This window comes from Equus quagga, chromosome 2 (assembly GCF_021613505.1).
Source record: "Equus quagga isolate Etosha38 chromosome 2, UCLA_HA_Equagga_1.0, whole genome shotgun sequence".
NCBI lineage: Eukaryota > Metazoa > Chordata > Mammalia > Perissodactyla > Equidae > Equus > Equus quagga.
In genome coordinates, this window is record NC_060268.1 from 82,360,504 (window position 1) to 82,432,592 (window position 72,089).

Here is a 72,089-nt window from a genome sequence, read left to right on the forward strand (position 1 = left end):
TCTTGTAAATTTTTTCTTCTTTTCTACCAGACACTGATAGCATATCATCTGCTGATAATGCCTCGACCTTCAGTGCTGAGTGCTTTTATAGAAATATGTAAAACAGCCCTCCTCAAGGTCCCATCCCCCTGTCACTTCTCTCCTAAGTAGTACTGCTATGGGTGCTTCATAGAAATCGGCCACCAGGGTCCTAGGTGTTGGCTACACAGCATGGCCCAGAACTGCCCTGCCGTCAGAGAAGAATAAAGGGTTAGTCTTGGGATTCCTGGGTAGGGAGACAGTTCAGAGAGGGGCAGAGGAGGGGACTAGATGTTAAATTTCCCTGGAACCAAATTTAACTCATCTCATTGTTGAAGTGAATGACATAACTTTCCCAGATTCACCTAACATTTACTGAACATCCATTATGGCTTCACACTTTACGGGATCTGTTCTTTTGCAGATGTTACTCCATTATTTCTCTAAACAACCACTGAGATTGTGTTCTTACCTCCGTTGTTCAGATAAAGAGTGTGAGGCTCAGAGCAGTTGACTAACTTGTTTGAGGCTCTATCCTTGGGGAGCCAGGAGATAAAGTCTGGTCTCAGATTCTGTTTGGTGTTGCCTTTCTCTTAGATAATTCTCTGATTTGATCTGTTTTCCCCTGTTGAAGAACAGCTTTATCTCTCTTTCCAGGAAACATTCTTCTGTTGCCTGTAAACATGTATTTTGAGAGTAGCATTGCACTTTTTCCTACAACGTCCCTCATCATCAGTGGGACTCAAAGTAACATCAGTGGACTCAAAGACAGAACCCTTTTTGGTCACTTCACAAACTTTGGGAGTGGAGTAGGCAATCAGCCCTCAGTCAGAGCGGAGCTTTATGTGACTCACATGAATGCTTTATTCAGTGGCTAGCAGGACAGAGCCATCAGAAGATTACTTTTAAACAAGAACAAGTTTCTGTTTCTTCAAAATATGTGGCCGCTTATCGTGCAAAATGCTTTGTAACAGTTCCCAGTCATCTGAGATAAAGCACGTCTTTTTAATGTTTTCTTTCATTATCTCTTGGTCTATAGCTGAGTAACTCCGAGAGATTCTTCTCTGAGTCTTGCCTCTGAGTGCCCGTCTTGAAAGCATCCGTCATCACAGCTGAGATTGGCCGTGTCCAGTCACGTAGCCCTTCTGTCTAGTGTAAAAAAATACCCGGCTGGACCCACAGGAAACAAGTTGAGGGCCTTCTGTTTCTTACATTGTCTAAGGAGTCCATGCTGAGATGGCTGGGACCAGGACAGGAGGGGACTGAAGCACTGAGTAGGAGAACGTTAAAGCTGGTAACAGCACCCAATTATAGACACAGTGAACTAGAAGCAGATCTGTCAGGGTTCCAAGCTTTTGGAAACTACCTGAAGATCCTCCACTAGCCCTCTTTACACGCGTTGGGGAAGAGAAGTTCCTGCCTGATGGTGTTTTAAAGGAGAAATCCAGGAACAACTTGAGGGAATTGCAAGGGTTGGGAACGTTGAAGGTATTTTTCAGAAAGGCATTCGGCTTCCCAACACCAGTTTGGTATTCTCCCCCGGAGATCTGGCATCTCACGTTGCCTGGTGTGCTGTAAAAGCCAAACGAGAGGCTTTTAAATTATTTCTGTTGCCTAGGAAAGAGAAATGTTATCCGTGGCGACAAAAATCATCAAATTTTATTATGCATAAGTCAGCGCTATATATTTCAGAGTTTTGCTTTAAAGGATATCATTTAGAAAAATGGGACAGCTTTTCATCGGCTTGGAAGTTTCAATTGTCAAAACATATTACCAGGAAAGTACAAAACGTTGCAAAATTACGAGGAACTGCGATTCAGCCCGATTTTGACTTTATTTATAAAAAACAAATTAATAGCAAATGAATAAAAACTTTTAAACCATTATCTGAGTAATAATACTAAACAAAACAACTAATAAAACAGCCTCATTCAAACAGCTGTTTAAGAAAACCCAAGGATATTTCATCCTTTGTCAAACTTGGCATTTGGGCAGAATAAAGACCAAAGTAAATATTTATTGATTCATATGAGAACGCTGAAAATTTCTCTTTTATAAGTAGAATAAGCAAATAAACCATGATTTATAAAAACTCCGGCTAACTAAATCAGCTAATGGTTCTATTCAAAAAATTCTTATCATGTAAACTGTGAACTGACAATTATAATTGAAAATTACCAGTTTCTCTATGAATTTAATATACATATAGTTAACCACCTGCTTGACTGTTATACAGAGCCATTTAAACGTGCAAATGGATGTACAAATGTTTGAAGGCTTTTGAACCAAACACATTAATTGCCAGTCTGTGTTAATGGAAACAGGCAGAATGGATGCTTGCTTCTCTGTAATAAATATAAAAATTCCCTGGGCTTCTGAGTCTGCGCTAAGCACAAATGGAGGCCTTTTATAGGAGAAGCTCATTCGAGAGATTGAGCCCCTCACCTGCAATCAAATAGGTGAAAAGGAGACAGGAAAAAGTCTCATCAGCCAGATTTATTACAAGTGCCGCGTTCCTCACTCGGTTCTGGCCAAGCCGGAGACTGGATGCTTCCTGACGGAGCCCAGACCACCGCAGAAGAGGCAGTGAGAGCCGAGATGAAGTGCAAAGCAAGCTTGTGGACACATTCAGGACCAGTTACTTCCTGTTGGCACCGGGGCAAGTGACCCTGTGTTTTTTCTTAGTGGCCTGGGGATCCCTGGATCTGCCCTCACCAAGAAGTGACCCACCTGCTCTTAAGCTCTTCTTCCTCTGAAAGATGTGTCAATCCTCTGTTCCCTGCCTGCTTATGGGATTTGCGTGTTTCAGATGGACATGTTCATGGAAATCTAGTGATAGCCTGGCGTGCCCTTCTGCCCAGTCTCTCATTCAAAGGGGCCATCTTTTGTGTTGTGTGGGGCAGGTGGCCTCTCTGGGGGCTGGGCGATGGGTCCCTCCTGCAGTTGTGCTCAAGCTCATCCTGCTTTTCCCGTGACTCTGACGATTGTGGTGTTGACAAGGGCCCTGGCTTGAATGACCTAGAGCTCACGGATGGATGTAGATACCTGGGAAATATTTGGGGAACATCTAGGGGCGGAGAAAGACCCCTCTTAAGGGAAGAGGGTGCTGGGGAAGACAGATTTGGCCGCTTCTGAGAGCTTTAGTCTTCAGAAGGGAGTGGAGATTCTGAGGATGTGACTCTGCCAGCAGCACAGTCTCAAGTTGCACAGCTGAGTCTTAGGGGGAGGGAAATCGGCAAATAAAAAAACTAAAACAGCAATTTCACCAAAATCTCCGCAATAGGTTGAGAGCCAAGAAGCTATTTTTGGGGGAACTTCTCACCAAAAAAAGTACAAAATAGCAGGAATTGTTCTTCTCTACTTGGCAAAAATCACCCTCAGTCTGGGACTGTGACGCTGTCACGGTGTTAGAGGTGATGCCAGGGGTGGTGGAGTGGACTTACTCAGGGGCCTTCCAGGAAATTCTTGCGGGTAGGAGAGGGACCCAAGAAGCTGAGGGTTTTCAAAAGCAAGCTGGACTAAGAGTCAGCGAGAGGGGCATATTATTTTTAATGGGATACAATTCACCTCCCCAGGCTGATAGTACCCGGGAAGACCCAGGTAAGGTGAAGTATGGATAAGGTATTACATAGCAGACATTTGGAAATTTTGTTCAGAGCCAGCTGGTCAAACTCCGGAAGGACATCCTGTTCACCGCTGTCCCTCACTTCACCGCTGTCCCTCAACTCTCCGCTGTCCTCACCTCACTGCTGTCCCTCAGCTGACCGCTGCCCTCACCTCACTGCTGTCCGTCACCTCTGCTTTGGTCGGTTGAATCAGTGCCACCCCAGCCCAGTATTCAGGTTTACTCTCCAGGCTTGTTTCTCCACAGCCCTTGAACAGTCTCAAAGCATCAATTCCGATCTCAAAGGATAACGACTTTCCACCAGTGAAGATGTTAAGAAGACTCGGCCACAGACTCTGAGGGCAAGTTCAGGAGAGGCACTCCAGATAGCCTTCGAGCACAGCTGTGTCATAGTACTTTGCGGTCGGTTGGTCCTTGAGTGCATGAGCATACCATCCGATCCTGGCAATTAGCAGCACAGTAATTACACACTGAGAGGGGCCCAGCTCACTCTGGACCCAGGTCACTGTTGAAAGGGCTGCAAGAGGAAGAAGAGGACCCCACAGCTCTTGGGAAATCGGGTCCTTGTTTCTGTGAAGGCGAGAGAGAGAGAGCAAGAGAGAGAGAGATGGTGAAAGAAGACGACAGCCAGAGATGGCACCACTGTGGCCTCTGACCATGTACATTTGTACACAGAGATCAAAACCTGGGAGGAGATAGTGTGCAGAAGTGTGACCTGTGGTCCAGACCCAGGCCCGGGTCCCGGAGAGCCCTGTGGGCTGGCCCCCGGCAGGCTGGGGCCCATCAGCAGAATGGGGAAGGAGAGGCCATTGGGATGGGGGAGGTGGAGACAGGACCAGTGTAAGGTCGGCCTCCATGGGGGTCCCAGTCTACATCCCAATGGCCAAAGGGGCCTGAGCTTTCCAGGCCCCTGGCATTTGTCCTTGTTCATTTCAGTAAAATAGTCCACGTGGGGGCTGTTGGGTGACAGCAGGAGGAGTTTAGGGCTGGAGGCTCAGAGACAGTGACCCATTGAAGGCTCCCAGCCAATGTGTGAGGGGAAGGGGAGCAGAGCAGTGTTGCCCCTGATAAGAAGGACAAGGGTAGGTGACCAACCGCCAGTTTGGGATTGAAGGGGTCCCAGGACTGGGCGAAAGTCCTGGGCAAATGGGATAATTTTGTCCCGCTGGGAGGGCAGGCAATCACTGGGCAGGGCACCAAGGCCCTCGCTAGGTAGGAAGAGAGACTCCGGCTTTGGCATTATCTGGTTCTTAAGGCATAAAAATCCTTCACAAAAACCAGATGCAAAAAAGAACCTGCCCAGAAAGACAATTTGCTGTTAGTGAGCTCACTTGGTATATGAGCCCTCATTTTTGCTGATGGCAGCCATTTCTGATTTATTTCTCTGTTTGAGGAGTTTCTTGCACCTTCCTCTCTCTGGAGGATCCTGGTGTTGGAGGAGTTGAGGTTCTAGGTCTCAGCAATGCAGGCTGCTGTCTGGGGAAGGGCTCCCTCCCAGCACGTGCCCCATCCCACGTGAGTCACACAGCCAGCGAGAGGCAATGGCTGAGCAAGGCAGGTGCTCCCGCGCCCAGGCTCAGACTGGACTTGGGGCAATGAGACACATTCCAGCTTCCCCAGCATCTGCCTCGGGGCCTGCTGAAGGATTGCTTGTCTTGGAACCAGTCAGGCTAATTCTGCGGGATCAAAGATCCGCAATCAATGGCTGGGTGAGGCTGGAGAAAGAACAAGGTGAACACACAGGTTGCCTGGCTCCTGCCAACTCTGGTCTTCCCCTTGAGACTTCTGTATTGTGACCAGGAGTGAGTCTGAGAGGATCAGAAGCCTCTCTGCTCAGTGTAGACATCCTTTAAAACATCTTCCCATTGGCAGAGGGAATTACTTTTGTTTTGTTTCTGGGAGGACAATTCTGGAGTTGGTTGTTTTCAAATGGCTTCCAGTACAATGAAATTAATTTTCTTAAAAGCATCCCATTTATCTGATGTGATCCTGCTACTCTCTTAGAGGAACAGCTGTTGGTGTTTACAACCTTCTATGTTTGAGATAAGTTATCTTTTGACACCGTAACCAAGGCTTTTTGTTAGGTCAGATAAGATAAAAGTAGGTATTTGTAGCTACAGCTTTCCCTGGAACTCAGCATTCTGCATTTATTTAAAAAGGGCCAGCTGTTTAATTAAGGACGGAATAACAAACATTGAGATTGGCTTTTCAGTCCACCTCTGTAGGAGGAGGTTGTCTTAAGGGGTTCACCAGGAATCTTTGACTTTATCCCCTTCTAAGGAAGATAGAGGAAACTAGCGACTTTTAGCCTGCTATTATATCCTCCTTTGTATGTGCATTCACATACTTCTTAAACTTGTTTTAATTCAGGCAGGAGAAAAAAACTGAAAGTATTTAGGTTCCTAAGCTGTTTTTCCATAATCTCAGTTCTCTTGGAGCTACTAAAACTGATCTGTAGTGAAGCTCTCGGAGAGTGAGCATTCAGTGTAGCTCCTTATGTGTACCGCACGGGCTCCCAGGCCCTTCTGAATCAAGCCGCGGACTATTATGTTTCAACACTCGGGTTCTGCTTTCAACTTCCTGCACCACAGTGATTTAGGGTGTGTGTGGAACATGGAATTGTTTTGCTGAAGGCCTCCTTACCCTTACCTGCCTACTGCCTACCAGTATTATCAGCTCCACAAAATAAGGCTCACCCTCTGTGTTCTTCTAGTAGTGGGATGCATGGGCGACGATAATGTGCCCTCTTGAGTCCCCAGGTGTATAAATAATGCAGTTCTTCATGAGCTGTCTTGCCTGGGGGTGAAGTCTCCAGTTCAGAAACAGAGCATTTGTATGTGTGTGTGTGCTGTATTTTGAAGTAAGTTAATTAATTATAGACCATAAACCTTTATACTTTACTTGAATCAACTCAATAAACCAGTCCAGGCAAGTCTGAATATTTGCAGCGAAAGTTAATACAAATAAGATATCATATACTGAATGCTTATCACATGGACTCTTGGATAGATTCTGGCATCTAAGACTAAAAGATAAAATCAAAAAGCATGGGCATCTCTCTCTTATGGTAAAGTGAGTTTGTACATGGAAAGAACATAGTAAATACTCTATGTATGAGTATTGTCATTGTTGTTTCGAACACTTTATGTCCTTTAGTCATGAGAGATACAGGGCTAGGGGCAGAGTAGGGAAATGACTATTGTGTAATGCAGTAACTTTTTTTTTTAAGGAGAAGATAAATTCGTGGCATCTATGGCTTTCAGTTTACTCATTTAATATTTCCCTGGTGCCTCTATTAGTCTTGTACCATCTGTGGGAAGACAGGTAAGAAGCTGGTGGAAAATGGCTTCTGTTCTAGCAAATTCCTGTGGAAGTGGGAAGCCATTGTGTTTCTATCCTTTATAACAGAACTTACATTCTTACTGGAATAAAATAGAGCTGGGTCTGAAGGTAAAGAGTGTAGATGAAAGGGCAAGAGATGAGGTGTCTGCGCATGCATGTGTGCAGGCATGTGTTTACATGTGTGTGTGGGTAAACATGTGTGCATGTATGTATGGGGGGGTATTTGCAAGTATGAGGGAAGCACTTACATTTTTCCTTGCTTTCCCTAGGAGATGCTGCCTAAAGCATGTTTCTTTCTGTCCATGCAAGTGGTGGGGTTCAGGGCAGGCTGCCCCCAAGATGCAGCCCTCTGGTGTGTGGACTATTTCAAGCTGAAGACAGTAAGGCTCAGAAGACTCAGGAAGAGCATCCGACCTTCCCCCACAAACCGCCTAAGACTTTATACATAGAAGGCCTGTTCCAGGAGGGAGCTCATACCATCTGATAGCTATACTACGATGTAAAATTGGTGTGATAAAAGGACACCAACAAACCCATTTTTTGGCCCAGCAAAGCCTGTTTAACAAACATTTGCATTCCATCTCTACGTAAATTGTCTTCCTCCTCGTTGAAGCCCCAAATCACTATACCCAACATCCTCCTTGCCTGTAGCTGAACGTACTTAAACAGGCAGCCTCGGCCACATGGCTGAGTTACTCAGTTTCTGCTGGGTTTCTCCCATGTATACATGCTATTAAACTTTGTTTGATTTTCTCCTGCTAACCTGCCTCTTTAATTATTTGACCAGCCATAAGAACCTTAAGGAAAAGCAGGGGGAATTCTGACACTTCCCCAACACAAGACATCTTAGTTCTTTGAAAATGTGAGCAGGAATGAAATCTCCCAACAGAGAACACACAACAGCTCCACCAAAGAAACGGTTCATTGTGAATTCAGTCATAGTGACATTCTGAAATCGGCACTAGTCACCACTTTTCATCCCCCCGCACTCCTCTCACTGTATATTTGTTTTGCTGTCTCCTTCCATCACCGACACATTCGTGTCTTGCTCTAGGAAAAAGCTCTGTACGTTAGTATGTAATGACTTCCATAAAATAGAGTTTTCCTGTCTAGAAAAATTTAATAGTCTTAACAAGTCAGTCCACGTCTTCTAATATTGTTTTATTAAGAATAAGTATTTTATAGCTAATTTTTCCTAGCTTCCAAGTGTGCTTTTCATCTCAGATATGAAGTGTGACTGGAAAGAAGGGATTAAAGAAGAGACAGGAGCAAAGAAAAGAGCCTAAATTTAATACAAATGCACACATTTGTATTTCCTGTGTAATTTATACTAAAACTTATCAGATACAGACGCCGATAGGATAAACAGCCCAAGATAATTTCTCCTTGGTTTATACTTTCATCACAGGTGTATCTTGCTCATTTACAATGCAAAACCTTACTATTTAAAGGTAAAATACTTCAAGTACTTTGGCAAGCTAAAAATGAGTCCCTAAAAGTTTGTGTAAACCTACATTTATATATTTTCTGCATAAAAGGTAGTTCTCAAATTCAAAGTCAAAATATTTACAAAGGTATCATGCGCACATAAATGGTAGACATTCACTTAGCAAATGGCAAAATGAAATTTTAAATAGCCAATTTCCTTCTTTTAAAACGTCTCCGCTGAACATAAAAGTAGAAACTATGGATGCACACAACAACTCGCACGGATCTTAAGGGCGTTATGCTGAGTGAAAAAGCCAATCAAGGGACCAGCTTGGTGGTATCGCAGTTAAGCTCACATGCTCCGCTTTAGCGGCCCAGGCTTCGCAGGTTCGGATCCTGGGCGCAGACCTATGCACCGCTCGTCAGGCCAGGCTGTGGCAGTGTTGCACATAAAACATACAGGAAGATTGACACAGATGTTAGCTCAGTGACAATATTCCTCAAGCAAAAAGAGGAAGATTGGCAATAGATGTTAGCTCAGGGCCAATCTTCCTCACCAAAACCAAAACCAAACAAAACAAACAAAAAAACCCAGAAAGAAAAAGAAAAAAGCCAATCAAAAAGGTACAGATTGCACGACTCCAGGTGTCCAGCATTCTCAAAATAACAAAACCATAGGGATGGAGAACAGAGGCATCTGGGGTCAGGGAAGGGAAGCCGTGACTGCCAAGGAGCAGCCAAGGGAGTCTCCTTGCGGTGGGGGAGCAGGTATCTTGACTGTGGGAGTGATGCGAACTTAGACTTGTGATAAAATGTCACAGAACTATACACAAAAATATACACAGGAACAATGAGTGCACTCAAAAACTGGGGAAATCCAAGTAACGCCCGAACCCCAGCTGATTTTATGTATTGTGTCAACCTCCGTTTCCTGATTTTGATGTGTCAAGTTATGTAACACGTTACCTTCGGGGGAGACTGGATGGTGGGTACACAGGATCTCCCTGTACTCAATCATTGCAACTTCTTCTGAGTCTATAACTATTTGAAAATATAAAGTTAGAAACAAATGCTTCTGCTGAAGAAAGGATTCCAGCTACTAATGAACCATACTTATGAAGCAATTTAGTCAAAGACTGGTATCCTTTCCCAGATGAACAGTGAAGACTCTTGATTCAGCATCCGTGCACTTAGTATCCAGGCGGGCAGGTCCTCAGGCGTGTAATGTAAAGCAGTGACTGTCTCCCTAACTTCCCTTGAAGCGACAGCATCAGGAAACTTCAGAGCGAGCAGGGACCCTACGGACAACTCAGGATCTGTAGGTCACACCTTCAGGCTACACCTCTGGGTTCTGGTGTCCTCATTTATAATGAGGGCTTTGTCCTACATTCTTGGTAAGGTCCTGCCAGGTTCTAAATATTGTAATCCACAACTTCACAATATAAACTACAGAAACTTTAAAGGCGATCTTATAAATTTTGCCTCAATTATTTATTGCATGAGACAAATACCTCCACTTACATTGACTGCAAATGTGGATGCAGAAATGATCTATTTATTATTTAACAACATCTCACATATTATAAACACTTGGAGAGTAAAGGACCTGGGCTAATTTGTACCACTTAGCTAAGGTGGATAATTTTCCAGAACAGAGGGTCTGGGCAGCTTTCTTGAGATGACATACCATTACATATTCCTTGTGCAAAACACATGGCTTTCATCGTGTCTCCCAGCTACTATGGGTCCACTGACTGCCCAGGAGACCTACCAAATCAATCCTGGGGAGAGTCTGGCCAGACATGAAGTTAGGAAGCTTTAAAAAGTGGCCACTGTCATTTGGGAATAAATGAAGATAATGCTCTCTAAACAACCAGAATGACTTAAGATTATTTACTCATCTCAACTACTTTTCTTCAGGGAATGCTAAAAACTGATTACCTCGGGGAAATGGAGCCCACCTCAAAAATAGGCTCAGAATCCCCCTGTGCTGTGTCTGGCTGTGCCTGGCGTGGTGACAGCATGCATACACAAAACAATCTTAATTAACAGCAGTAACATCTTGTTTTGTGGTACTGATTTCCCTTAAGTTTATAACAATTACATCATAGTCTTACAAAAAAAACCTGACAAAAAAGCAAAACAAAAACAAAATTAGCAACTCATAGCATCAGTGTAATCATTTTATTAACAAAAGGAACCCATAGGGTTCAAACAAGAGTACAAAATACAATCTTTTTTTTTCCTGTGGGTTAAATTGTTACATTTTTAATAACAAAAATAAAAAAGTTTTCATAGTTAACTTATCAAAAACATAACCTCTGCCTAGTGAGTTTCTTATTGTGCAAAATGAAAACATTAACAAGTCCTGCCCATGGAGGATTGTGTGTGCCAAAAGCTGCACATTTTCAATTTCAAACTTTTTGCATCAAAAAGAAAATTCTAAGGCCTCGGTTTCTTTGCCAACTAACAAGAGGGGGATATAAAAGCAAATACAGCAGCTAAATTTTTACCTTCATTTTCAAGTATTCTCTGTTCCAATGTAGAATTTTCTACATTCATAAAATCATTTCTTGATTATAAGAAGGTATGCGGTTTCCTACCTGCCTGCTTAAGGTCAGACACACCAATACCAATTCAAGGCAAATCAGACCTTTTAGCTATTCTCTTCTGTGCTACAAAAGCAGCTTTCCCTCACCGCTGTGGGCACACATCCTGATTTCTCTAACACAGGCGATCAAACAAGCCCAGGGAAGGGTTCCACTAAGCAGCTGCTTTTCTACATGGAGCCATAACGAAACCTTCTCTTCCTCCTCACCGTCTGTTTTGGAATCATGGAGATGGACTGCGTCTTGACAAGGCATGTAAACTACAACTTAGAAGTCAAGAAGGAGTTGAAGATGATGGTTTTTAAAGTAAACATAAAACTGTTTAGACAGCACTTAAATATAAACAGCTGTCTAAAAACACATAAAAAACAAAGCAAAATAAAAAACCAAAGCCGGGAGTAAAGTTTTGTGACAACTTTCGTACCACAATTCCGTATAACAGTTTTGACCTGTGATTTTAAACAGTGGCTGACAATGAAAGAAATGCTTACGATGCTTACAGAGAAGAAAGGTATGTCCAGAAGGGCGAAAAGCATACATTTACCTAATGTCTATAGAAAAATCCCTGATTAAATGGCCAACTAATTTTTAAATACAAAATTTAACCTTAGAAGGACTTTTCTATTTCTAACTGAATATACTGATTGAAAGACAAATTAATCGTTCTGCTGAATGAAGTACAGCGTTGGAAGCACCAGGTTTCTGGATCAAACCCTTAGGACACGGAAAAAACCAGAGTACTCAGCCGGTCCACCGTGGGAATCCCTACCTCCCTTCCACTTAGTGTCCAGATACGCTCTCAGCTCAGGAAACCAACAGATCAAAGGAAAAGCAAGTGAACCTGCGGCCATGACTAGAGGGGAGAGGGCACAGCAAAACACTGCTCAGTCTTTTAGCAGCAACGCAATCTTGTTGGTCTGAATATCCTGAGGTTAAACGATAATAAAATATTGCACCAAACAATAAACAAAATCACAGTTTGAATAGAATTACTAAAGAACTGGAATAACAAAGCACAATGCAGTGACAGCCCTCAGCAGACTCAAGTCCCTTGGCAGGAATTAAGTTTGTGTCTTTTTTCAAATGGTATTTCTACCCTCTTTTGATTTTGCATCTATTTTGAAATACCCTTTCATGTGCAGACATTAAGTTCCGTCTAATGCTGACTGTACAGACTGCTCCCTTGGTTCAGGTTCAGATTTAGTGATAGTGAGATGAGTCTGTACTGCAAATGAGCAGAAACTCCAAAGATGATGTGTCAGGCCTGGAGTTGTAAAACCTGTCAGATAACCCCTCTAGAGGTAGGTGAAGAAAAAGGCTTTTTTTGGTTGTTTTTTTGTGTGTAGTTATCAAGGCATCCTGAGGATGCAACCTTTTTTTATCCCCTTCTTTTTCTAATATGCTCATAGGTAAATAAGACATGAGGAAAACCAAACATTTATCCTGTTAAAGTACTTAAAGGGGTAAAAATTACAGCTTTCAACATGTGTTTTCATATTGAAATTCATCTTTCCCCTCTGAATTGATAAGCCTTTCAAAGGACTCTTTCGTGGTTTCATAATACTGTATAGGCAACTCAGAAACTACATCTTAAACTACCAATGAAGGAGTGAAAACCGGACCTTATAAGACCACAGTCTCAGGAACCGATTCTTTCCAGGACTTCGGTCCTACGGAAGGAAGGTGGTGAGAAGTCACACGGACTCCGACATCCAAGGGTCTCACATGGCGCTCAGACAGGAGTACGCCACCTCCCCTTCATGCACACCCTTGGGCTGCTACCTTCTCCAAAATCAAGTCTCCTCCCTATGAGTCCGTACTGCCTTAAAGCTTACGATACTTTTGTTCCACTTTGAAACCCTTTTTAAAGGTATACTCCCATAGTGTTCCCACTATTTACACTGATTCCTCTCTCTCGGGTCAGTGCAGGCGCCCCGCACCCTTCACTTACTCTATCACCATCAGGACTTCCATTACACTCTGTGACTTTTCACATCTTCACATCCCATTATTTAAAGGGGACATATGGGGATATCATAAACTTGTGCAACAATCCTGTTGGCCCACTGGAAAGTTCCCATATTCTTTAATTTCTGTCACCTTTGGTCTTGATGGTCACTTATGTTCTTGAGTTCATCATCCCGCCTTCTTCCCCAAAAAGGCAGGAGGAAAGAACCCACATTCTAATTTGATGATGAACACAGTGATTTCTGGAATACGTTCAGAGAATGAAGGAAACAGGCTGGGTGTCTTCTACATCGCTAGGATGTGGATCAACCTGAGAAAAAGAGCAGACCGAGATTACTCCTGTAGCATTCTTCAAGATGATGCCGGTATCCGTTTCTTCTTACATCATGGCTATAAATCAAGCTGCTTTGAGCCTGGGATTATTGCAAGTCCCGGCAGGCTGCTTAAGTTCTCTGTATTCCACGGCCACATACAACACCTTAAGGGCAATCCATGGAACTTTACATGCATGCTATAGATCACGAGGAAAATACTGCAAAATGTGGTAATCTATCACCGTAAAATAAAAAAAAAATTTACATGCATCCCTTACTAATTAGGAATCAGCAACATGCACTTAGAAAAGCTTATTTACAAAGAACACAAGAGCAGTCTAGCTTTCTCTTGCTCTGTTACCTCTGAGTAAAGAGGCGGGGGCTGAAAGCGGAACTCCTGTATGCAGGCAAACACGGGGCAGCACGCTTCCTCCTCACAGTCAGGGGGTGGAGGGTACGGAGGAACGTGTCTCGAGAATTCTTCCTCTGACACCACGTCCGCGTAATTTGGTGGTGCTGAAACGAAAATGGAGTGGAGTCTAAGAAATCCATGTAAAAACTAGTTACATTCTCTCTTCTCAACTCTTACAAAAGCAAGAAATTTAGCTAAATTTGATGACAAAAAGATGGTATTTTTCCCTCTAATCAGCAAATTTTTGTGCTCACTACAACAAAAAATATTTACTAGATTCTTTTACTAGACTCCTACTAACATTGGTTATATTTTAATCTTTTGAGATGTGTGTTATAGTCTAGAAACAAAAAAAAATCATTGAAATGTGCTACAAAAAATACATAACTCCCTATTCTTTTATTCTAGTTTTCAGTGCTTTACTATTATAAATCCAAATCAGGAGACACAGATTTTATTCTGGGATCTGCCACTGGCAGCTTTCCATCCTAGGTAAGCTAAACTCTCACGGTCCCTTTCCAGAATAACGTTTTATGATTTTACTAGGAAGAGTCAGGATGGCTGTAGTGCAGCAGTAACTGTCACCTGAACACTTACTGTCACACGCATCCCATTCTCAGGGACTCTGCGTGAAACTTCATTCTGAAAGAACCTCAAAATATTTTACCTTCAGGCTGTTCGGGCAGCGTCAGCGTCAACCAGCTCATATCCACACTGAACTGGCTGGCAATGCTGGAGTTTCTGCTGCCAAAACCATTATACGGAATTGTGCCAATCACTAAGGGCAGCTCAAGCATCAATTTTTTAGCACCAGGAATGTGAATATACACCTAACGTGAAAAAAAAAAGAGGGGGGAGAGAGGGGCACAAACATAAGTTAAACAACATGGTAGATATCCCAATTAACATATTTTTTCATAGAAACAAATGCCTTTGTTGCCTGCCACCATGCCCAACATAATTGTAAATTGTCCTGACCAAAAGAGACGAAGAACAAACCAAATGAAAATCACACAAAATACAGTGAATGCTCTGTGATGGGGAACTGCGGCCTTAACACACTTCATTTTAAGTCAGCAGGGCTTACACAGTAACTATAGAAAATTACATACATAGTAACTATAGAAAATTAAGTATATGTTCTCAACATAACAAGCACTCCTTAATGAACCTTAATTCTTTCATGTTATTTAACTGAATTCCTTAGGGGGATAGTTTTTGATTAAAAACGAAGGCCAATCTTCATACCTTCCACAATCTGTTGTACTGCTGACATAAAATGACATTTTCCTAGATATAAAATGTACATATTCACAGTAACATGGCACCAGTTATTGCTCCATTCTCCATATTTTTAATTTTAAAAAGAGCTCTGCTTACAGCTAAGGAATAGTCTACTCTGATAATGCAGCAATCCAGGATGGATGGAGTAACAGGAGGAATTTTCAGAGTCTTCCCGTTCCATATGTCGGTGCTCCCAGAAGCAATGTGGTTTCCTCGCACATTGGCAACCATGTGCCGGACAGTCTTTATTTTCCCACTAGCCAAATATGTCTGGGTTTGGAAAATAGCAGCTTTAGGAACAATCAGACGAGAGGAACAATTCTCAATTTCTGCATAGATTGGAATAGCTTCTCCTAAAAAGAAAACAAAACACCTTCAGAGACTTCAGAAAGTTCTCACTGCAGTGAAATAGAGCCTTACCAACCAAGACTGAAAGGTTGCAACACAACTTTAACAAGTTGAGAACCTGATGAAAAAGGTGTATTGTAAATCTGAGAGAAATAAAAATTCACTGCAGGTTGTGGTAGATACTGTTTTCTAATTATTGCATTATTCACTTTTCTAATATACCAATATTAGGTTACTGATTCTAAAAATATGTAAATGACTAATATACATAAAAACTAAGACATACAACAAAAGATTGAGTACTATGTTAAGTACAAAACATCACTAACAAACTCATTTGTGCCTATAAATTAAAATCTGTTCAACAGGAGAACAAAGCCTTTGCTTTTAAGGAATTGATGTTATAGCACAAATACAACAACGAACGGAGTAGCCAAGTTTTACATCTGCATTATACATGCACGGTCATACCATTCCACACGACATTCACTCCCAACACGCCAGAACCTGAGGTGGGCCCAGTCCTCTGCAGGGCATTGGGCCCTTCACACATGGTCGTCCTAACATCAACCTGACTGTTAATGCCCTAGACTCAAGCCCACATATGTGTATTCCTAGCATGGAATCGAACAGTATTTTCACACTATGAGCGCTCTCTTCTGAGCAACACTGTTCTGGACATTCTTGAGCAACCTTAAAAGAAAATGCTGGCATTTCCCCCCAACTTCTAGTTTTAGTCTTAATTACTAAAGTAACAGGATTGAAGTCAGAAATAGCAGAGTTTTATTAGAATCTACTCATCCATTTAAAAATATTTAAATATCAATTATTCATATTAAAAAGAAAATTTTATTACTCACGTTTTAAAACAGTATAGATACATCATAAATTACAAAACACACTATTATAAAATCACTTAAAATTAGCCAATAAAATGAGTGACTCTTCCATTTGGACTTGCAGACATTTTGCTTACCATTACAGTAGCCCTTCCTTTCAATTTTGGCACTCAGCGAGACTGGACCAGAAGTGAAAATCCAACAGCCAACCATTTTCTCTTGAGTTTTCAATACAGGGGTCTTGAAAATTTCAAATAATAAAATGACTTTAATTAAACCAGTCTAAAAAATTCAGAGAACTTAAAATTACATCATTTTTCATTAAATAGTTGTAAAAACATGTGTTCAAAAAAAATTCAACCTTTCTTATCCTCATGTGACATATTAGACAAAATACGTACCCAAACACAAGCATTAAAAATCATTCCCTTTTTAGGAAAACTAAGGTGAATTTTCAGATTCAAATTAGGGTGACACCATCCTATTTTTACCCTATAGTCATTATATTTCTGGGTAATGATAAAGCATTCCTTAAAAAAGCAATCAAAAACCATAGTAGTAGCTATTAACATGATAAAACTACTTTTTTTTTTTTAAAGGATTTTATGCATAGATCCAGTAAACAGAGAAATGGTATAAAAACCAATAATCAGAATGTTCTATTTGTTTTGGCACTTAAAATGTGGAATAAACAAACAGCCTTTTTCCCTTAATTCAAAATGTATTATCAGGCAGAAATTTCAAGTGTCCTTAACTTACAATGGTGTTCAGTTGTGAAATGGCAGTGCAAGCACATACCGAGTGTAACGGATCTGAAAGGTTATGGAATACACCTCCCCATTTTCTGTTCTAGAGTATCAAGAGAAGTGATCAAGACTTAAAATGCTCCGTTTACAAGATGTACAAACCAAAAGCTCATTGTAAAACCTAAAGTTGCAACATTTTATTTACAGAAAGAATAGTAAAGGATAAATATCATCTCTTTTTGGCAAAAAATAAAATCTCTTAAATCATTTGCCACAATGTCCATAAATAGCTTAGAAACAGTTAACTTCCTAGTTCTAAGCAGGTTTTTAAAAATACAAGACACAGCATCACCAATTTTCAGACAAGGTTTTAGCAGATGATAAGTTGTAGCTATGAGCCCGGCCAGCTGGTGCTGGCTATTTTATGATTTTGGCTGCAAGGGACTACGCGAGCCGGGCTTATCTGTTATATTTTCACAACCTAAAGGTGAACATTAGAGTCAATGCTATTTCATTTTCGTCTAAAAATAGAGTTAAACAACATTTTACTCCTGTTTTTTTCCTTATTTTTAGAAACATTGGCTAAAAAAGAAATCTACAATACTAAAAATACATCTTTGTAACATAGTATCATGATGGAAAGTTTAAATTACCCCAGTATTTTCTATGAAGTAAAAAAAATCATTCATTCATATTTAAATGAAGAACCATTAGGTCCTAGTAGCTATCATGAAAGTATAAGGTATAATTTTATATTATTTTGCTAATATGGGTTTAGATAAAAGAATCTAGCTCATTAGCTCCCATCTTGCCTATTCTGTTGTTACTTATAGCCTAATCTTTCTTATCAGTCTCTAGTATTTCTGGTGATTATCAGAAGTTCAATGCGTTAATGTGGCCAAATCTGTCACAAGGAGACGGTAAGTGAAAGGAGCTCCGCAGCAGCTGCGTGCACTTACTTAATGCTAGAAAATGACATGCAGAATGGAAGGAGACATAGCATAATGGCCTGGGCCTCAATAACAGGCTGGGCATGATTAATACTTTTCCATAATTACTGTTCCTCAACCTGCTATTATTGAAGAGTTTAGAATACCACAGCCCTGTGAATGTGGCCCCTCTGGTAAAAGTAACCACTCTCTGTGTGTGCATTATGATTATTAAGCCTTATTAATGCATTTCAAGCCCGTATAACTTTTTGGCAAAAGAAGCCCTGAACAACATGGGCATAATCAATAGTATTAACACACTCAATTTGTAATTTGCCCAACCTAGAATCATATGTTTATAGTGAATGCCTATGGGTTACAAGATTGTATCAGAAAGTGACAGGACAGACCACCACTAAAACTGGCTAAATGTAGATACCACTATTGAAAGGAAGGAGGAAGTGAGGGAAGGAGGAAAAGGGGAAGAAAGAACTTACTAATAACGCTGGCGTGTTGACATCGATGTGACTTACAACCTGGAGTTCCCGTTTAACACTCTGATCAGGTACCTTGGGTCGTTCCAAAACCGCTCTCACACAGTACTGAATACTTCCATATTTCCCAGTGAACGAGGTTACCAAAGGTCTGAAATAAACCAGAGATTAACTGATGAGTTTACTTTTCAGTTAAATAAAACCAGGAAAAGCCCTTAAAATGTTGGTTTTGGTTAAAAGAAAAAAGTGAGTGAGTAGGGTAAGCCTACTCAGAGGCTGTTCAGGACAAGCACGCATACTTGAGTGTCAGAAGATAAGCGGTGCCCATCCATGGGGACAGACACGTTGCAGGGAAAGAAAATTGCAAAAGTTACATAGTTTCACTTACTCAGATGGAAGTTGAAAGCTAAACGGAAATTCATGTTTTCCAGGCTCTAATAAGAGGATGCTTTCGCCTAAAAAAGAACACATTTTATTTTAACTAATGTTAGTATCAGATCAAGAATTTTCACAACCTCAATCAATTTCTTAAAAGGTGATTTTCCTGGCTATAAGATCCAGTATACCCACAAAAGTTCATTTCACCGAGATTTAGAGAATTAAAATTTGAATCTGTCTGTATGAAGTTTAATCAGTTAGAAACCACAGACGTTGCTTCTATCTTCAAATAGACCAGTTATACAAGTAATTACCATTATATGTCAGAGTCCTGAGCTCTCATATACATATGTATGCATACACACACATGTATACATACACACGTGTGTATACACACAAACATGTTTACCCGACTCTTACATGAAATAACAACATTAAATTGGACCTACAACTAATTTAGCAAAAAACAGATCTACCTATTTTGGGTATACCACAAAAATCAGATACTGTACTCTTCGGGCAGAGACGGAAAAGGAGGTGAAAAATTTACTTGGAATATCATGAATACTGAGTATAACACTAAACAGCCAAACCAACAGGATAAGTTATTAAACAAGAGCCATGTATTTACACTCAAGCTCTAGTGATTAATAGGGTATCCTGGTGGTTAATTTGGGATCTAGAATGGGCTTTGCCAACCACGACCCTGACTCCTTTCCTCCTGCTCTGGGTCAGCCAGCTCCATTTTATTTCATGCAGAGGCTGATTCCTGATTGTGAGAAGGCCAAGATGCAAGGTGTGGACAGACTGTGCAAGGCCAGAGGCATTGCTGGAGCTCTGATGAATGCACAGAGCAAATCTGTACCATTCAGATCCAAAGCCAAGGCCAGGGCTGTCAGTGGCCGTCAACCATCTCTCTAGAGATACTTACAAACTTTCCCTTCCTTTCATGCTCACAGATTTACATTTACAACTAAATTCTCTCATCAAGAGTGGGATGATTAAGATGAAGAAAAGGCAGCGCAGACTGAGAACTTTCTCTGAGATACGCCTGGTCACTTGATACTAAAATAGATTTCTACTGCATCCATTCACTTAAAAAATTTTTAAAGGGCAGAAATCACTTAAATGCTAAAATTCTAAGACCTTAATTCAGTTAACATTTCAACCTTGTACTTTTAGAAAACAGGAACGCATTATTGGCCCATTAAGTCTTCTGAATCTATCCCCAAGTTTCAATGTGTAATATATTGGGGGAAAAAAACCAAACCAAGTATTTGCCACTTAAGGTCATTCAAATAGAACTACTCCACAGATGGTGACTTGGAGGCAAAACAAGCCACAGGGACGTGAGACCATGCCAAATGACAATGTCAGAGTGAGCCCCCGGGGCTCAGCTGTGCCCAGGAGCTGCCCCGTGAGCCCCAGCAGAGCAGCGTCACCTCTCCACCGTATAGCTGTTGAGTGAGGGGCTCAAGGCAATCCCCGTGCTCATGAGAGAGCGGGGCAAAAATTCTGATTTGTAATCATTACATTACTGAATTCGACAAAGTACTTTACAATGTTTAAAAATGTGGATTTCGTTTGAGTTCAAAATTTATAGTATTTAGACGTCAGGCACTGTGGATATACAGATGAATAACTTCAATCCTCAAACAGACCCGAGGGAGGAAAGCAGACGCTTGTACACAAGTAATGACCACAGAGCGCTGGAGCCAGCTGGGGCAGGGCAGCTGGCACCTTAAGGACGAAGCCCATAGTGGTCATGAGGGTCTGCATGGAGATGAGTGGAAAGGGGTTTAGATGAAGTGAACAGCCTCAGGCAGGGCAGGATGTGCACGTATGGAGGAGAAACTGCCCAGGATATTGAAAGAGGATGAGAGAGAGAAGTTCCCTCTGCATAGAAAAAACAAGAACTACAGGAACTGTAACCTTTAACGGGAGAATTTCAATCACTGGAAAACATAAACAGGAAAAAAAAAACCTTGAGAAAGCTGAAAAACATGGGTTATAATATTTGGAATCAAATCTTTATTTTCATTCATTCATTCATTTATAATTAAAAAGGTTCATGAACTGAATTATGTGCCCATTTCTGCTTCTGTATTTATGGCTCATTGCTTCTGCCGTATGCACTGAGGACTACCACAGCACAGGCAGACGTTTCATTCCCAACCCATCTGAGAGCCAAATCTTGTAATTCAGGGCACCCCTAAGTTGTGGGAGCTAGAAGACCATTACAGAGTTAGGGACTGGGGCTCAGGAAGGATGAGGGACTCATGAAACATCATACTGCTGGTGGGTGACCAAGAACTGCAACCAACTCTCTGGTCTGTTTTATCTCTCTACCACAATTCCTCAATAAAAATAGGAAGAAAATCAATCACAATTATAGCAAGTAGTTGGGTTAGACTAACAATGCCAAAGGATTACCTGGGGAGATACTCTGAAAATGGATCCCAAAGCCACCCTCCTGAACATCTAAAAATTCTAAAAATCTCTTCAGGTGACTGAAACAGCTAGGTGTTGGAATCAAATGACCCTGAGAATCTATGACAATGTAAAGTTGCTAGGTTCTTCCAAGCTACAGATATTAGGAGGTACCTTTTTTCTCAATGAAGTCAACTAAAACAGACTATAGTTCTAAAGTAAAACATAATTTTTCCCAATATTTGTTATTCTCCATTCTAAAACAAGTGAAGATTTTAAAGTTGTCTGAGTTTAGGCATTCCATTCCATCAGAATGAAAAAACAGGATCTGACTTGTGAATCAAAACACTATTTGTTAGCCCAGATTTTACCAATTTTTTTTTTCTGTACTCACAGGTCCAACTGCTACTAATCTTACATCTATTTACTCAGCAGTTAAGGGCCCAGAGATAGAGTCCCAAGTCCTGGACAAAAGCCAACTGAATACTTCTCTCTTCCATGCCCTTTATCCCAGTCGGCCATCTTGAAAATGTGCGTTGTGTCACTGGAGGAGGAATGTGGGAGCTGACCCTGAAAACCATACTGATGAACGGGCACCAAGGCAGGTGACAGCTGTCACCTAATACACTGCACTCGTTAATCCAAAAGACAGCTTTGGCTCCAAACATCTTTTTCCTCACTACAGTTTTTGGGATCACTCAATTCTCACAGACCCTGAAGGGTGAACTGTGGACAGTCTACTTCTCCATAGTATGACAAGGCAAAACTGCCCCTTCTATTGCTTCTGTGTAAGACACAGCGAGAGTCAAACACAGATACAATGCAGTTTACTCTCTAAGGAGGCAGAATCTGTACCATTACCTTATTTCATACACAAAAGCTTACGCTGATGAGGCAGAAAGTTAAAATACCTTCCACCAACTCAAAGACGACTAAGACTCACTGTTCTAGCATTTTCATGATTAACGGAATCAACTTTTGCACTTAATATTAACGGAACATCCCTGTAGTAGGTTCCCACATGGGCGCTTCTGGAAAAGCCTACACTATTAAATGGACTTCACAGGCGTGGACAAGAAGGGTAATGCTTCCTCCAGAAACTCTCACCATGCCCAGATCCGGAAGACTCTAAAGGCTTATTGGGAGAGAGGGGGTAGGAAGAGGATGCAAAAGAAACAAAAAGAAGCAAAGAATGAAGACAAGGAATATGATGCAGAGCCAGAACTCTTAAGTCACCCCGCTCCCCAGAAGAGGCAAACCAAGGATGATGCTCAAGTCGAGAAACCCTTCTTTGGAACTTCTACCCCTCAGGAACTACTTCCCCCTCCCCAAGATTGAGGTTTTGCTAACTCATCATGAACCAAGAACGTGTAGGCCCCGGATGGGAAGAAGGGGAAGCCCATAAAACACTGGGCACCACAGCATGCAACCTCCTAGACTCTGATTGCGCCCGCCACTTCTGAGGTCAGAAAGGACAGGACCTAAATCCCCAGATCCGTGGTTTCTGCCTGATCGTCACCGGTTCCCTAGGCAACGGCTCCCTCCCAGAGCGGTCCTACAAAGTCCTGGGACGCCGGTGCCGGTCAGGCCCAAGCGAGCCGGGGGCGGGGCGGCAGGCAGAGATGCACCCACCGCGCGCATCTCCCCTAGGCTGGGAGGCAGGGGGCGCAAGCATTGTTACCTGCCCATCATCTGAGACCAAACTGAGGCTCCCGCCGCCCCGGGTGTGGGTCCCACCCCCGGAAGCCCGCCCCCGCCCACCTGGCAGGTGGGCATCCGCGGGCGCGCCCCCTCCCAGCCCCTCCTCGGGTCTCCGCGGCCCGGCGGGGGCTCCAGGGCCGTGGCCCGCGCTCACCGGCCGGGGGCTCGCGCAGGCTCAGGCGCACATTCAGGTACTCCACCTCCGACAGGGCGGCCGAGGCGGCGGCGCCAGCGCTCGGGCCCCAGGCAGCAGTGGCGCGGCCGTGGGCCTCCAGACGCAGCGCGCGCAGGGACACCGGCTCGGCGGCCTCCAGCAGCACGTGCCCCGCCACCGTCTCGCCGCTCGAGTAGCAGCCCTTGCGCTCGTCCTCGAACACCAGACCCAAGCTCTTCACGCGGCCCTCGGAGCCCACGGCCGCAGCGGACCCCGCCTCGCCGCCCATCCCGCTGGGCGACGCGGCCGCGCCAAGGAGGTCGGCAGCGGCCCGGAGCCGGGGTCGCGAGCAGAGCGGCGCCGCTGTCACGGGCGCCCGCCGCACGCCGACAGCCGCCGCCGCTGCTGTGCGGTGCTCCGTGGAGCACAAGCGCGCGGTGGGGCCTGTCGCTTTAACAAACCCAGCTGGGACTGGAAAGGGGCCGGGACAGCCCACCCCCGGCGCGCGCCCATAGGCCGGCTGTGAGCCCCGCCTCGTGCCGATTGGTTGTAAATGGCCACTGAGTTATTTCATTGGCGCCCCCACGCACCGGCTGGCGCAGGTAGGTAGTGCGTGATCAGGGAGTGGTGACCAATCGGGATACGCAGGCGTGCACGTGCACAGGGCGCTTATTGGCTGGGGCAGGGCACGGTCCTGGGGCACTGACCAATGGTGAGGCGGTGCGCCCATGTGGACAGATAGTGGGAAACAGTATTTGTTAGGGAGGGGGCGGAAGAGGGAATCTCCGGCTCGCGGCGTGTCAGCCGTTCCTATGGTTACGAACGGGGGCGGGGTTTCTGGCAGCGTGAGGATTGTTTGCAGGAGTCACTGGGTTCACGCTGGAGCAAGAAGTTGTGGCTGCCACTGGCTTGTGTTTATGATTATGTCTGCACTATTCGAGAGGAAATAAATGCCGTGGAAAATGGAACTCGGCAATATTTCCTTGTGAGATTTGGGGGTCAGTTTCCTCGGAATTTTAATGGGCAATTTGTCATCTGCTAACTTCCAGGTTCCTGAGACCCGCCTCTCCTCGGATTCGGAATTCCCAGCTTAACAGGGAGCCGCAGACAGGAAGAATGGAGGCTGCTGTTCTCAGTCTGGTACAACCCCTAAGGATTTCTGCTCCTAGGCTTACAGCGTGTCTAAACTGGGAATGGCTGGGACAGTAATTCTTCCGGCTCTAAATAAGGTCATCAGTCAGGTTGTTTCTAAACAACACCAACCACCCAAGTTTCTGCCCCACCCGAAAGGATTTCCCGACTCAGTATCATAGTCCACGAAAACTTCCGTTTACCTTGATGAGTGGTTCTCCACCCTCACAGGTTCTTTTGCCTGTTTTCGTTTTCACTTTCTTCTTTAATCTTCTATTCCTGCTCTATTCTAAATTTCTTTTACCGTCTAGAATAACTGCCACTGTCTGGCCATCATTTTCTAACACTTTTATGTTCTTATAAAAATTCCAAGTTTGTGAGCCATCATGGATTGATTAATCTCATATTGAGATTTCAAATCTTTCCTGCTGATGTAGCTATTTTTTTTTTCTTTTTTTGGGGGGGGGGGGGGGGCGTGGGTGAGAAGATTGGCCCTGAGCCAACATCTGTTGCCAAGCTTTGTCTTTTTGCTTCGGGAAGATTGTCCTAAGCTAACATCTGTGCCAGTCTTCCTCTATTTCATGTGGGATGCCACCACAGCGTGGCCTGATGAGCTGTGCTAGGTCCTCCCCTGGGATCTGAACCTGAGAACTCCGGGACACTGAAGCAGAGTGCATGAAATTAAGCACAATGCCACTGGCAGGCCCCTTTTTTATAAGGATATCAAGCTAAAGGTGGCTCTATTGCCCTCTTTGGGTTTAGAGATTATTAAGGTGGAACTTTAATGAGACTTTACAAGTTCAAAGTTTCCTTATCCCTTCTCAAAGAAAATGGAAAAGGCCAGAAATCCAGCTCTGCTTGAGGTTCTGAAATAGCTGTTATTCTCTGACCTCTTTATCTAGAAAGCCCCCAATATGCTGTTACTCTGCCACTTTCCTGTGTAACATAACCTGATCTTATATATGTATTTGCGTATTGTCCATCACTCCCAATTGAAACTGAGAATTTGTTTTTATCATTGTCCCTGTAGTGTCTAACACAGAGATGAGCATACAAGTGTTCAATAAATGTTTGTTGACTGACTGACTGACTGACTGAATCCCAACTCATGTAGTTTTATTAGTTCTGCAATAAATGAATAGCACTCTGCCTCCTACTCTACTACACCTTCATCCTCTCTAGGCATATGTTCTTCTCTCTCTCTCTCCCCACCAAATTAAGTGGCTGGGAAAGGGGGAAGGACAATGCCATAACAGTGTCCGAAAGGCAGAATTGCGTATATGGCATTATGTGCTGAGAACGACCAGACTCTCTTTGTTCATTTGTCAGTTAATTATACTTTGACTACAGGTAGCAGCATGCGTGACCAATAGTGGCTTGAAGGATATGTATGTTTCTTGTTTACTTAATAAGAAGTCCAATAGTAGGCATTCTCAGGGATGGTTCATCAGACTCCTTTTATCTCTCTCCTCTGCCACACTCAGTTCCCTTCCTGGTGTCATTGGTTACCACAGCTCTGGGTGTCTTATCCTCATGAAACAGAATTCAAAAAATAAAGCAAGGGAGTCCATACCCACCAGAAAGGGGGGGTGGGGGGTGTTTTTCCTTGTCCTCCTTTCTCTTCGCAGAAAGAAAATATATTTTCTGGAAGCCCCCACAGACTTCTTACATGTTATTGGCCAAAACTGAGCCATGTTTGCACTGATAGGTTATTAAATGGTAAAAGGAAATGAGGTTTTTACAATTCACTCAGATGAATGATTCTTCTCTGCAGGCTGAACAAAATCAGGACTCACTTATCAAGGAAGAAGGGCAAACGGCTATTGAGTGGTCAAGCTAGAGCCATTTCACTGGCTAATCTGAGTCTGACCAAGTTTGCTATAGAGCAGAGCTGCCTCAGCTAGAGCTTAAAAAAGGAGGATAAACAAACAATAGCTATTCTACAGCTAGACAGAAGGTAATTACATGACGATCCACCTCTTTCACAGATAAAATTTCCATTTTTATTGTGCATTCATTATAGCAGACCTTCAAGTTCAGCTAACTTTAATATAGCAGCATATAAGTTTTTAAAAAAATCCAATCTGACAGTCCCTGTCTTTTAATTGGTGTTTTTAGACCATTTACGTGCAATGTAATCATTGACATGGTTGGTATTATGTGTATCCTTTTATTATTTGCTTGGTTCATGCCTTTGTGTGTGTGTGTGTTTCTCCATTCCCCCTTTCCTGCCTTATTTTCAATTATTTGAATATATTTTAGTAATCCATTTAAATCTATCCATTGAGTTTTGGACTATATCTCTTTGTAGTTTTTTTAAAGCAATTATTCTAGGGATTAATATCCCTCTTTATGTCATAGTTGGCATATATTACATCCACGTGTATTGACAACCCCACCAGACAGTATTCACATTTTTGCTTCAGATAGTTATACTTTTTTTTTTTTTAAAGATTGGCACCTGCGCTAACATATGTTGCCAATCTTTTCTTTTTCTTCTTCTTCTCCCCAAAGCCCCTCGGTACATAGTTGTATATTCTAGTTGTGAGTGCCTCTGGTTGTGCTATATGGGACGCCACCTCAGCATGACCTGATGAGTGGTACCATGTCCATGCCCAGGATCCAAACCAGAAAAACCCTGGGCCGCCAAAGCAGAGCACGTGGACTTAACCACTCAGCGATGGGGCTAGCCCCTAATCATGCATATTTTAAAGAACACAAGAGAAAAATAGTCTATTATAATTACCCAGATGTTTAGTATTTCTATTGCTCTTTCTTTGTTCCAGAAGTTGCAGGTTTCCTCAGGAAACATTTCAGGTTGAAGAATTTCCTTTAGTATACCTTTTAGAGAAGGTCTCCCTGCAGTGAATTCTCCTAGTTTTCCTTCCTCTCAGAATGTTTTTATTTTGACATTCTTGCTGAAAGATATTTGTGCTGGATATAGAATTCTGGCTTGGCAGTTGGCAGTTCTTTTCTTTGAGCATTTTACAGATGTTATTCCATTGCCTTCTGAGAACCTTGATAACTGATGAGAAAACAGGCATTTCTTCAAACTGTTGTTTCCATATATGTAAAGGGTCATTTTTTTTCTGTCTGCTTTCAAGGTTTTTTCTTTAGCTTTAGTTTTCAGTAATTTGATTATAATGTGCATGGGTTTGGTTTTCTTTGAATTTCTTCTGTTTGGGGTTTTCTGAGGTTCTTTATGTCTTTCACCGAATTTATGTTTCTGCATTAGATATTAGATATTGGAAAGTTATATCAGAGTCTTAAGGACCTGTGGGACAATATCAAAAAAATGAGGATTCCCTCACACTCCAGACTGTGGGGTCCTCTTTTCCCATTTCGTCTCGCCAGAAAGATAAATTTTCTCCTTGGATTTTAGGTTACTGTGCCACTGCCACTGCCGCCGCCACCACCACCACCACCACCACCACCACCTCAGTACAGCTCCAGGGTGGGAGCCACCCTTAGGGGAGGACCAGGAGAAAAAAGAGAAAAAAAGAAAAAAGCGAAATCTATGTGAATCTGTATTGATATAATTAAATGATTACGTAAATAAATAAATGGAGGTGAAGAGACAAATCTTTGTTTTTTTAAAGATTGGCACCTGAGCTAATAGCTGTTGCCAATCTTCCTTTATTTTTTTTCCTCCCCAAAGCCCCCTGGTATATAGTTCTATGTTTTAGTTGTGGGTCCTTCTAGTTGTGGGATGTGGGACGCTGCCTCACCGTGGCCTGATGAGTGGAGCCATATCTGTGCCCAGGATCTGAACCGGCGAACCCCTGGGCCACAGAATTGGAGCACATGAACTTAAGCGCTTGGCCACGGGGCCGGCCCCGAGGCAAATCTTCTTTACAGAAGAGTTCCCAATAATTGATGTAGATTCTCCTCCCTCTCTCCTTGAGGGTGTGCTAGACTTGGTGACTTGCTTCCAAGCCAGCAAACGCTATTTTGGGCAGATTAACATCACCAATTTTAGGTTAGGTTGATAGCATGTAACCCTGGTAGGACATCTTGAGAAGGGCACTTCACCTCTTTGATATCCCTCCCCAAATCCCGAACTGCAGTCTAAGCATGAGCAAGACATCAGGCACACCCAATTTGAAGGGCATTCCACAAAACGCCTGGTGAGTACTCCTCAAAACTCTCAAGTCTGTGAAAACGAGGAATGAGTGAGAAGCTCCCAGACCAGAGAAGACTAAGGAGCATGAGCACTAAAGGCAGCATGGTCTCCTGGATGGGATCCTGTGGCAGAAAGAGGACATTAGTGGAAAAATTAGGGAATGCAGATGAAGCCTGGAGTTTAGTTATAGTAATGTCCAAGTCTTGGTTTCTTAGTTTTCAGAAATGGACCAGGGTCATATAAGATGTTAACAATGTGGGAAACTGGGTGAGGGATGCATGGAACTCTGTACTACTACCTTTGCAGGTTTTCTGTAAATCTAAAATGATTCCAGAGTAAAACTTTACTTAAGACAGCAACAACAGGGATATTTTCCATGCTCTCCTCCTTGCAGGAACCCTTTTTCTTGGTTGTCTGACTAAGACAGGGGTTCTCTTGGTCGTTCACTACCCATGCCTGCTTTGTAGTTCCATGCTGGGGCTCCCCTCGCTTCCAAGCCTGGAAGTAAAAAGAGAGAAAACCCTCCACAAAACTCATCTTGGTATCGTTTGCTTTTGAAGTTTCGACTTCCCTCCCCAAGCCACTTGCTATTGTCAGTGCTCAGATAGGTGCTGCTTTTCTCCCCTTCTTCCTCTTCCTCCTCCTCCTTTTTTTAATTTTTTTTTCCCCAGAGTTTTAGTTGTAAACACTAGGGGAGAGAGGCTATAGTGTGCTGACTCCATGTTGCCTAGCACCAGAATTTATCTTTCCTCATCTTCCAGGAAATTAATCGCTGCATAACGACCAACACTCGCTCGTTATCTTTTTGTGTAGTGCACACCTTTCATCTCGGTTTTGCCTAGACATTTTTATCTTGTAAATTTAATTTGTGCTCACTCACACTTAGATCTTAATTTAGGGGCTGCACCTATATGCCTGCTGATGTTTGAAATTCATTTATTGCTTGAATTCCTGTTTCACAATCAGAAATAAAGTGTACAAAGCAAAGATCTCTAGGAAGAAGGAGAAGGACCTAACCTTTATCAAACACCCCCTGGACGCCAGTCTGGATGCTCGGCATATGCAGTCCCGTTCAACCTCACAATCACCCTGTCAAGGGGCATCTTGGGACAGAGGTTCCAGTTTGCAGACAAGGAGCCCCAGGTCTAGAAAGATGGAGTGCCTTGCTTCACATTCCAGAGCCAAAAAGTGTCAGGGACAAGGTCAGAACCAAGATCTTCTGTCTTCGTTACACTGCCTTCAATGTCGAAAGTAAAGGGAAAAGAGAAAGGAAGGAAGGGAAGTGGGATGGAAGAGAAATGAAGAGGGAAGAAGATGAACTTATTTTAATAAGTAAGAAGAGCAGATATAAACCACCACCAGGATGGCTTCCCTTCCATCGTGCTACATGCGCTGTTGACGCTGAGGTGCTGCTCTGTGTTGGCAATACTCTCCTGGAAATGGTCAGCACTGTGCTGGAGCACCCTGTCTGTCCAAGACCTAAACTGACCCTCTATCTTTTTCCAAAAATGATTTGTGGCAGCTGCAGAGGAAATAACTGAAATGAGGTTTTCTTTTAGTTGAAGAACAGTTTGAAGGGAGAAAGCGTATGAGGGAAGAAGGCAACTGAGGACAGAGAAACAGAACAAAACAAAATACACCCAGAACCAGAAAGACTGCAGACGAGTTTTGTTTGAGTCCCCATTTTGATGAAGAGCCAGGAGTTCATATAAGGGCGCAAGAACTCTTGTTCTGAACAGCAGCAAGGTCCTGCCTGCTTCTTGCATGGTGTGTACAGTCACAGTGTAGTTGAATTGCGATGGCGACAAAACGGTCATAGCAAGGAAGTCTTCTTTCCTGGGGATGAACTAATAGTAAGTTACAATTCCATTATTAAAACTGAACAGGCAAACATGAAATCAAGACATATAAGATAAGTAACAATCAAGGGTCTGAAATAAATGTGATTAGGTCTATATCAAATGCAGAATCGATGGGAGAAGCTCGTCTGTGACCAAACAGCATTTGTTTTACGTGACTGCCCTTTACTGCCCCTCTCCCCTACAAGGATCTGCTCTGATGGAAATGGCCACGTGATAACTGAGTCTCTTACTGATTTCACAAAACTCCTCCTGGCAAATATTTGGTGGCTCAGGAAGAATTCTGATTGAATTAAATAATAAAATTATCATAAAAATGATGTAAATTATAAACACTTTAAAAAATCACCTTATGAACTGAGGTCCATGGAGTCAAGACTGTGTTTTTCAATGGACTCATGCACAGAGCGTGTGAGTGGGGGTGAGTCCCATGCTCCTATCTGGGTCCCATTCAATCCCGTTGCTCCCAGTTTAGTATCTACATTTGAAGCATACGTGCATTTATATAGTTTTATTTGTTTGTCCTACACTTATGCACACATACACATAAAATCTACTCTAGTTATGGATTCTGCATGTTGTTTTTCTTTACTTCGACGTATGCTGGAGTTTGTTTTATCAGTATGTCAAGGTCTGCCTCATGGTTTTCATGAGTAGCATAGGATTTCATTGTGTGACTGCACCATTGTTTGTATAATCATAGCCTACTAATGGGCATTTAGAGTCCTTTAGATTTGGGGCTATTAATAGTAATAATGCTGAACACCCTTGTCTAGGTCTTTTTGTATACGTATGTAATTATTTCCCCTAGGATAGAAACCCTGGAGTATAATTGCTGGGTCAAAGGATATGCCATTTTTAATTAAATGGGTACTGCCATATTGCCCTCCAAAAAGAGTATATCCTCATTAACAGTGCACAGGATCTCTTTTTGTTGTGCCAACATTGGATAGAACCAGTCTGAAATTTTTACCAATCAGATGAGGGAAAATGGTATTTCATTGGGCATTAAATTTACCTTGTAATGACTATGGCTGGACATGAATTAGATTGAGCATATTTTCATATGGCATGCTGTTCTATGACATGGCAATTCATCTTTCTTGCCCTTTTTTTTCTACTAGGTTATTTGTCCTTTTTCTCATTGAATTGCAGCTATTTTTTATGTATTCTTAGTATTGAAATTTTCTTATAGCTTATAAGGTTTCCTCTCGCACATTTTTGGTCTTTTGTCTTACAGATGCTTTTAATTTCAATTAAATTAAATATAAATTCATTTACTATAGTCAGGTTTGTCAATCATTTATGTTATGATATTTTTTCTTTAAATCATACGCAGCCATTCCCTTTTCCATGATTATAAAGTCTTTATCTATATTTATTTTAATATTTTTGTAATCTTCTTTTTAACTTCCTTATTTTACTCCTAGAGATAGCTAATTTCTCCAACACAGTTTGTTGTAATTTATTTATTCCCTTTTTCCACTGAGTGAAATATTCATTTTTATTGCATTATGAATTGACGTAAGTCCATCAGTCTGTCTTTTAAAAAAATTATTCTCCCCTGTACTGCTCTGTTGTCTGTTCCTGCACCAAAACATTTTGTTTATTTAGGATTTTTCTATAATATGTTTTGATAACTAGTGGAGCAAGTATCCACCTCATTTCTAGTCTTTAAACATTTTATTTTGGCCATTTTTATACATTTTATCTTCCTGAAGAAATTTTGGGACTAACTTGTCGGATTTTCATTAAAAGACTTTTGATATTTGATTGGGATAGCATTGGGAGAATATTGAATTTATCAGTTAAATTGTTGAGAGCGAGCAGTTTTAAATATTGAGTTTTCCTATCCAGAAACTTATGTGTTTTTCAATAAAATTTTATCTTTTTCTTCATATAGGTCTTGCACTTTTCTGGTGAGGTTCCTTGAATATATTTTCCCTGCTCCTTTGACGTAATGGGGTTTTGTTTCCTCCTGGACGTTTTCAGATTGGTTATTGCCAGTGCACAGGAAAACTGTTTTGTATCTGGTTCCTGCAGCTCAGCATTCGGTGGACTCTCTCCATCTCTTAGAATACCGGGCTCAGACAAGCTTTTCAGGTTTTTCCAAGGGTCAAGTAGATCACAGGCTAATGGGGTGAAAAAGGCATAAAGCTATTAAAACCATAAATCCCCTCACATCATCTGAAATTAACTTGCCTGTGTCATTTGGATTGCTGGGGTTTGCAAAGGAACAGTATCAGGCTAGGCAGGGAAGCCTTCGCACTCCCCACGGCACGTGTCGGGATGGCGGGATGGCTGGCCTTTAGCATCAGCTCCAGGACTGCCCCCTGCTGAGTGGGCTCCTGTGAGGTTCACAGGCACATGGAGAGCAAGTCTGTGCCCCAAGTGAAGGTCACAGGGACAGTGAGAAGAGCAGGGGCTCTGATGACTTCTAGTACTTGTGTAACATTGAGGAAGGGACTAAACTCTTGGCTTCAGATGCCTTCCTTGCTGGTATCTGTCATGTTAGATGGAATATTCCATGAAGGTACCTGGTATACAATAAGTGCCCAGTAAGTGGTGGCCCTTGTCATTGGTAGGATGATGGTGGTAGAGATGGGCTTTAAGTCTGACAGGCCTGGTTTTGAGCCCCAGCTCTGCCATTCCCGATGGCATGACCATGGACAAACGATTTGGATGCTTTAAGCCTCAGTTTCCTCAAAGTCAGGCTGGTCATAATTTAAGGATTCAGTGAAAACATGTATGTGTTAGTACTTTGTGAACTGTAACATTTCATGTACTATAGCTGATAGCATTGTCCTTTCTGGGTGTCTTCCTTCTATGGGCAAGAAGAAAAGTGTTCTTGTTGAGATACAGAGGACGAAATGTATTTTATTAGTTCACATTAAAATCACATTTGTAATGAAAATATTTAAAGGGAGCTTCAAATATCATTTGTGTCCAGTGAAGAACTTCAGGATTTTGAATGACTGGATTTGTGTGTATTTTAAAGATGTTCTCAGCTAGGCGATTTTCCATAAAGATATGTAATAAGGATCCCAGGTAATCATCCAGGCCATTTGCTCAAAACCTAACATCTAACTTCTCTCATGAAGCTGAGCATCACAGGACACTGCCTTGCAAAGACATAATGAGACTGATTACAGCCTTGGTTTCATGCCTGAAGCCACACCACCATGGATTACTTGGGGAAACAATGAAGGCATCTCAGTTGCGTTGGGTCCAATATTCTTCCATTCTTACTATCAGAGTTGAAGTAGTGTTGTTCATTTATTCGTTGACTTTAGGCTGGCATAAGAGAGAGGCGTTTCAGTTACTGTTAATAAGGAGGATTGCTTATCACAAATTTTGAGTCCAAGTCAGAAGTTCATTAAAATTTGACACAGTGGGGGCTGGCCCAGTGGTGCAGCAGTTAAATTCATGCGCTTCCCTTTGGCGGCTTGGGGTTCACTGGTTTGGATCCCCAGCATGGACCTGCACACCACTTATGAAGCCATGCTGTGGTGGCGTCCCATATATAAAGTAGGGGAAGATGAACACAGATGTTAACTCAGGGCCAGTCTTCCTCAGCTAAAAGAGGGGATTGGTGGCAGATGTTGGCTCAGGGCTAATTTTCCTCAAAAAAAAAATGGATGCAGTGAATTGTGGTGTAAGAACCAACATTTGATTGAAGGAAAACTTATTGCTGAGACACTGTTTTTTTCAAAGTATTATATCCGGATAGATTCTGCAACCAAGCAGTGGCTAATTTGAACATTCTAGAGGAGAAGCCAGATGCTAACCATCCACCCAGATGTGGCACCCATTTTCTATCCTTGAAAAAAGTGAAGAGAGCATTTTGTAAAGAAACCATAGCAGTAGTAAACTTTTCCAAGTCAGGCTTTAAGACTGCCAGTTAAATAATTCATCACATTAGTTGCCAGTATGCGTGACCCTTAAGTTTATTGCTCAGTGATTCTCAAAGAAGTGACTTACTTTAAGGGTTGACTGGAAAACTCCACCTCCTCTTCAAATGCGTGTGGAGATGATATTACCTACAGATCAGAGGAGAGTTATAGGCAGGCATCTTTGGGATGCTGACCCTTGTTTACCAAACACCAGCTGACTTAAATGAAGTCTCACAACCACAAGTGGTGAAAGGCATTGTGCGAAGGTCAGAGGCACATCCCCACCCCGCCTGTGGAAGACCTTTGTCCGTGGTGGAGAGGAGGCGGAGGTGAATATTTACAGCTTATTGACAGGTGTGTCTGTTAAACTTGGGTTTTATCAGTGCTTTTTTCAGGTTTCATGTTTAGGACATAAGCAGGATTGAACCCAAGGGAAAGGGGTGTGACTAGAAGACCTCTTTCATCTCACATTGCCCACGCTTGGGCACACCTGCTTCCCATACAGAGAGAGAGCCAAGAGGGGCAGGGGAAGGCAGGATAGTGATTATTGCTTAGCCAGGACCCAGTTCAGGGCAAAGACACCCAGTGGTTCTGAACCCAGGATGCACTTTAGAATCACCCAGAGAGCTTTAAAAATAGAGATGCTTGGGCTCCACCTGGACCAATTAAGTCACAGCCTCTGGTCTGGGCACTGGTGCTTACTGCTAGCTCTATGGGTAACTCCAGCTTAAATTGCACATCCGGAGTGAGGACCAAGCTCTGGACATTCATTGTGTGAAATGCGAGTTAGTTCTCATTGATCTCAACCAATATAAAGCAACCTGCTAATTCTTACTTATTTAGACAATGGTAGTGTCAGGGTTTAAAGTTATAGATTCAAAGAAGAAATAGAAATGTATGGAAGGTGCCAGGTGTGAGTTCTTAACCCGAGGTCCATGAGATCATAGGGGTTCCATGAGCCCCTGAAATTGTGTCCTGAGTTGTGAGCATATATTTGAGGGATGGAGAGAGCGGGGGAAAGGACTCATCCCTTCCAGAGGATTCCCAAAGGAAGCCACAGACAGCAACTCTTTTAGGAACTGCCAAGGGATCAACCAGCTTCATGAAATGCATGCCCACACAAAGGCACGCACACAGTTTTTAAGAAAGAAAACCTGCAGGCGGCAGAGTCCTGAGTGTGTCCCCAAACATTCACTTTCCTCCTCTTGTTCCCACACTCTCTAACTGCTCTGGCCACAGTTCCTGGTTCCCATGGGACTGCAGCCGCTCCCACCTACAGTTCTGACCTGGAGCAAGTCACCTTTCCTTGCTACACCTTAGCACAGCTGCGTGAGTTCCATCTCAAAACTGCAAATGATGAAGTGGAACAAATAATCAAGATGAGCCAACAATGAAGGGAATAATGACAACACATGCCATGAGAGTCAGGGGGCAACTGCAGAGTCTTCTAATTCTTACTATGCTCAGGCTCCAAGTTTCTGTTGCGCTCACTAGATATCTTAACTGGCTTCTTTCCACCGCTCAACTCCACTTGGCTGGGACCCTCTTAGTTTTGACTACATGGGAACACTCTTATGAGCCAAAAGTCTCTGGCAGACCACTAAGAGACTCTGTCATAGCTTCTGAAATGAGGGACATGTTTCATGCCTTCAGTACCCTTCAACTTCAATCTGTTTTCAAAGCAGAGGCAGCAAATAGGTTTGGACTCACATGCTAAGTCCCACCAATTGATAAAGGCATCCTAACAGAACTTCTTAAACTGAAATATGCGTATGAATCCCATGGGTATCTTGCTAAAATGCTGATTCTGATTCTCTCTGAGAACCACTATGAGTAGCAAGGTCCTAAAGGGCTCTGCTGATAATGACTCTGAGCTAGGCTCCTTTGGCTGTGTGTGCCAGGGGGCTGCGGATAGAAGCTGGCAGCAGAGCCCTAAGGTGCTCTCTGTTGACATTGTGGATGACAGCTCCTGTTTCAGGTTATCAGCCCTGCTCCTGCCTGGTGGTTGCTACAGACGTGCCATCAGTGTGGGCTCCATGCTTTCCCTTTCATTGTTGATTTTATTCCTTCCTTTAGCTCAGAGATGGACATGCTATTATCTCTACAAAGAAAGAACAGCTCTCCATTACAGCGCTGGAGAGTTGGTTTTGGCAGCACGGTGCGAGCTGGATCGCCTCTGCTGATTGGATGGGTCTGCAGGGTTCCTGCTGCCCTGGCCGGCCGGTGCGGTGTGACCAGAGCCCTGGTGTTGCATGAGCATCAGTCTGCGGCCCTTCGGGCTGTCTTGTTTCTTGCCCCTATACAGGCTCCTTCTCTGCTGCTCTGGAGCCTAGCCCTGAAACTTAGATTTGTTTTCACCTCATGTCTTCTGAGGTCTGGCTCTGCTTCTGATATTGCTGGTCCAACCCGGATGGAGTGTGAAGGTGAGACACTGACAGTGTCTAGTGATGGAACTTGCACTCTGAGCCACAGCGGGTGTCTTGCCCCACTTTCCCAGATGGCTGCCCTTGGGGCTGATGCCAGTCCTGCCTGCACCAGCGTTAGCTCTGTAACTGCGACGCGGTGAGTCAGGTCTTGTTGGGCCTTGCTGTTCCAGCCCTGGTAGCTGCTGGCATATTAAATTATTGTTATTAGTAGTAGTATTAGTAATAATAATAAAAACAGTAACCATTAGCGTTTATTGAGTGCTTCCTATGTTGCAAGCTCCAGACTAAGGGTGTGACATATATCGTTACATTTAATTCATAGAACCCTATGAGATAGTTTCTATTTTTAGCACAGTTTTCTCACTGGGGAAACCCAAGCCCAGAAGGGTTAAGCAACTTGTCCAAGATTGCTCACCTAATAAGACGTAGAGCTGGGATGGGAACTCAGTTTACAAATAAAAGGCTGGGTTCCTAACCACTGTGACACACTGTTTCTACTGCCAAGTGCCCAAGCGCGTCCCTGACTGACAGCTGCTCCAACTTCAACCGAAAAACCACGAATGAGCTTCTTTTAGAAGATGCTGTACGTCAACTGGGGCACTATTTTGGGGAGGCATCTGATTCTGCAGCGTTCGTGCTCTGGGCTCTGCGTAAGCAGAGTTCTCGAAAGTTCGCAGGCACACTTTCTGCATACAGATGACTGCTCACAGTTTAAATACCCGAGAAGGGACTTGATACCTTCTGTCATCCCCGGTTGGTGTAGTGAATTAGTAAGGAAACATGACCAGCAGAGAGTGGAAATCATTAAGTATTTCATGCCCGGAGTGATTGTAAAGCTATACTGCGATAGATGAGCAGGGAGCACTGGGGCCTGAAGCTGCCGTATGTCAGCGGAAAGCAGGAGGCACGAGACAGTTGCCTTCATAGCCTGAATATGAATATTTGGTCCAATTGCCAAAAACTTTGGCCTCTCCTGGAATATGATAGCCCTGCCTACAGCAGCACTGCCACATGGAAATGCTGCTGGACAATTCAGCCTTTGCAAAAATAACATTCCAGGTGTAGTTTCTATAGCATTAATTGCTATTGCTTTGCATTTGTATTACATTTGCCCTTAAGGATGTTTAAAGAGTTTTTGCGAGTATTTTTTAAAAGCCAGTGATCATCTGAGGGATCTCTCAGTGCTGGGTTTATGGCATCTCCGGGTTCCTACCCTTCCTAGGGACATGGGTGCTTATTAGGAATACTTCCTAAGGAGACCATGTGGTCGTGTGCTGAGGGCTGCCAAGGTCACTGGGTTCTTTGGTGGTAAACAACAGAAACAGACTCTGTCTAACTCCAGTAGGAAAGAATGGGCATTTATTAGAAAGCATGTGGTAGTTTACACAAGGAAAACTGAGGAACCAGAGAAGACAGGAAGTAGGAAAGCTCCAGAAATCTGGGTATCAGGAACTAATGCTCTGCCTTTCCAAACTTCTCATTGTCAGGATGAAGCCATTCATTTTTTTCTTTTGAGTCATCTAGTCAAGACTCCTGGGGAGGAGAGCATTTGACTGTCCCTGCTTCACTCAAGAGCCTACTCTTGGGACTAAGGAGGGGAAACACCTTGACTGACAATTCGGTTATGGTAGCTTGATTGACATAATGGCTCCAATTATTCCCCTCCCTTTATCCTTACCCCTTGTAATGTGTCTTGTAGCTTTTCCATCAAGGGAGGTATTTATTTCCCTACCCTTGAACCTGGGCTGGCCTGGTGACTGGCTTTAGCCAAAAGTAGATGGCGTGCCATTTCTGAGGCTGGGCCTCAGGATGCTCACAGGTTTCCACACCCTTTCTTGGAACCTTGTCACGCCATGAGAACAAGTCCAAACTAGCATGATGGAAGATGGGAGGCTGCATGGAGTGGAGATGAGCTGTTCCAGCTCAAGTCATCTTAGCCACTGTATCTATTATATATTACTAGGCATCGGATTACTCCCAAAACTTAGTAGCTTAAAACAACAATCCTCATTTATTACCTCACACACTTTCTGAGGGCCAGGAATCTAGTTGCAGCTGAGATAGGAGGTTCTGGCTTGGAGTCTCTCCTGAGGTTTCGGACAAGATGTTGGCTGGACCTGTAATCATCTGAGGCTGGAGGATTCACTTCCCAGGTGACTCCCTCATGGGGCTGGCATGTTGGCGTTGCTTGTTGTCAGGAGGTCTTAGCTACTACTCATGAGGGTCTCTCTCCAAAGGCTGCTTAAGGGTCCTAATAACGAGATGACTGCTCCCCCAGAGAAAGCCATCCAAGAGGGCAAGTTGAAGTGGCAATGCCTCTTCTGACCTAGCCTCAGAAGTCTCATACCTTCTATTCTATTCATATTCTTCATACCTCCACATTCTATTTATTAGAAATGAGTCACTAAGTTTAGCCCACGTTCAAGGGGAGGGAGATGAGGCTTCACTGTTTTGAAAGAAAGAATGTTAAAGAATTTTTAGACACATTTTAAAACTACCACAAAGAGCCAGCCTCTGGTCACCTCTCTAGCTGACTACAGATGCATAGGCAAGACCCCAGGATCAGCCAGGCCAGCTCACCTCAGCAGAACTTTGAAGCTAACCTGCAGACCCGTGAGCTAAATAAATGCATGTTTTAAGCCACTAGGTTTGGGCATGGTTTGTTATACGGCAAAAGTTAATGAATATACCTACTAAGACTGTGTGCAGTGTAGGAGGGCTAATTCTCCAAAAGAGAGTCGGGATCCTGCCAGACACAAAGAAAGAGAGGTCTGTTAAAATACCTGGCTTCAAGGAGCTGGCAGTTCTGTACTGAATGGCACAGGTGGATGTCACACAGTGAAATAAGCGTAGTAGTGGAAGCATTTCACAGTCCAGCGTTCTCATGGATTGTGAGCTCCCCCAGCATAAATGCCGTGTTTGTCTTGGAGAACCCTGCCCAGTAGAGCACAGTGCAGATGCCTGTGACCGACTCTTGGTGAAAGGAGGAGAATGGTCAATGCTGGAAGCCATTAGCACTGGCCTTTCCTAAGAGATGCCATTTGAGCAGTGCTTGAAAAGAGCAATAGGGACTTCTGAATTACTCAGTAGCAATTACTGAATTATTCAGAGGGCTTTGAATATGCAAAGCCTTGAAGGTGTGGAGCAGCATGGCATAGTTTAGAAACCAGTAGAGATCCAAGGAAACGCTGGTGGAGAACCAGTGTAAGGAGGTAGGAAAGGAGCAGACCATCCAAAGCTTTATAGATACAGGTGATCATGCATCTTAGTGTTCTCAGGACAGTCCTAGTTGATGCGTACTCTCCTGAGGTCATAGGGCTCCGTTTCACTCTCAAAAAGTCCTGATTTGGACCATAAATTATATGGTCAGCATAATCTTCTGCCATGATGTCCAGTGTCCACAGTTTACTCAATGATTGGGCTGTTCACTCTATAATGAAACAATCACAAAATGCAACTTTTGTTTGACTTGAGAATAAATTGGACAGAAAATTAAGAAGTATCATGGAAGATATTTTTGGTGAGTGATTGGCAAGGCAAGGCTTTCAAAAAAGTCTTCTTAACCTTGTTTTCTCACAAGATTGTGTTTTATTTTTTCCTATGGCTTCCTGTTAGAAAGCCAAACTTAATTTTTAACATGAACTGAAAATTTTCTTTTATTATATGCATGAATTAAGAGCGTTTATGAAACCACTATTGTTTGAAAAATTTTCATGAAATAACTGCATCTTTTTCTCTGATCAGAGAAGAAACTTCGTTGTTTTCATTTTTCTTTTCTTTTTTTTTAATTTTTATTTTTTTCGGATGTACAACATATTTCGAATTCTGTGTACATTATATCATGTTCACCACCCGAACACTAATTATAGTGCATCCCCTCACATGTGAGCCCTAAACATTTTTCTAATTAATATTTAATTACAAAAGTAGTGTTCCTAATAATGACTCAAATGATACAAAGAGGGTTGCAATAGAAGTTTTTATTCACTCCTTCCTGATTTTTCAGTCAACTCCTCTGAGTTAGGTAAGGGTCTTTCCTACCTACAAGGTTATCAAGGTATTGTCATATTTTATATTTAAATATTCTATAGTTTTACTTATAATTTTATCATATTTAGGCATTTAAATATAGGTAAAATTTTTGGATATGATATGAGGTCAGAATCTAATTTTATGTTTTTTTAATTAGACACTTTTCATCACTAATTTGAAACATCTACCTTTATTCTCATAAATATACACTTAGTTTTGGGGTTTCTCTTGTGTCCCGTCAATCTAAGTATGTATTTTTGCATTTATACACCACAGTTTCAATTCTTGTGGTTTTGTATTATGTTTAATATTTGATAAGACCAAGTCTCCCTTATTATTCTGTTTGTCAAAAATTTCTTAGTGGTTTTCACACGTTTTTTTCCTTTCAAATAATTTTAGAATCAGGTCATCAAGTTTTAGTTTTAAAAATTCCTGTTGGGCACAGGAGATTTTTAGGGCAATGAAACTATTCTGTATGATACTGTGATGATAGGCATTATGCATTATGATATTAGACATTCATGAAAACAAAACAAAAAAGACTGTACGCAATAGTGAACCTTGGAGCCAGCCCGGTGGCGCAGCACTTAAGTTCCCATGTTCCACTTTGGCGGCCCTGGGTTCACCAGTTCGGATCCCGGGTGCAGACCTATGCACCATTTATCAAGCCATGCTGTGGCAGGCACCCCACATATAAAGCAGAGGAAGATGGGCACGGATGTTAGCTCAGGGCAAGTCTTCCTCAGCAAAAAGAGGAGGATTGGTGGCAGATGTTAGCTCAGGGCTAAACTTCCTCAAAAAAAAAAAAAAAAAGAGTGAAACTTAATGTAGACTATGGACTTTAGTTAATAATGGTGTATAGTATTGGTTCATTGATTGTAATAAATGAACCACACTAGTGTCAGAGGGTAATAATAGGGGGAACTGAGGGCAGGGGAGGGGGGTATCTGGGAACTGTACTTTCGGTTCAGTTTTTCTGTAAACATAAAACTGCTCTAAAAAGAAAGTCTATTAATTTAAAGAAGTCCTCTTGGTACTTTGGTTGGTGGCTGCACTGATTAATTTGGGGAGAATTAGCATCTTTAAAATATTAAGTCTCTGCATCCTGGAACACAGCGTATCTCCCGTTAGTTCAGGTCTTCTTTGATGTCGTTCATTTATGCTTTATTGTTTTTTTCAGATATGTCTTCCTCATTTTTGTTTTATTTATTCCTAGGTATTTTATGACTTTGTTGCAATAGTGAACAGCATTTCTCTTATTTCTACTATATTTTCTTATTGGTTGTCTCTGCTATTGAAAAAGCTGTTGACTTTTTTTTAGTGTAATTTAAAGTAGTTTGTTAATATATATCATGTTGCTTATTATCTCCATTAATCATTAAATATACATTGTTTCAAAATCAAAGTTTTAAAAACTTAGTTATCATGAATTCTCTTTTGATGTCTCATCTCTAATCTTTCATTAAATACAATGTATGTAGGCATATGTACTAAAGACCAAAATATTTTTTACACCAACTGCAAAGAACTTTTAAGCCTCTCTCTCCACGGATTCCAAGTAGAGATTTTTTTTTTTTTTGGTGTGGAAGACTGGCCCTGAACTAACATCTGTGCCAATCTTCCTCTACTTTATGTGGGATGTTGCCACAGTGTGGCTTGAGGAGCAGTGCTAGGTCTCCGCCCGGGATCTGAACCTGTGAACCCCAGGCTGCTGAAGTGGAGTGCGTGAACTTAACCACTGTGCCACCATGCTGGCCCCAGAGATTTTTAGCTCAGGAAATGGCAGTTTTGTGATGAGCTGCAAGAGAATTTACGTTATCTTTCAACAATGATGTTGCTTATGCACTTCCTTTCAGAGTCATCGTTATTAAAAATAGAATGCAATCCTAGTGTTTGGCACTTAGTTCTGGCATTTATGATTCAGCTCAAAAGGGCAGCGCTACATGGACAACTAAGTGACGCTATAAGAATACTTTTGAATACGTCAGAGGAATTTCAGCACACTTACTGAATGGGAAATACATTTTCTCATATATGCAAGTAAATTAGTTGTACATTTAGATGATGTTTTCCAACTTTAAATCAAAGATTATAATGTGTCTTCAATGTCTCAAAGATTTCAATTCTTTACCTTGGTCAGATGATTTTATGCTTATTATTTATTCATAGAGTTCCTATGCAATGTTTGGAGTGATGGCTATTTAAAGTATATCTTAAAATTTAGGTTGGTACATCTCCCCTTAGTTTCAAAGTAAAATTAAAGCAGAAAATAAAGAGATAAGGGCAAATATAATGTAATCCAGTATGATTTCATTTTTCTCCCCTTTGCTGGCTTAATGGTTTTATAGAATACATCTTTACTTTTATAGAATACTACTTTAAAGTTCTATTATGCCAGTTCTTTTGTAGTTAAAGAACCTTCCACTGATATACTTCCATTTCTCTCCCTGCAGCCATTGTGCTATTGCTGTCATTCATTTTACTTTTATAGGAATTATAAACACTATGCTACATTGTTATCATTTTTGCTTTAAATAACCAATTATCTTTTAAACAATGGGAAACCTTCATCTATGTACCCATGTAGTCATAGTTTATAGTCCTCTTCATTCCTTTGTGTAGATCCATACTTCCATCTGGTGTCATTTTCCCCCTCCTTGAAGGACTTCCTTTCGTATATTTTGTAGTGAGGATTTGCTGGGGTGAATTCTTTTAGCTTTCGTAAGCCATAAAAAGTCCCTATTTCACCTTCAGTTTTTGAAAGACATTTTCACTGGATATAGAACTCTGGGCCGACACTTTTTTCTTTCACTGCTTTAAAGATGTTGCTCCCCTGTCCTTTTTGTTGCATTGTTACCTTGGAGAAATACTGACATCCTTATCTTTGTTCCTCTGTACATAATACATCTTTTCCCTCTGATTGCTTTTAAGAGTTTCTCTTTATCACTAGTTTTGAGGTGTTGATTATGATGTAGGGCTTGTTGAGTTTCCTGGGTCACTGAGTTTAGAGTGTACTTCAGACTTGGAAAATTTTCAACCATTATTCTTTTCAAATCTTTTTTCTACTTATCCCCCTGTCCCTCAGGGACTACAATTACATGTGTATTAGGCTGTTTGAAGTTGTCCCCTAGCTCCCTGAAGCTCTGTTCATTTCTGAGTCTTTCTTTCTTTCTATGTTTCATTTTGGATAGTTTCTTTTGTTCTGTCTTTAAGTTCACTAATCTTTATTTCTGCAATGTCTCACCTGCCATTAATCCCATCTAGTGTACTTTTTTAGCTCACACATTGTAGTTTTCATCTCTTGATCTTCAGTTTGAGTCTTCTTTATATCTTCTGTTTCTGTTTAACTTTTTGAATATATGAAATACAGATATAATAAATGTTTTAATGTCTTTATCTGCTAATTGTAATATCCATGTTAGTTCTGGGTTGGTTTTGGTTGGATTTTCTGTTTATTGTGGGTTGTAATTTTCTGCTTCTTTGCATGCATGGTAATTTTAATTAGATGCCAGACATTGTGAATTTTACCTTTTTGGGATGCTGGTTATTTTTGTATTCCTGTAGATCTTCTTGAGCTCTGTTCTGGGATGCAGTTAAGTTATCTGGAAAGAGTTTGATTGTTTCCTATCTCACAGTTTTAAGATTTGTTAGGAGTGACTGGAGCAAAGGTCAGTCTATGGCTAATTATTCCCCACTGCAGAGGCAGCGCCCTGTGAATACTCTTACCCAGTGCCTTGAGAATCATGAGGTTTTCCAGTCTGGCCACTGGGGACGGGCATTATTTTCAGTCTTGTGTGAGTACCTGTTGTGAGAGCCCCTGTTACCTCTAATACTTCCAGCTGATTCTTTACTCAGCCTTAAGTAGTTTCTTCACACACGTGCACCAATTAGTACTAAGCTGAGTCCATGAGGAGCTCCCCGTAGCTCTGTCCCTGTGATGCTCTCTTCTCTCTGTTACTCAATTCTGTAAACTCTGGCCACCTTGGTCCCCACTAGACTCTTAGCTCTGCCTCTTCAAATAAGAAAGTTTGCCTGTTTTCTCCTGGGTCCCTTCTTCCTGCTCTCTGAATTAGAAACTCTATTCAGGCAGTAAGCTGCAAAAATCACAGGGTTTACATTGTGAGTTTTCAATCTCTTAGGGATCACAGTTCTTCATTGTGTAATGTCAAGTGTCTTGAAAAACCCTCAAAGCTACTGATGTTTATTTATTGATTTTCTAAACTAGTACCTTATATGACTCTTTTATGAGTTTTCTAAAATTTACTGAATGATATTCTTAGATTCTCTAGGGAGAGAATCATATCAATGTAGGAAGAGATATTTTTATCTTTTCCATTCTAAATTTAGTACTTTTTTTTTTTTAATATTCTTATAGTGGATAATACTCTTAGTTCAGTAATGAATAATAGAGGTAAAAGAGGATAGTTGGTCTTTTCCCAAACTTTTTTTTTTGTTTTAGTGAGGAAGATTGGCCCTGAGCTAACATCTGTTGCCAATCTTCCTCTTTTTGCTTTAGGAAGATTGTCACTGAGCTAACATCTATGGCAGTCTTCCTCTATTTTATGTGGGAGGCTGCCACAGCATGGCTTGATGAGTGGTGTGTAGGTCCATGCCTAGGATCTGAACCTGTGAACCCTTGACCACCAAAGCAGAGCATGTGAAGTTAACCATTATGCCACCGGGCTGGCCCCTTTTCCAAAACTTTAATGAGAATGCTTCTAAGGTTTCATGATTGTAGTATTTGTTGTAGGTTTTTACTATTTATCATCTGTTCCTGATCAAGTTAAGAAAGTTGTTTTACTATGCCATGTTTAGCATCAGATATTTTTGTTTTTATTAGAATACAAGTGTTCCATCTTTTTCCAAATGCTTTAGGAGTCTATTCAGATGATCATATGATTTTTTCCATTTAATATGTTTTTGTAATTAATTCCACTAACATATTTCTTAATGTTGAATCAAAGTTGCATTCCTGACTAAATCATGATTGGCCAAACTGTATTTTTTAAAAAATCGTTAAATTTTATTTGCCAGTACCTTACAATTGTTAAATCTATGTTTGTAAGTGTGAACAGCTGACAGTGTATGTGTGTGTGTGCACGTCAGCACATGGGCGTTCGATCTGTGTCTAGTTTTTGAATCAAGGTTATACTAGAGTCATAACAAAAGTTGGGAAGCAGCGACATTCAAGAAGTAATAGATTACATGAATAGTCCTGTAACCAATTAATTAAAAGACCAAATCAGTAGTTGAAAAATTCCGCAGTGAGTTCTATGAAACCTTCAAGTAACTAATAATTGTTATACAGCTTCTTCCATAAAACAGAAAAGATGAGACACTGCAAAGGTAATTTTATGAAGCTAGAATAAGATGGATTCTAAGACCAGACAAAATTTTAAAATCACACACACACACACACACACACCCCCCTGATCTCTGAGCAGGAAAGGATTTCTTAAATAAAACTAAGGAAATAAGGGTGATTAAATAGAGAAATTCAAAAACATTAAAATAAAAAAAATTTATTCATTATAAGGTTTAAACAGGGAAGAAGCTAATTTCAAAGCATATAACTCTCAGTCAGTATCAAATGTGTGTTTTACAAAAGCTTTCTAAAATCAGTAAGAAAAACAGAAAGCTTATCAGTACAAATATGCCAGTACCCAGTGCACTGAGATGTGTTTAAGAACGTTCATAGCAGCAACATTTGTAAGAGCAAAGCTTTGAAAATAAGCAAAAGTCCATTGATAGGAAAACGAATGAACTATGGTATATTCATACAATAGAACCTGTGTGACAATGGAAATGAGTTGAGTGCAGCTATATATATCTCTCAGTATAAGTCTCATGATAGTGTTAAATAAAAAAAGCAAGTTGCAGCAAAACCATACAGCATAATATCATTTATATGAAACTCGAAGGCATATAAAGTGTAAATAATATATTGTTGAGGGATTCATATACTATGACAGTAAACAAGAAAATGATGCATACAAATTTTAGAAGCCTAGTTACCCTGAGAGGCAATGGAAGAGAGGGAGGGGAGGTCATATAGAGAGGAAAGAGTTTACAACATATGGGGGGCTTCTGAAGTATTGCTAACATTCTATTAACTTTTGTAGAAGATTTATGAGTATTTTACGATTATCTTTATACCTTATACCTTTGTTATTTATTTTTAGTATGTATGAAATATTTCATAATAAAAATAAATAAATTTTGCATTTACGTTAGCTACATAGGTTAGAGGATTTTAATTGTTTAAGCTAATCTTATTTAGCCTTCTAAAAGAGCTGTCCTTAAAACTATAATTTATTCAAAATGCATTATAAACTAATTGAATTTTAAGATGGTGTTTGGAGGTCTCAAGTTCTCGAAAATGATTGTGTCTTTTGAAAAGCTACCTTATGAGCAGCTAATTAAAATATTTAATTGAAAATATTAAACTTACATTGGCAGAAATGTAAACACAATCAACTTCTTTTAAAATCTCCGCTTGAAATAATTAACATGTCTTTTGAAAATGAAAATTATAATCCTTATTAGTTTAAAGATAAATTCCCTGCCGTAATATGAAAACACCATTATAATTCAAAGTGTATTTTAATCATTAGTTTGATTTTTAACTGTAACATTACATTAAAAAACAAAAAATATAATACCTTCTATGTTAGAACTGATAAAATGCCAAAAAATATACTCACATAATAATAAGGTGTAAAATTAAACAAATTTAGTGTGAGCACATGTGTGTGTGTGTGTGTTTGTGTCTGTGTGTGTGTGTGTGTTCTGTGTGTATTTTACATGTGACATCCTCCCAAAGCTAATGTCTCAGGGGAAAAGATGACCTTGTGAATCCAAGAAGTCATGGTTTGAGTTCACAGGAAGAATTTGCCTGCTCCCGTCAGGCCTGGTCCACCCCAGGGCCTCTCAAGGTGGGGTGGCCTTTTTCTGGAATGCTCTCTCTCCCCTGGATCCTCATGGCTCCTCTCCTCACTTTATTAACACCTCCAATCACCTTGTCAGTGAGATCTTCACTTGTCATCTCATCTAAAATATTACCTTATCCTTATCTGCCTTAATTTTTCCTCTATAGAACTTATCATTGTCTAACTTACTATTTATTTTGCTTATTATTTTTGCTGTCTATCTCCAAAACAGAATTTAACTTTCTCAAGGACAGGGATTTTGGTCTTATTTATTTCTTTATTTGCTTATTTATGTCTGTATCACTGATATCTCTGTAAATATTTGTCAAATGAACACAAAATGAGAGAATGCCTTTACAAAGTAGGAACTATCCTTTGTTAGAAGACCGACAGTTTTGTTTAAAATAAACTTAAGTAGCTAAATGAAAGTATTCATGAGACAACTATTTCCTACAAGCTCACTGGAATCAAAATTGTTGCAAATGATGCAAAGTAATTTTATTGTAAAGCATTAAGGAGATATATTCCAAAAGTCTTTAGTGTTAAATCTTATATATCACAGTATTACACTGGTAAGTTTTGGACATATTTTGTTGTTGGATAAATACATAAGTAAATACTTATGTTTCATTAAGATTTTAGTTAAAGTATTATTGCATGGCTTATCAATTTAGAATAGTTTAGATAGGGGATTAAAAATCCAGGGAGGCACATGCTAGAGAAATGTCTCCCCTGTCAGCTGGATTTCAGATGGGTTTGGCCAGCGGGGAGCTTTGGAGGGGGAAGAACAGAAAAGCCAGGGTACTATCCAGTTTCCTTTCTGCCTCCTCTCTGGGCTGCAGCTCCTCGTGACTCCAACTTCCACCAACTGCCCACAGAGGTTCCAGTGACCCTGGCATCCTTCGGCACTGGAGACATTGCCTCCTTCCTTTGTCTCTCTAGCCTAATGTCACCACATCCTCTCCCCGTTTTGATATCTCAGCAACTCCACACCTATAAGTAGTTCTCTGCGTTAAATTCCCTCTATCGAAAATATTTACCGTGGTTTCTGTCTTCCTGGCTGACCTGAGTAAAACACTGTTTCATGCCTTCTGCGTTTGTCTGATATGGGTGTTGCCATTCGTTTTCTTTTTGTTAGTATTTACTTGGCATGTCGTCATCTCTTCCTTATTTTGAAATGATATGCCTGTTCTTGTTTTAGTGCTTCTGTTTTAAACAGCATAGAGCTGGGTTTTGCTTTTTTACTTAATTAGAAAAGATTGGTTACTTTTGAAACGTGACGTTAACCCTTGTGCCTTTATTGTGGTCACTGGTTTTTTTTGTTATCCTATTTTACAATCTTCTAATTACTCTATTTCTCTTGTTCCTTTAGTCCCTTTTTTGACTTTTGATTGGTCGATCAAATTTTCTTTGTTCCCTGTTACCTACAACAGTTTGGAATTTCTAATCTTGTTTCCAGGCATTGAGATCATTTTGTTAAGACTTTATTTTTTAGTGCAGTTTTAGGTTCACAGCAGAATTGAGAGGAAGGTGCAGAGATTTCCCATACACCCCCACCCTCAGGCATGCACAGCCTCCCCCATTATCAACTTCCTCCACCAAGGGTGGTACATGTGTTACAATAGATGGACCTACACCGACACATCATCATCACCCAGAGTCCAGAGTTCACATTAGGGTTCACTCTTGGTGTTGTATATTCTATGAGTTTGGGCAAAAGTGTAATGATACGTATCCATTATGGCATCATGCAGAGTATTTTCACTACCCTAAAAATCCTCTGTTTTCCATTTATTCATTCCTTCCCTCCCAACCCCTTGCAACCACTCATCTTTTTACTGTCTTTATAGCTTTGCCTTTTCCAGAATGTCGTATAATTGAAATCATACAGTATGTAGCCTTTTCAGGTTGGCTTCTTTCACTTAGTAATATGCATTTAAAGTTCCTCCATGTCTTATCATGGCTTGATAGTTCATTTCTTTTTAGCACTGAATAATATTCCATTTTAAGAATGTACCACAGTTTGTTTATCCATTCACCTACTGAAGGACATCTTGCTTGCTTCTAAACCAAGATGCTTCCAAGTTTTGGCACTTATGAATAAACTTCCAAGAGCAGGTTTTTGTGTGGACAGAAGTTTTTAATTCTTTTGGGTAAATATCAAGGAATGCAATTACTGGATGATATAGTAAGAATATGTTTAGTTTTGTGAGAAACTCCCAAAGTGTCTTCCAAAGTGGCTGTACCATTTTTCATTCCCGCCAGAAATGAATGAAAGTTCCTGTTGCTTCACCACCTCACCACCATTTGGCATTGTCAGTGTTCTGGATTTGGGCCATTCTAAGAGGACTGTAGTAATATCTTATTGTTGTTTTGATTTGCATTTCCCTGGTGACATATGATGTAGAACATCTTTATGCTTATTTGCTATCTATGTATCTTCTTTCGTGTGATGTCTGTTAAGGTCTTTGGCTCATTTTTTAATTGGGTTGTTTGTTTTCTTACTGTTGAATGATAAGAGTTCTTTATATTTTAGAAAATTGTTCTTTGCATCTGATTTTCTCCTAGGAAGGATGTGGCTTGTCTCCTCATTCTCTTGACATGTCTTTCACAGAGCTGAAGTTTTTAATTGTAATGAAATCCAACTTATTTCTTTCCTGGATCGTGCCTTTGGTACTGTGTCGAAAAAGTCATCACCATAGCCCAGGTCATCTAGGTTTCCTCCTATGTTGTCTTCTTGGAGTTTTGTAGTTGTGTGTTTTACATTTAGGTCTATGATCTATTTTGAATTAATTTTTGTGAAGAGTGTAAGCTCTGTGTCTAGGTGCATTTTTTTGCATGTGGATTTTCAGTTGTTCCAGTACCATTTGTTAAAGAATTTATCTTTGTTCCATTGAATTGCCTTTGCTCCTTTGTCATACATCAGTTGACTATATGTATGCATGTCTATTCCTGGGCTCTCTATTCTGGTCTGTTGATCTATTTGTCTATTCTTTCACCAGTACCACACTGTCTTGATTACTGTAGCTGTATAGTAAGTCTTGAGGTAGGGTAGGGTCAGTCCTCCAACTTTTCTCTTCTCCCTTAATATTGTGTTGGCTATTCTGGGTCTCTTCCTTCTCCATACAAACTTTAGAATCAGTTTGTCAATATTCACAAAACACTTTGCTTGGATTTTGATTGGGATTACATTGAATCTATGATTCAAGTTGGGAAGAACTGACATCTTGACAATACTGAGCCCTGCTATTCATGACCATGTAATCTCTCTCCATTTATTTAGTTCTTGTTTGATTTTGTTGTTCAGGATTTTGTAGTTTTCCTTATGTAGATCTTAAACATATTGTGTTAGATTTATGCCTGAATATCTCATTTCTGGGGGGTGCAAATGTAAAGGATACTGAGTTTTTCATTTCAAATTCCACTTGTTCATTGCTGGTGTGTAGGAATGCGATTGACTTTTGTATATTAACCTTGAATCATGCAACTCTGTTATAATTACTTATTAGTTACTGGAGTTTAAGATCAATTTTTTTTAAAGTTCTAATTAAAGTATAACATACATATAGAAAGTTGCTCAAATCAAAAGTGTGCAGTGTGATGAATTTTCACGAAGTGAGTACACTGTGTAATCAGCACCCTAGAAAGCGCCCTGTTCTCTTTCAGTTTCTTCTTCCCAAAAGCTACCTCCAAAATTTGGTAAGCGTTTCTGAGCCTATATTTTTCTATCATATCAGTATCTGTAATAGAATATAAATATAAAAGAACATTAACATTTCTAAAAATTTCTATTTGTCTTCTTCTGCTCCCCATACCCAGCTTTTGATAATATCTGTAATTTTAAAAATCACTCTTAATTTTAGCTTCAGATGAAAAAATTAAAAAAAAAATTATTATGCCTCATGTTTAAAAGTATGTATTCTGAGCAGTTGCATTAAATTCTAGAAATGCATTTTCACCCTTGTTTTCATGCAGCTCTCGGGTTTACTGACTGCTTTTCTCTTTAGTTTGTTTATCTTAGGTTTTTCACTTTTTTGGATATATACATGTCATTTGTTATTTGGCTGGAGTATATAATTGAGTAATATTATTTTTCAGAAATGAGAAATTTGTTGTTATATTTTCTGAGTCCTTGCACAGCACAAGAAATGCTTAGTTTGTCTTCATGTGCAAATGATAATATGGCTTATTAAAGAATTCAAGGTTCGCAATGTTTTCTTCAGAATAACATAGACATATCTTCATTATGTTTTAGTATTTAGCATTTTATGACAAATTCAGCAGAAGTTTATTTCTCTCTCTTTTTTTTTTTTGAGGAAGATTAGCTCTGAGCTGACATCTGCTGCCAATCCTCCTCTTTTTGCTGATGAAGACTGGCCCGGAGCTGACATCCATGCCTATCTTCCTCTACGTTATATGTGGGATGCCTACCACAGCATGGCTTGCCAAGTGGTGCCATGTCCGCACCCGGGATCCAAACTGGTGAACCCTGGGCCACTGAAGTGGAACATGTGCACGTAACCGCTGTGCCACCAGGCCAGCCCATCTCTTTCTTTTTTAATAAACTAGTTTTTACTATTTTAGAAGTTAGTAGTAGTATGAATTAGTAGTTCATGAATTCAGAAACAATAGCTGATAAATCTATTAATATGTGGCTTCTTTCAGCATCCCTTTTTAGTGTTCAGGTGTCACTTTAGTTCTGAAAACTCTGAAAGAATTTAGTCGAAAATTCAACTTGTAGAATTTGTATCTCATTTGTCTTTTGCTTTACATTCGCAAATTGGGCTTTTAATTTACTACTTTAGTGGTTGAGTGTAGGTAGATTTTGTTATTCTGTCTCCCACTGTGTTTTATATTATGCTAATCATATTTTTGTCTAACTTTTTTTGTTTCTCTTTTTTTTTTTTTTGAGGAAGATTATCCCTGAGCTAACTACTGCCAATCCTCCTCTTTTTGCTGAGGAAGGCTACCTCTGAGCTAACATCCATGCCCATCTTCCTCTACTTTACACGTGGGACACCTACCACAGCATGGAGTGCCAGGCGGTGCCATGTTTGCACCCAGGATCCGGGCCAGCAAACCCCGGGCCACCCAGAAGCAGAATGTGCACACTTAACCGCTGCGCCACCCAGCCAGCCCCCTTTTTTTAGTTTCTAATGGTACCTCTTTACCAGCCTGCTCTTATTCTTTGGGTGCAACATTGTCTTTAACATCACAAGGAATATTTACATTTTTGGCAACATTTTCTTCTCTTCCTGCATTAATGCTATTTCCTGGGGGAACCAATTGTTTCGCTTTTACAGGGTGACTCCTCATTTTCATGGCATTATTTTTCTTTAAAGGCCTGGTGATTCTTGTATATAGCTCTATATGAATGGCTAGAAGAGTCAACATCAGTAGCTGACATAGAGCTCCTCAGCAACAGTGGCTCGCTCTCCCCCAACCATAAATGGGAGTGTTGTCTGTGAAGTCCTAGTAGGATGAGGAGCTGCAGGGCAGTTTCCTGCAGGGTGCATAGGCTCACACATCCACTGTGGTGTCCTGAAGTTGTCTGGAAACTGCCCCATATCTCTGTTTGGCTTCAATCCCCATGCCAGGAGTCCACCAAGAGCCGGCAGCCTGCTCCTCCCTGCTGACTCTGTACTTGAAGATTTTGGGGCCTCTCTGGCAAAAACTATTACTCACTCCTTCAGCCACATCCTAGTGGATTAGGTTGCAACTCTGTTTGGTCTCAACCTCAGATCTGCCTCACCTATTTTATGTCCTGTAGATAATGTCCAATGTTTCTGGTCTTCTTGTGGAAAAGTTCTCAGCTTGTTAGTGCTTCTATCAAATTATTATTATTTTTATTTTGCTTTTATCACCTCAGTAGGATTTTTGGGGGGATAAATTGGTAGTTTATAAAGTGTGTTGTTTGCCATATTGAATGAGATGCTCTTTGATCACTTTTAACCAACTCTTACTCTCCAGGACAGCCTTAACCTAGTATGGTTAGTATGGAAGTATCGATACCTGATAACAACCTTTGGGAATTTGGGAATACAGCAAGACTGACCCATTCTCAATACTTACGAGGTGGCAACAAGAGTTTTACTAGTTCCTTTAGCATGACTCAACTCTGGGTACAAAGGATATTCAACCTGTAGACTCAGTCCTATTCAGTTGCTGAGCCTAGAGAACCACGGCTGGCCAGATCAGGAATCTGAACCAGACCAACTATTCAACATATCCAAGAGTTATTCTCCTGCCTCAAATCTTGCGCTGGTCTCTGAAGCTCAGCTTCCTTGTTCAGCTCTCAGTGGTAATCTACAAATAACTGGGTTCATGCATGCTTGCCCACAGCTGGCTTTGAAATTCAGCCTGCTTGAACAGGGTCTTAAACCCATAACTGAAACTCGATAGATGCCTTTCTCTAGAGGCTTCAAAGCTATCCCAGTACTTCCAGTTGCTGCATGGGATCATGTCATCATCCAGAGAAATGCTTGAGTAGAAAGCTCCATTCATTTGACATTGATTCTCTGTCCAGAATCTTCAGAGACTCTGAGCTGGCAGTTCGGGTTGGCCCACTGGACATTGAATACAAGCTTTGTACACAGTAGTTAGACTGCTAACCACTTTATTTGGAGGTCAAACTCTATTTCTACATCACAAACTCACCCTTTGCCCCCTAAAATCCCATGTCCTTTCATGGCTCATTGCTGAGGTCTAAGCAAGTCTCATGACTGAGGCAATTTTATGACAGTTCTCTGGGGGTTCTTTCAATTTTAAAAATGTACTTGATAGTCAAGAATGGTTATCTTTGGGTGTTAGTGTTGTCAAAGGTCTCTCTCTTTTCTTAAAGCTATGGTAAGCATGTACTACTTTTTAAAGAAAATAAAATGCCTAAAGTTATTTTGAACATTTCTTTTCCCCAAAATTAAATTTCTACCTGGAGTGGAATGCAAGGATACTAAAAGATGATGTCGCAGTTGAAGGAAGCAGCTTTGCAGATTGTGAATCAGTAACTGGGGCTGCCTCCCTGCACATCACTGCTCCTCTCCAGAGACTCCTCTCCAGATCCTGTTTCTCTAGAGAAAACTATTAGAACCAGATGAATTGAAGGCATACTTCATTAGTGGAGGGTAGAAATTTAATGTGTAAAAAACAGTTTTAGTGACTGTGGTGTTTGCTACCTATGTTTCAGTGGTTGAAATGATTGAATTTTTAAATTATTGACTTTGATAAATTGATTAATAATGTATAATCTATTGACATTTCTGAAGGTCTGTTCCACTCCCAATCACAGTGTCTACTGAGTAACTAATATTTCAAGCTTTTTCTTCTTCTCCCACTCCCCCACTGGTGTTGCTTGAGTTTTGGAGCATAGCAGGTGCAATGGGAATAATGGGAACTTTAACAACATTCTCATTTGAGTCATAGAATCGACACTTCCTAGGCTGGTGAATTTGGTCCAGTTTGGTCTAAGCTTCTGTTTCCTCATGTTATGATAAGGAGGAGAATAGTATTATATCTAATAATGAAGGAAATAATGCCTACTTCACAGGGTGAGGATTAAGAGAGTAGGGTCTGGAATTAGATTGCTTGAGTTTGGATCCTCACTCAGCGCCCAGCTGTGTAAATTGTTAGCGTCACCAATGTCTGCAAGGCTCAGTTTTCCTCATACATAAATTGAAAATAATAATGATATCTTCCTCCTAGCATCTGGGCAAAAAATATAGGCATATTACATTTTATTTCAGTTTATCATAAATATTCAATAAATTTAAATATTTTATGATTAGCATAAGCCATTAAAAATATAATAATTGACTTTTTATTTCTTTCTCGCTCCCCTCTTTCAGTTTCATTTATTTATTGTGTGCATACTGAGTACAATCACATCTAATTTATCTATTGTTTATCTACACCACATGTTGTTGGGAAATCCAGAAATAACCAAAACAGCCACCAAGCAGGCAGACAATGGAAATCTGAGAATCTAAAACCTTGACAGTTATTGGATATATTGTGATTGGACACTTTGCCAAAGAAATAAGAACTGTAATTTGGTAAGAAGGACTATAAATATGCCTTTATCTGTCTGGTTCCAACTGGTGCCACTGCCTTCTGGGTCATTTTTAATGGGGTAAGGACATTATGGTTTACTGTGTACCTATTGTGAATTATGCACTAACATTTCTTTTTATATATGTTATTTTATTTTTCCTAAAAGCATTATATGAATTAGATACAACTTCTCAATCACTTATCTATATCCTTTGGGCACTGTGTCTTGGAATTATTGATTTTCCATAGTTTTAAAAGTGTAATGCCATGCATATACTGATTATTACAAAACACAACCATCAGGATTTAGGGAAGTGCCCCATTAGCAAATCCATTAATATTTCTTAAGTGATAAATATAAATAGTCATGCTAAGTATTATAAATAAAGACTACAAAAGGCACATACAAGTTCAGGTCAGGTTTGCCACCAAATGAATTTCAAGTTATATCAGGTTTTATGGAGGTTCCAGTTATTGTTATAGAGGTAGCTTTTATTGCATGAATTGTCCTGTAGAACACAACTATAAACTCATAATAAAGTATTTCTGGAAACTGTGAAGGCAATGGGGAGATCATAAAACCAGGCAGAAACTGAGGCAGAGTTGACTCTTGGAACAACAGAATGAGACTGAGTGAGTATTCCATATTTTATGGCCTTTCTAGCTTGAGGGAAGTTTCCAGTGGAGGCTATGTTGGGGAGCTGTCTAAAATTTAGATAGAAAACTCACAGTCCAACTCTCTTGAAGCTGGAAAGTGAAGTGGATGTCCAGAAAAGGACAAAAAAACAGAAAAGAGCAACCCAAAATTCTGTATATAAAGTTTTAATGTTTGCCTAACCCCTGAACCACAAAGGCTAAACTGAGGCTAAAAGATTTACACTCCTGCACACCTCAGAGGAGACAGAGTTTGTAGTTTCAATTCAGTTACATGAGCTGTTTGCTAAAAAAAAAAATTACCCCCAAATAATACAGTTTAGATAAAGATTTCAGAAGCTGCATACTCTACACTGTATCATTCATAATGTCTATAATATTTCAGAATTACTGAATATACTTAGAAGCAGGTAAACAAGACCCATACTCAAGTGAAAAGACAATGAATGGATACTGACCCAGAGATAATCCATATTCTGGAATTAACAGATAATGATTTTAAAGCAGCTATTGTAATTGTGATCATGTATAGTCCACAGTTACATAAAACTATCCACAATGATGACAAGATAGAAAGTCTCCACAGAGAAATGGAAACTATAATGAATGAAAATTTTAGAACTGAAAAATACCGTATCTGGAAAATCCACTGTATAGGCTTAGCAACAGAGTGAAGAAGACAGAGAAAATAATGGTGGACTTGTAAATAAACCAATAGAAACTATTTAATTTGAAGAAGAAAGAGGAAAGAGATTTTAAAAAAGAACAAATATTCAGAGATATATGGGCACCAGGAAAAGATTTAACATCCAGTTAATTGAAGTTCTAGAAGGAGAGTAGAGACACAAAGGGGCAAAAAACTACATGAAGAAAGAATGACTGAAATCTTCCCACATTTGGTGAATGATGTAAATTTACATGTTCAAGCAACTCAGCCTTGTCTCATCAATGTAATTTGCTGAAAATCAAAGATAAAACAAAAATCTTGAAAGTATCCAGAGATAACTGACACATTATATAAGGAGAAAAATGGCTGGCAAGACAACTGACTTCTCATCAGAAACAATGAGAGCAGAAGATGGTGGAATAATGTCTTTAAAGTATGAGGAAGAGCAAAATTGTGAACCCAGAGTTCTGTATTCATCATCTCTTTAAGAATTTTTTTAAGATAAAAGAAAAATATGATTATTCTTCACCAGCAGATCTGCACTAGAAGAAATGTTCAAGGAAGGTCCTATAGCTGAAGGGAAAAAATAAGAAATTTTGATAATTGTAAAAGAATAAAGAAATGTGAGAATGAATATAAAAGACAATTTTTTGCTCTTAATTTCTTTAAATACACATGACTAGTTAAGGCAAAAATTATTTTTGTCTTGTGGGGTTCAAAACATATGTAGGCATACATGAAACTTACAGCATAAAGGATAGAGGAAGGGGTAGATGCACCTATACCGTTGCATGCTTTTTATAATTTATGTGAGCTGGTACGATATTAACTCTAAAAGACTGAAACATCAAGGATTTGTATTTTAACCCCTATAACAACTACTAAAAATGAAAAATATTTAACTTAAAAGTCAATAGATAAATTAAAATTAGATTCTAACAAAGTAGGCAAATAATCCAAAACATGACTAGAAGGAGGAACAGAACAAACAAAAATAAAGAGGTAATAAACAGAAAAAAATTAGTATGATAGAAGACCTAAATCCAAAGGATCCATTATTGCATTGAGTGTAAAGGATCTAAACACTCAAAAGGAAGAGAGCGTCAGAATGGATAAAAAAGTGAAATTCTCAGGGCTGGCCCCATGGCCGAGTGGTTAAGTTCGCACACTCTGTTGCAGGCAGCCCAGCGCCTCATTGGATTGAATCCTGGGCGCAGACATGGCACTGCTCATCAAACCACGCTGAGGCAGCGTCCCACATGCCACAACTAGAAGGACCCACAACGAATAATATACAACTATGTACTGGGGGGCTTTGGGGAGAAAAAGGAAAAAAATAAAATCTTAAAAAAAATTTTTTTAAAAAGTGAAATTCAGTTATATTCTGTACACAAAAGACATGCTTTAAATATAAAGACACAGAGCAGTTGAGAGTAAATAGGTGAAAAAACAAATACCATGCAATGGCAAGCATAAGAAGGGTGGAGAGACTATCTTACCCACAGCAGATAAAGATACCAAGCCAAAGTAATTTAGTAGGGATAATGAAGAGACTTTTCTGAATGAAAAACTGGTCAATTCATCAGGGAGACATAATAATCCTAAATGTGTATGCACCTAGTAATAAAGAATATAAGTATGTAAAATTTGATAGAACTGAAAGAATTATCAATTCCATAATCATAATCATAGTTGGAGATTTTTAAATCCCATCTCTCAATAATGCATCAAACAACTAGATCAAAAAAAGAATCAATAATGAAATAGCGATTTCAACAACATTACCAACCACCTTGAACTAATTCATATTTGCAGGTGATGTTTATTTCCAAATGAGTTACGAAAAAAAGACTTCTGGTTTTTAGAGTTTTTCTAGATTTTGTAATTGCAGATAGAGGAAGGTGGACATGATTTATCAACCTCATTTTAGAGAAGAGAAAATTTACTTCACAGTACTTATGTCATTAAGAAAAAGAATTGCTGTATTTGCATCCAGATCTATTTGATCTCAATGTCCTTTTAAAATTTTCTATTTATACTTATTTTCTAGCTTGTATCTGGTACTGTGAATTTAAATACTGTGTGTATGCTGATGTCCCCAGACATCTGTATAGTGGCTATAATCTACAGAATCAATGGATACTTGACATCTCTACTTGACCTCTGAAACCTAACATGTACAAAATAGATTTCCTGAACTTTATTCCCAAACCTGCTCTTACTATTTTAACCATCAAGAAGTAACATCTTTCCACTTGTTCAGGCCAAATTGTGCCTTGACTCCTATTCCTCCCATATCCCACATCCCATTTATGTTAGGTCTTTCTTTCCAACATATCTAGAATCTAATTACTTCTCATTATTTTCACTACTACCTTCATCCAAGCCACCATCAATTTTCACCCAAATTATTACATAATATGTGAACTAGTTGTACTAGTTTTCTATTGTTGCTGTAACAAATTACCACAAATTTAATGGCTTAAAATTATATCCATTTGTCATCTCGTGATTCTGTAGGTCAGAATTCCAGGCAAAGTGTAGCTCTTCTGGCTCTCTGCTCCAGGTTTCACAAGGGTGGAGTCAGGGTGTCAACAGAGTTATATTTATTTCTAGAGGCTCTGGGGATAAATCTGCTTTCAAGCTCCTTCACTTTGCTGGCAGAATTCAATTCCATGTGACTGTAGGACTGAGGGTGCTGTTACCTTGTTGACTATTGAGTGGGGCTAGTTCTCACCTTTTAGAGGCCACCAACATTTCATGGTGTGTGGCCCTTTCTCCATCTTCAGAGTCAGCTATGGCAGGTCAAGGTCTTCTCATACTTCATATCTCTCTGACCTCCCTTTCTGCCTCATCTCTCTTATTGACTCTTTTGCCTTTCTTTTCTGCTTTTAAGGGCTCCTATGATTACATTGAGTCCACTTGGGTAATGCAAGATAATCTCCCTGTTTTAAGCTCAGCAGATTCGTAAACTTAATTCCATCTGTGACATCTCTTCATAGTTGTATTTAGATTAGTGTTTGACTGAATAAACGGGATGAGATACTTGGTGGGGATCTTTAGAATTCTGCCTGCCAAACTATTTTTCCAGATTCTACCCCTGCCCTCCATTCTCCTTCTAAAAGTCTTTTCTAAATACAGTAGCCAGATTGATCCCTTTAAAATGTAAATAGATCACTGTTATTCCTTTGCTCAGAGTCCTTGAATTACTTTTCATTTGCAGAATGAAAGCCAACAATTCTAATAGGCTGCAAAACGCTACGTGATGTCCAATCCCCCATGCATTTCATCTGCATCTGTTCTTTGCTCATTGTGTTTCATTCCCTTTTGCCACTTTGCCATTCACAAACACTCCAAGTATGCTTTTATGCTTTCTTGTCTTTGCATGGAAAACTCCCAAGATATCCAGATGGCTCTCTTCTTCCTTCACTCAGGTCTTTGATATTCCATTATCATAGAAGCCTTGCCTGACCACCCCATCTAAAAATGCACCCACATTGTGCTCCTGCTTACCCTTACCAGATGCATCTTTTTCCAATTCATTATCATTGATTTATTTTATTTTATTTTTTTAACATTTGCACCTGAGCTAACATCTGTTGCCAGTCTTTTTTTTCCTTCTTCTTCTCCCCAAAGCCCTCCAGTACATAATTGTATATTCTGGTTGTAGGTACTTCTGGTTGTGCTATGTGGGACACCCCCTCAGCACGGCTTGGTGAGCGGTGCCGTATCCACGCCCAGGATCTGAACTGGGGAAACCCTGGGATGCCAAAGCAGTGTGCAAATTTGATCACTTGGCCACGAGGATGACCCCTGATTTATTTTTTTTTTCACGGCATTATCATTAATTTATTTTCCGCCTTCCCTCTCTTTCCAAGAGAAATAGTTTGAAGAAAGAAGAGATTTTTATCTGCTTGCATTTCTGCTCTTTCCTAGATCAGAATGATGCCTGGCATGTAGTAGGCACTGTAAAAATATTTATTGAACAAATTCTGTTTAGATTTGCTTTTCTTTTTTCCCTATTTGGATTTATATTTTTTAAAGTTTAAAAATGCAAAGAAGGTTCAGAGAACAATGAAGCAAACACTTGTGTACTCACCAAGCCGATCTAACAAATGTTGATCTTTTGCTGTTTTCTTTGAGATATGCTTTTATATATAAAGTAAACAGAACAATAAACAAACAAAGTCCTTCTATTACCCTCTACAGGGCGAACTTCCCCTGCTAACCTCGAGCTAGCACCATCGTAACAATTTTATAAAGACTGTGTGGTATTGGTAGAGGGATAGACATGTAGATCAAAGGAACAGAAAAGCAAACTCAGAAAGAAACCCACACAAATATTGTCAAGTGATTTTTGAAAAGATGAAAAAGCAATTTAATGGAGGGGGGATGGATTCTTACACAAATGGTACTGGAACAATTGGGCATTTATAGACAAAACCCGAACCTTGATTTAAATCTTACACTTCATTCAAAAACTAACTCCTGGACATAAATGTAAAATGTAAAACTATAAAACTTTTAGGAAAAAACTAGGAGGAAATCTTGGAGATCTAAGCCAGGCAAAGAATTATTAGACTTAGACCAAAAGCATGACATATAAATGGAAAAGTTGATCAATGGAACCTCATTGAAAATAAAAACTTTTGCTCTGTGACAGACCTTGTTAGGAGAATGAAAAGAAAAGATACAGACTGGGAGAAAATATATGGTTCAAACCACATATCAGACAAAGGACTAGTGTCTAGAATATGTAAATAATTCTTAAACTCACCAGTAAAAAAATTCCAAATAATCCAATTAGAAAACAGGGAAAAAAATAACCAAATGTTTTACCAAAGAGGATATATAGATGACCATAAGCATATGAAGAGATGTTTAACATTATTAGCCATTAGGAAAATGAAAAAAAAAAAAGCAATGAGATACCACTATACATGTATCAGAATAGCTAAAATAAATAGTGACACCAGCAAATGCTGATGAGGATGTGGAGAAACTGGATTTCTGACATTGCCGGTGGTAATGGAAAATGGTGCAACCACTATGGAAAAGAGTTTGGCAGTTTCTTATAAAATGAAATAATACAATTACCATGTTACCTAGCCATGAAAATTGAGCTTTTATCTTGGAGCAATGCAAACTTATTTTTCCACGAAAAACAGTACATGAATTCTCATAGTATTTTTTTGTAATAGCCAAAAACTGGAAATAATTTGGATGTCTTTTGACAGGTCAATGGTTAGGCAAACTGGCACACACATACCATGGAATATTGCTCCACAATGAAAGAGAACACATTATTGATATACATGATAACGCCAAGGAATTATGCTGAGTGGAAAAAAAGGCAATTGCAAAAAGTTACATACCATATGATTACATTTATTTATCATTTAAAAATTTTTCATTTAGTTTATTTAAACTAAAAAAAAAAGCAGTTCACCCATTTCTTCTACCTCCCCACCCCCAGCCACTGGCAACCACCAATCTGTTCTCTGTATCTGTGAGCTTGGGGTTTTTTTTCTTTTTAGATTCCACATATAAGAGAGATTATATGATATTTGTCTTTCTCTGTCTGACTTATTTCGCTTAGCATAATGCCTTCAGGGCCATCCACGTTGTCACAAATGGCAAGATTTGATTTTTTTTTATGGCTGAATAATATTGCATTGTATACATATGCCACAATTTCTTTATCCATTCATCCCTCAAAGAACATTCAGGTTGTTTCCATATCTTTGGCTTCTGTGAATAACGCTGCAATGAAGATGGGGGTGCATCTATCTTTTTGAGTTAGTATTTCCATTTTCTTCAGATAAGTACCCAGAAATAGAATTGCTAGATCATTTGGTAGTTCTATTTTTTATTTTTTGAGGAGCCTCCATCCTTTTTTCCATAGCAGCTGTACAAATTCACGTTCCCAACAAGAGTGCACAAGGGGTCTCTTTTCTCCACATCCTCACACTTGTTGTTTCTTCTTTTTGAAATAACCATTCTAATAGATGTGAAGTGATATCTCATTGTGGTTTTGATTTGCATTTCTCTGATCACTAGTGGTGTTGAGCATCTTTTCATGTACCTGTTGGTCATCTGTATGTCTTCTTTGGAAAAATGTCTATTCAGATCCTCTGCCCATTTTTAAACTGGATTGTTTGTTTTTTGCTATTGAATTGGGTATGTCCTTTAAATATTTTGAATATTAGCTCCTGATCAGATATATGATTTGCAAATATTTTCTCCCATTTGATAGGTTACCTTTTCATTTTGTTGATGGTTTCTTTTGCTGTGCAGGAGTATTTTAGTTTGATGTAGTCCCACTCATTTATTTTTGCTTTTGGTGTCAGATCCAAAAAATCACTGCCAAGACCAATGTCAAGTAGCTTACCGCCTGTGTTCTAGGAATTTTATGGCTTTAGGTCTTTGTTCAAGTCTTTCATCCATTTTGAGTAAATTTTTGTGTATTATGGTATAAAATAGTGACCCAATTTCATTGTGTTGCTTGTGGCTGCCCAGTATTTCCAGCACCATTTATTGAAGAGCCTATCCTTTCCCCATTGTATGTTCTTGGCTGCTTTGTTGTAAATTACTTGATCATATATGTGTGGGATTATTTCTGGGCTCTCTATTCTGTTCCAGTGATCTATGTGTCTGTTTTTTTGCCAATACCATACTGTTTTAATTACTATAGCTTTGTAATATAGTTTGAATCAAGGAGCCTGATGCCTCTAGCTTTGTTCTTCTTTCTCAAGATTGCTTTGACTATGCAGGGTCTTTTGTGGTTCCATACAAATTATACGATTGTTTGTTCTATTGCTGTGGAAAATGCTATTGGAATTTTGATAGGGATTGCATTGAATCTGTAGATTGCTTTGGGTAGTCTGGACATTTTAATAATATTAATGCTTCCAATCCATGAGCATGGGCTATCTTTCCATTTATTTGTGCCTTTTTCAATTTCTTTCATTAATGTCATGTAGTTTTCAATACACAGGTCTTTCACTTCCTTGGTTAAATTTATTCCTAGATATTTTATTCTTTTTGATGCGGTTGTAAATGTGATTGTTTTCTTAATTTCTTTTTCCAATAGTTTGCTGTTAGTGTATAGAAATGCCACCGATTTCTGCATATTGGTTTTGTATCCTGCAACTTTACTAAATTCATTTATGAGTTTTAACAGTTTTTTGATGGAGTCTTTAAGGTTTTCTATGTATAATATTATGTCATCTGCAAATAGTGACAGTTTTACTTCTTCCTTTCCAATTTGGATGCCTGCATTTCATTTCTTTTTCTTGCCTAATTGCTTTGGCTAGGATTTCCAATACTATGTTGAATAAAAGTGGTGAGAGTGGTCATCCTTTTCTTCTTCCTGATCTTACAGGAAAAGCTTTTAGCTTTTCACTGTTGAGTATGATGTTGGGAATGGGCTTGAAATATATGACCTTTATTATGTTGAGATATAGTCCCTCTCTACCCACTTTGTTGAGAGTTTTTATCATAGATGGATGTTGAATTTTGTCAAATGCTTTTTCTGCATCTATTGAGATGATCATATGATTTTTGTCCTTCATTTTGTTAATGTGGTGTATCACACTGACTGATTTTCAGATGTTGAAATATACTTGCACCCTTGGAATAAATCTCACTTGATCATAGTGTATGATTCTTTTAATGTATTGTTGAGTTTGGTTTGCTAATATTTTGTTGAGGACTTTTGCATCTGTGTTCATCAGGGATTTTGGCTTGTTATTTCCTTTTGTTGTGGCATCTTTCGTTTTGGTATCAGGGCAATGTTGGCCTTGTAAAATGAGTTTGGTAGAGTTCTCACCATTTCTATTTTTGGAAGAGTTTGAGAAGGATTAGTATTAATTCTTCTTTTAATGTTTGGTAGAATTCACTAGCAAAGCCATCTGTTCTGGACTTTTGTTTGTTGGGAAGTTTTAGATTACTGATTCAATCTTCTTACTAGTGATAGGTCTGTTAAGAATTTATATTTCACCATTATTCAGTCTTGGTAGGTTGTATATTTCTAGGAATTGATCCATTTTTTTCTAGGTTGTCCAATTTGTTGGCATATAATTGTTCATAGTAGTCTCTTATGGTTCTTTTTTATTTCTGTGGTATCAGTTGTAACATCTCCTCTTTCTCTGATTTTATTTATTTGAATCTTCTCTCTTTTTTTCTTGGTAAGTCTAACTAAAGGTTTGTCACTTTTGTTTATCTTGTCAAAGAACTAGCTCTTACTTTCATTGATCTTTCTACTGTCTTTTTAGTCTCTATTTCATTATTTCTTCTCAAGTCTTTGTTATTTCCTTCCCTCTTCTAACTTTGGGCTTTGTTTGTTCTTCTTTTTTCTAGTTCCTTGAGGCATAAAGTTAGTTTGTTTATTTGAGACTTTTCTTGTTTCTTAGGGTAAGAATTTATTGCTCTGAAATTCTTTCTTACAACTGCTTTTGCTGCATCCCATATATTTTGGTATGTTACATTTCCATTTTCCTTTGTCTCAAGGGATTTTTGATTTCTCTTTTGATTTGTTCTTTGACCTATTGGTTGTTCAGTAACATGTTGTTTAATCTCCATGTATTATACAAATTTTATTTGTATAATTTATTTCTAATTTCATACTATTATGGTCAGAAAAGATGCTTGGTATGATTTCAATCCTCTTAAAACTTGTTTGTTTGCCTAACATACGATCTATCTTAGAAAATGCTCCATGTGTGCTTGAGAAGAATGTGAACTCTGTTGCTTTTGGATCGAAGGTTCTGTATATATCTAATATGTTGTTTAGGGCCAGTGTTTCCTTATTGATTTTCTGTCTGAATCATCTATCCATTGATATAAGACAGGTATTAAAGGCCCCTAATCTTATTGCCAATTTCTCCCGTTAGGTCCATTAATATTTGCTTTATGTATTTATCTTCTCCTGTGTTGGATGCCTCAATATTTTTTTTGTTTTTTTTTTTTAAAGATTTTATTTTTCCTTTTACTCCCCAAAGCCCCCCGGTACATAGTTGTATATTCTTCATTGTGGGTCCTTCTAGTTGTGGCATGTGGGACGCTTCCTCAGCGTGGTTTGATGAGCAGTGCCATGTCCGCGCCCAGGATTCGAACCAACGAAACACTGGGCCACCTGCAGTGGAGCACGCGAACTTAACCACTCGACCACGGGGCCAGCCCCTGGATGCCTCAATATTTATAAAAGTTATATCCGCTTGTTGGATTGTCCCCTTTATCATTATATAACACCTTTCTTTGTCTCTTATTACAGTCTTTGCTTTGAAATCTATTTTGTCTGATCTGAGCATAGGTACTACAGCTTTCTTTTGGTTTCCATTTTCATGGAATATCTTTTTCCATCCCTTCACTTTCACTCTGTGTGTTCTTACATCTAAAGTGAGTCTTTTGTAGGCAGCACATAGGTGAGTCCTTTTTTTATCCATTCAGGTATTCTATGTGTTTTGATTGGAGAATTTAGTCCATTTACATTTAAAGTAATTATTGCCAGGTGTGTTTTTATTGCCATTTTGTTAATTGTTTTCTGGCTGTTTTTGTAGTTCCACTCTGTTTCTTTCTTCTTCCCTTTCTCTCTTCCTTTTTGGTTTAATGATTTTTTTTTAGTGGTATGCTGACATTTCTTTCTCTTTTGTATATTTACTTCAGGTTTTTGCTTTGTGGTTACCATAAGGCTTGGATAAAACAACTTATATCTATAACAGTGCATTTTAAGTTGATAACAACTTAAGCTTGATCCCATTTTAAAGCTCAAAATTTTTGCTCTCTCCTGTATTTTATGTTTTTGCTATCACATTTTACATCTTTTTCTGTGTGTGTGTGAGGAAGATTGGCCTTGAGCTAATGTGTGTTGCCAATCTTACTCTTTTTGCTTGAGGAAGATTGTTGCTGAGCTAACATCTGTGCCAGTAGTCCTCTATTTTATGTAGGATGCTGCCACAGCATGGCTTGACAAGTGGTGCTATGTCTGCAGTTGGGATCTGAACTTGCAAACCCTGGGCAACTGCAGTGGAGTGTGTGAACTTAATCACTATGCCGCTGGGCTGGCCCCACATTTTACATCTTTTTATCTTGTGTATCCCTTAACTAATTATTGTAACCATAATTATTTTTACTACTTTTGTCTTTTAACCTTCATACTAGCTTTATAAGTGATTAATCAACTTTCTTTACTATATATTTACCTTTCCAGTGAGACTTATTCTTTCATATGTGTTCTTGTTTCTAATTAGTGCCCTTTCTTTTCTGCTTACGGAAGTTTCTTGAGGGGGCTGGCCCTGTGGTGTAATGGTTAGGTTTGGTGCACTCTGCTTCAGCAACTTGGGTTCATGTATTTGGATCCTGGGTGTGGACCTACACCACTCATCAGCCATGCTGTGGTGGCAACCCACATACAAAATAGAGGAAGATTGGCACAGATGTTAGCTCAGAGCTAGTTTTCCTTAAGCAAAAAATGAGGAAGATTGGCAACAGATGTTAGCTCAGGGTGAATTTTCCTCAGCAAAAAAAAAAAAGTCTCTTTCATATTTTTTGCAAGGCTGGTTTAGTGGTGATAAACTCCTTTAGCTTTTGCTTCTCTGGAAAACTCTCTATCTATCCCTCAATTCTAAATGATAACTTTGCCAGATGGAGTACTCTTGGTTGGAAGTTTTTTCCTTTAGCACTTTGAATAAATCATGCCACTCTTTTCTGGCCTGCAAAGTTTCTGCTGAAAAGTCTGCTGATATTCTTTTGAGGATTCACTTATATGTAACAAGTTCTTTTTCTCTGGCTGCTTTTGAGATTCTCTCCTCCTCTTTAACTTTTGACATTTTAATTATAATGTTTCTTGGTGTGGGTCTCTTTGGGTTTATCTCTTTTGGGACTTTTGGGCTTCCTGGATCTCGATGTCTGTTTACTTCCCTAGGTTAATGAAGTTTGCAGCCGTTATTTCTTCAAATAAGATTTCTGCGCCTTTCTCACTCTCTTCTCCTTCTGGGAGCACCATAATGCAAGTGTTTGTTTAATGTTTCCCCATAAGTCTCTAAAGCTATCTTCCCTTTTTAAATTCTTTTATCTTTTTGCTGCTCTGTTTGGGTGAGTTCCACTGCTTTGTCTTTGATCTGACTGATCTTTTCTTTTGCTTCATCTAATCTGCTGTTGAACACTTCTAGTGTATTTTTCAGTTCAGTTATCGTATTCTTCAGCTCTGTGACTTCTATTTAGTATTTTCCTATATATTCCATCTCTTGGTTGAAGTTCTCACTATGTTCATTCATTTCTCTTCCCAGTTTGGTGAATATCTTTTTGACCATTAATTTGAACTCTTTATCAGGTAAATTACATATCTCCATTTTAGTAAGGTTTTTTCCTGAGGTTTTATTTTGTTCTTCCATTTTCAACATATTCCTCTATTTCTTCATTTTGCTTGACTCTCTCTGTTGGTTTCTATACAGTGGATAAAACAGTGACCTGTCCCAGTCTTGAAGGAGAAGGCTTGTGTAGGAGATGAAACTTGTCATTCAATCCTGCACTAGCTCTTGGTTGTCTCTCAAATCTTTGTGCTTGTCTAAGCAGCCTATTATATCTTTAACAGCTCCCAGTAGTTGAGGATGTGTCAAGACCTGTCAGTGTCCCAAAGAGAAGAATCTCAGCACCTAGATTCAGGCTGGCTGGAAGCCAGACCTTCAGGCAGCAGCTTTTAAAAGTATGCAAATATATACAGTCCTGTGGGACTGCAAGCATAAGCCCTGATGCCCACCAGAGCCAGGTAATCTGGCAGGTTCCCTTCACCAGCAGCTGCAAAAATTGAGGCTCCAGATGAATGTATAAGCTCTTTTCTGGGAGATACCAGTGAGCTGGAGAAAGGCAGAGGGAGAGTGCCATGATGGTATCTGCAATCTATGTTCCTTAAGAGCAGCTGCATAGACCATTAGATGTATTCCAAACCTGAGTCCTGCCCCTCTAGGACAAACAAAGAGGCCTCCTTCACAGAAAGAATGGGGTGGGGGGGATGCTTCAGTCTGTTGTCTGTGCAGTGCCCTGGGGGTGGTGTCCTGCCAGGAATCATCTCTCTGATTGCTACAGTCCTGTGGAATCCAGGATTGCAAGGCTTCCTGGCCACCAGAGCCAGGTCTTGATGAGGTGTTCCCTGGGCAGCAGCCATAAAAACCAGGTCAACAGACACGTGTAAATTTCATCTCTCGCAGACACTGGCATTCTGAAGCATGGCGGATGGTAAGTGGGACTATAGCACCCACCCTCCTGCATCTCTGGAGAGGATTACAGTCAGTCCCTGGATTTGTGTTTAATTAGAAGCCTAGCTCTCAGGCTGCAGTCATGATGATTAGCTTATAGTCCTCCTTCACAGAAGGACTGAGTTCCTAGGTGTGTTGCCTCTTGCTGTGCCCCGGGGTGGTAGCTGTTTAAGAACTCTTTCTCTGTAGGGTCCAGTCCTATGCAACCTCCAAGAGCAGAAGCCCTGCTGGTCACCAGAGCCAGGAAATGGGGTGTCCCCCAGCAGCAGTCTCAGAAATTGGAGTGCCAGTTGGGATATGAGCTCCTTTCTGGGTGACATCAATTATTATAGTCCCATGGGACCAGGATCAGAAGTTCCCCAATCTCCAGAGCCAGGTAATCGGGATGTCCCTCCAGTGGCCACCACAAAAATTGGGCTACCCGATGTGTGTAAAACCTCCCTTCTAGGAGATACTGGTGCTCTGGAGCACAGTGAAGGGAAAGGGCAAAGATGTCAGCTGCCAGCCTCCCTCCCCTGAGGCTGTTCCAGCAGGCTGCTAGATGTGTGTGTTAAAGTAGATGGCTACCCTTCAGGCTGGTGTTTCAATATAAATAGGTGACCCTCCTTCACTTTAAGTCTGGGTGCAAGTGGCTGCCTCTGACCTGAGCCCTGGGGTAGGTGAGTCCCAGTGTGCAACTGCTTTAAGAGGTATTTCTCAGATTGCTACAGTCCTGTGGGTCTCAGGATGGGAGCCCCATTGGTTTTCAAAGTTAGATGTTTTCGGGGCTCATCTCTCAAGTGCATGTCTTAAAAGTTGTGGTGCCTGATGTGGTGTTTGAACCCTTCTCTCCTCAGGGAGAAGCTCTGGGTTTCAAGTTCCCTCCCAGTTGTGGGTTACTGTGTCAGGAGTAAGATTATGAGGAGATTGTGTCCCAGCCTCTCCTACCTGCTTCACTGTGATTTTCTTCCTATTTTCCCAATGTATAGTTATCACTCAGCCAGACTATTGGTTTCTTTAAGAGGAAATTATTCCATATGTAGCTATAGACTCAGTGTATCCATGGGAGGAGGTGAGCTTAGGATAGTCCCTCATCACCATTTTGAATCAGAACCATATGATTTCATTTATATAACACTTTTGAAAATGCAAAGTGTTAGAAATGAAGAACAGATTATTGGCTGCCAGGGGTTCACGATGAGGAGAAAGGGGAGGCAGAAAGTTGGATGTGGTTATAAAAGGTCAATACAAGGGATCCTTGTGGTGATGTACCTGTTCAGTTTTTTGATTCTGGTGGTCTGAATTAGACCTGTGGATTTTATCGATGTCAATACTCTGATTGTTATAATGTACTATAGTTTTATAAAATGTTACCTTGGAGGGAAACTGAGTAAAGAGTAGAGGGGTCTCTCTGTGTTAATTCTTACAACTGCGTGTGAATCTACAATTATCTAAATAAAACGTACCGTATGATTTCACTCATAAGTAGAAGATAAAAGCAACGACAAACAAACACATAGCATTGGAGATTGGATTGGTGGTTACCATAAGGGAAGGGGGAGGAGGGCAAAAGGGGTGATTAGGCTCACATGTGAGGTGATGGTCTATAATTAGTTTTTGGGTGGGGAACATGATGTAATCTACACAGACTTCGAAATATATTATGATGTACATCTGAAAAAAATAAATTAATTTAAAAAATAATAAAAATAAAAGCTGTAAGGTGAAAAAGAAATTTCTATGCAAAAAATTTTAAAGGTTGTTATATATCCTTCCAGTCCATGTTATTATATTTTTAGTATATATATATATCTTTCCACTAAATCTTTATAAATGGCATTATTCTATATATACTATTCTGCAGCATTCTTTTTTTTACACTGTAAGACGTATTCATGTTGATACATACAGAACTAATTTAGTCTTTCATCTTCACTGTTGTAGAGTAATCCATATTATACTTAAGCTGACACTTGCTTATTAATTTCCCTTGTTTATGGACATTTATCACTTATTTCCAAACAATGCCATGAGACACTGTGCACTGGGAAGCTGCCTTGGCTGCAGAAGCCTGGTGCTAGGGAAGTTGAGCACTAGGAGCATGCCTAGCCAACACACTAGAACCAGAAAGCAGAACTCCTTCTTGCAGTGTGTCTAGAGCACCCTCCACTGGCAAAGCTTAACATTCTGACATCAGACAGGAAAATATTTAACAGGCCCAGATCCTTTTCTATAGGGCAGGCAAAAAGATTGAATTTGACGGGCAGTCAGCATACTAGCATCAATCACATAATTGCCTATCCTTTTCCTACTGCTCTTTAATGTCACATTTATCATGTATGAAATTTCCATATACGTATGAATCCAAGTGCACTATTTTATTTCCTTTGTTTGTTTTTCTATTTTTGTGCCCGGACTACACTGTTTTAGTTACTATAACTTTTTAGTATACTGCAATCTTTGGCAAGGCAAGTCTTTCTATGTTGTTCTCCTTATTAAAATTTCTCATGGATTTTATTGATTATCTATGATCTATCTATCTAATCTATCTTAGAATAGAACAGAGCCTGGCACACAGAAGTACTAGATAAAGATGTTGTTGTGCTGATATTGTTATTACTACATGGTACTGTATCTTCACATTCAGTAAATGGTGTACATCATTTATGCAACTTTTATTTCATGTTCTTCACAAGTATTTTATTTTTTTGTAAAGATGTGACATATTTTTCTATGTGCCTGATAGTTTGCTTATTTATTTATTGTTATGGTGAATAATTTCTCTTTTTGTAATACAGTTCTCTAGTAGATTATGCTGGAATATAAAGATACTATTGATTTTTTGTACATTGATCTTGAGCCCAGAAACTATATTAAATTTTTTCATTCATTCTACTAGTTTGTTTGTAGATTCTGTTTAATTTGTTTAATTTGTAGATCGGGGTGTCTGAATTTTTCTGGAAAGAGCCAGATGGTAAATATTTCTGTCTTTGAGGGTCATACAATCTCTGTTGCAACTACTCAACTCTGTCATGTGGGATAAAAGCGATGATAGACTCTACATAAACTAATGAGCA

At 40.0% G+C, this 72,089-nt stretch overlaps 1 protein-coding gene across 1 annotated transcript; it reads right to left on the bottom strand.

The window, feature by feature from the left end:
- Positions 1-10,582: 10,582 nt before the first annotated feature.
- Positions 10,583-23,449, bottom strand: ARRDC4 (arrestin domain containing 4). Its single transcript, XM_046654361.1, has 8 exons — positions 23,020-23,449; positions 18,745-18,811; positions 18,360-18,507; positions 16,325-16,427; positions 15,097-15,353; positions 14,384-14,546; positions 13,666-13,820; positions 10,583-13,300 (listed from the first exon to the last, which is right to left on the bottom strand). Exons 1-8 carry the CDS (start codon positions 23,306-23,308, stop codon positions 13,244-13,246), a joined length of 1,239 nt encoding a protein of 412 aa, XP_046510317.1. The 5' UTR covers positions 23,309-23,449; the 3' UTR covers positions 10,583-13,243.
- Positions 23,450-72,089: the final 48,640 nt, after the last annotated feature.

What these genes read in the sequence shown, in the direction of transcription:
- ARRDC4 (XM_046654361.1), bottom strand. Translation starts at nt 23,308, where the DNA reads ATGGGCGGCGAGGCGGGGTCCGCTGCGGCCGTGGGCTCCGAGGGCCGC. An exon ending in AGCTTTCAACTTCCATCTGA is followed by an intron (nt 18,508 to 18,744) that starts GTAAGTGAAACT and finishes GGTTTATTTCAG; the next exon opens with ACCTTTGGTAACCTCGTTCA. An exon ending in GAGTAGACTATTCCTTAGCT is followed by an intron (nt 14,547 to 15,096) that starts GTAAGCAGAGCT and finishes TTTTCACGTTAG; the next exon opens with GTGTATATTCACATTCCTGG.